Here is a 72,089-nt window from a genome sequence, read left to right on the forward strand (position 1 = left end):
GGATTCTTATGGAAGGAAATACAAGTTACTGGTACGTATGCTTAGAATTACTTTTCAGGGTCAGTGCTGGGTTAAAAGATGCAGCACTGGGTTCTCTCCTGATAACAGGTGAGTAAATCAGAATTCAAAGTTCGACTGATTTTAGAGGAATATTTGTACGTTTCAAAAATGGACACTTTGAATCTTTTCAGCTGAAAACCACACAATGGATTCCTATTTTAAGGAAAGACAAGTTACTGGTAAGTACGCTTAGAATTACTTTATAGTGTCAGTGCTGGGCTAAAAGATGCAGCACTGGGTTCCCTCCTGATAACAGGTGAGTAAATCGAAATTCGTAGTTCGGCTAATTGAAGAGGAATATTTGTACGTTTAAAAAATGGACACAGAAACTTTTATAGTGAAAACCACACAATGCATTCCTATGGAAGGAAATACAAGTTACTGATAAGTACGCTTAGAATTACTTTCCAGGGTCAGTGCTGGGTTAAAAAATGCAGCACTGGATTATCTCCTGATAACAGGTGAGTAAATCGGAATTCATAATTTGGCTGATTTTAGAGGAATATTTGTATGTTTCAAAAATGGACACTTAGAGTTTTCTGCTGAAAACCACACAATTGATTCCTATGTAAGGAAATACAAGTTACTGGTAAGTATGCTTAGAATTACTTTTCAGGGTCAATGCTGGGTTAAAAGATGCAGCACTGGGTTCTCTCCTGATAACAGGTGAGTAAATCGGAATTCGTAGTTCGACTGATTTTAGAGGAATATTTGTACATTTCAAAAATGGACACTTAGAATCTTTTCTGCTGAAAACCACACAATGGATTCCTATGGAAGGAAATACAAGTTACTGGTAATACTCTTAGAGTTACTTTTCAGGGTCAGTACTGGTCTAAAAGATGCAGCACTGGGTTCTCTCCTGGTAACAGGTGAGTAAGTCAGAATTCTTAGTTCGGCTGATTTTAGAGGAATATTTGTACGTTTCAAAAATGGACACGAACATTTCTGGAGAAAACCACACAATGCATTCCTATGGAAGGAAATACAAGTTACTGGTAAGTACGTTTACAACTACTTTTCAGGGTCAGTGCTGGGCTAAAAGATGCAGCACTGGGTTCTCTCCTGATAACAGGTGAGTAAATCAAAATTCGTAGTTCGACTGATTTTAGAAGAATATTTGTACATTTCAAAAATGGACAATTAGAAACTTTTCTGCTGAAAATCACACAATGGATTCCTATGGAAGGAAATACAAGTTACTGGTAAGTACGCTTACAATTACTTTTCAGGGTCAGTGCATTGCTAAAAGATGAAGCACTGGGTTCTCTCCTGATATAATGTGAGTAAATCGGAATAGGTAGTTTGGCTTATTTGAGAGGAATATTTGTATGTTTCAAAAATGGACACAGAAACTTTTCTGGTGAAAACCACACAATGCATTCCAATGGAAGGAAATACAAGTTACTGGTAAGTATGCTTAGAATTACTTTTCAGGGTCAGTGCTGGGCTAAAAGATGCAGCGCTGGGTTCTCTCCTGATGACCGGTGAGTAAATTGGAATTCGTAGTTCGGCTGATTTTAGAGGAATATTTGTACGTTTCAAAAATGGACACTGAAACTTTTCTGGTGAAAACCACACAATGCATTCCTATGGAAGGAAATACAAGTTACTGGCAAGTATGCTTAATATTACTTTTCAGGGTCAGTGCTGGGCTAAAAGATGCAGCACTGGGTTCTCTCCTGATATAATGTGAGTAAATCGGACTAGGTAGTTTGGCTTATTTAAGATAGATATTTGTATGTTTCAAAAATGGACACAGAAACTTTTCTGGTGAAAACCACACAATGCATTCCAATGGAAGGAAATACAAGTTACTGGTAAGTATGCTTAGAATTACTTTTCAGGGTCAGTGCTGGGCTAAAAGATGCAGCACTGGGTTTTCTCCTGGTAACAGATGAGTAAATCGGAATTCGTTGTTCGACTGATTTTAGAGGAATATTTGTACTTTTCAAAAATTGACACTTAGAATCTTTTCTGCTGAAAACCACACAATGGATTCCTATGGAAGGAAATACAAGTTACTGGTAATACTCTTAGAGTTACTTTTCAGGGTCAGTACTGGTCTAAAAGATGCAGCACTGGGTTCTCTCCTGGTAACAGGTGAGTAAGTCAGAATTCGTAGTTCGGCTGATTTTAGAGGAATATTTGTACGTTTCAAAAATGGACACGAACATTTCTGGAGAAAACCACACAATGCATTCCTATGGAAGGAAATACAAGTTACTGGTAAGTACGTTTACAACTACTTTTCAGGGTCAGTGCTGGGCTAAAAGATGCAGCACTGGGTTCTCTCCTGATAACAGGTGAGTAAATCAAAATTCGTAGTTCGACTGATTTTAGAAGAATATTTGTACATTTCAAAAATGGACAATTAGAAACTTTTCTGCTGAAAATCACACAATGGATTCCTATGGAAGGAAATACAAGTTACTGGTAAGTACGCTTACAATTACTTTTCAGGGTCAGTGCATTGCTAAAAGATGAAGCACTGGGTTCTCTCCTGATATAATGTGAGTAAATCGGAATAGGTAGTTTGGCCTATTTGAGAGGAATATTTGTATGTTTCAAAAATGGACACAGAAACTTTTCTGGTGAAAACCACACAATGCATTCCAATGGAAGGAAATACAAGTTACTGGTAAGTATGCTTAGAATTACTTTTCAGGGTCAGTGCTGGGCTAAAAGATGCAGCGCTGGGTTCTCTCCTGATGACCGGTGAGTAAATTGGAATTCGTAGTTCGGCTGATTTTAGAGGAATATTTGTACGTTTCAAAAATGGACACTGAAACTTTTCTGGTGAAAACCACACAATGCATTCCTATGGAAGGAAATACAAGTTACTGGCAAGTATGCTTAATATTACTTTTCAGGGTCAGTGCTGGGCTAAAAGATGCAGCACTGGGTTCTCTCCTGATATAATGTGAGTAAATCGGACTAGGTAGTTTGGCTTATTTAAGATAGATATTTGTATGTTTCAAAAATGGACACAGAAACTTTTCTGGTGAAAACCACACAATGCATTCCAATGGAAGGAAATACAAGTTACTGGTAAGTATGCTTAGAATTACTTTTCAGGGTCAGTGCTGGGCTAAAAGATGCAGCACTGGGTTTTCTCCTGGTAACAGATGAGTAAATCGGAATTCGTTGTTCGACTGATTTTAGAGGAATATTTGTACTTTTCAAAAATTGACACTTAGAATCTTTTCTGCTGAAAACCACACAATGGATTCCTATGGAAGGAAATACAAGTTCCTGGTATGTACGCTTAGAAATACTTTTCAGGGTCAGTGCTGGTCTAAAAGATGCAGCAATGGGTTCTCTCCTGATAACAGGTGAGTAAATCGGAATTCGTAGTTCGACTGATTTTAGAGGAATATTTGTACGTTTCAAAAATGGACACAAACTTTTCTGGAGAAAACCACACAATGCATTCCTATGGACATAATACAAGTTACTGGTAAGTATGTTTAGAATTACTTTTCAGGGTCAGTGCTGGGCTAAAAGATGCAGCACTGTGTTCTCTCCTGATAACATGTGAGTAAATCGGAATTCGTAGTTCAACTGATTTTAGAGGAATATTTGTATGTTTCAAATATGGACACTTAGAATCTTTTCTGCTGAAAACCACACAATGGATTCCTATGGAAGGAAATACAAGTTACTGGTATGTACGCTTAGAATTTCTTTTCAGGGTCAGTGCTGGGCTAAAAGACGCAGCACTGAGTTCTCTCCTGATAACAGGTGAGTAAATCGGAATTCGTAGTTTGGCTTATTTAAGAGGAATATTTGTACGTTTCAAAAATGGACACTTAGAGTTTTCTGCCGAAAACCACACAATGGATTCCTAGGGAAGGAAATATAAGTCACTGGTAAGTACGCTTAGAATTACTTTTCAGGGTCAGTGTTGGTCTAAAAGATGCAGCACTGTGTTCTCTCCTGATAACAGGTGAGTAAATCGGAATTCTTAGTTCGGCTGATTTTAGAGGAATATTTGTACTTTTCAAAAATGGACACTTAGAATCTTTTCTGCTGAAAACCACACAATGGAATCCTATGGAAGGAAATACAAGTTACTGGTAAGTATGCTTAGAATTACTTTTCAGGGCCAGTGCTGAGCAAAAATATGCAGCACTGGGATCTCTCCTGATAACAGGTGAGTAAATCGGAATTCGTAGTTTGACTGATTTAAGAGGAATATTTGAACGTTTCAAAAATGGACACAGAAACTTTTCTGGTGAAAACCACACTATGCATTCCTATGGAAGGGAATACAAGTTACTGGTAAGTATGCTTAGAATTACTTTTCAGGGTCAGTGCTGGGCTATTGGATGCAGCACTGGGTTCTCTCCTGATAACAGGTGAGTAAATCGGAATAGGTAGTTTGGCTTATTTAAGAGGAATATTTGTAAGTTTCAAAAATGGACCCAGAAACTTTTCTGGTGAAAACCACACAATGCATTCCAATGGAAGGAAATACAAGTTACTGGTAAGTTTGCTTAGAATTACTTTTCAGGGTCAGTGCTGGGCTAAAAGATGCAGCACTGGGTTCTCTCTGGTAACAGGTGAATAAATCAGAATTCGTTTTTCGACTGATTTTAGAGAAATATTTGTACTTTTCAAAAATGGACACATAGAATCTTTTCTGCTGAAAACCACACAATGGATTCCTAAGTAAGAAAATACAAGGTACTGGTAAGTACTCTTAGAGTTACTTTTCAGGGTCAGTACAGGTCTAAAAGATGCAGCACTGGGTTCTCTCCTGGTAACAGGTGAGTAAGTCAGAATTCTTAGTTCGGCTGATTTTAGAGGAATATTTGTACATTTCAAAAATGGACAAAAACATTTCTGGAGAAAACCACACAATGCATTCCTATGGACGAAATACAAGTTACTGGTAAGTATGTTTAGAATTATTTTTCAGGGTCAGTGCTGGGCTAAAAGATGCAGCACTGGCTTCTCTCCTGATAAAAGGTGAGTAAATCAGAATTCGTAGTTCAAGTGATTTTAGAGGAATATATGTACGTTTCAAATATGGACACTTAGAATCTTTTCTGCTGAAAACCACACAATGGATTCCTATGGAAGGAAATACAAGTTACTGGTATGTACGCTTAGAATTACTTTTCAGGGTCAGTGCTGGGCTAAAAGATGCAGCACTGGGTTCTCTCCTGATAACAGGTGATTAAATCGGAATTCGTAGTTCGCCTTATTTAAGAGGAATAATTGTACGTTTCAAAAATGGACACATAAACTTTTCTGGTGAAAACCACACAGTGCATTCCTATGGAAGGAAATACAAGTTACTGGTAAGTACGCTTAGAATTACTTTCCAGGGTCAGTGATGGGCTAAAAGATGCAGCACTGGGTTCTCTCCTGATAACAGGTGAGTAAATCGGAATTCGTAGATCGACTGATCCTAGAGGAATATTTGTACATTTCAAAAAGGGACACTTTGAAACTTTTCTGGTGAAAACCACACAATGGATTCCTATGGAAGGAAATACAAGTTACTGGTAAGTACACTTAGAATTACTTTTCAGGGTCAGTGCTGGGCTAAAAGATGCAACACTGCTTTCTCTCCTGAAAACAGGGGAGTAAATCAGAATAGGTAGATCGGCTGATTTAAGAGGAATATTTGTACGTTTCAAAAATGTACACAGAAACTTTTCTGGTGAAAACCACTCAATGCATTCCTATGTAAGGAAATACAAGTTACTGCTAAGTACGCTTAGAATTACTTTTCAGGGTAAGTGCTGGGCTAAAAGATGCAGCACTGTGTTCTCTCCTGATAACAGGTGAGTAAATCGGAATTTGTAGTTCGGCTGATTTTAGAGGAATATTTGTATGTTTCAAAAATGGACACAAACTTTTCTGGCGAACACCACACAATGAATTCCTATGGAAGGAAATACAAGTTACTGGTAAATATGCTTAGAATGTCTTTTCAGTGTCAGTTCTGGGATAAAAGATGCAGCACTGGGTTCTCTCCTGATAAGAGGTGAGTAAATCAGAATTCGTAGCTCAACTGATCCTAGAGGAATATTTGTACATTTCAAAAAGGGACACTTTGAAACTTTTCTGGTGAAAACCACACAATGGATTCCTATGGAAGGAAATACAAGTTACTGGTAAGTACACTTAGAATTACTTTTCAGGGTCAGTGCTGGGCTAAAAGATGCAACACTGCTTTCTCTCCTGAAAACAGGGGAGTAAATCAGAATAGGTAGATCGGCTGATTTAAGAGGAATATTTGTACGTTTCAAAAATGTACACAGAAACTTTTCTGGTGAAAACCACTCAATGCATTCCTATGTAAGGAAATACAAATTACTGCTAAGTACGCTTAGAATTACTTTTCAGGGTAAGTGCTGGGCTAAAATATGCAGCACTGTGTTCTCTCCTGATAACAGGTGAGTAAATCGGAATTTGTAGTTCGGCTGATTTAAGAGGAATATTTGAACGTTTCAAAAATGGACACAGAAACTTTTCTGGTGAAAACCACACTATGCATTCCTATGGAAGGGAATACAAGTTACTGGTAAGTATGCTTAGAATTACTTTTCAGGGTCAGTGCTGGGCTATTGGATGCAGCACTGGGTTCTCTCCTGATAACAGGTGAGTAAATCGGAATAGGTAGTTTGGCTTATTTAAGAGGAATATTTGTAAGTTTCAAAAATGGACCCAGAAACTTTTCTGGTGAAAACCACACAATGCATTCCAATGGAAGGAAATACAAGTTACTGGTAAGTTTGCTTAGAATTACTTTTCAGGGTCAGTGCTGGGCTAAAAGATGCAGCACTGGGTTCTCTCTGGTAACAGGTGAATAAATCAGAATTCGTTTTTCGACTGATTTTAGAGGAATATTTGTACTTTTCAAAAATGGACATATAGAATCTTTTCTGCTGAAAACCACACAATGGATTCCTAAGTAAGGAAATACAAGGTACTGGTAAGTACTCTTAGAGTTACTTTTCAGGGTCAGTGCAGGTCTAAAAGATGCAGCACTGGGTTCTCTCCTGGTAACAGGTGAGTAAGTCAGAATTCTTAGTTCGGCTGATTTTAGAGGAATATTTGTACATTTCAAAAATGGACAAAAACATTTCTGGAGAAAACCACACAATGCATTCCTATGGACGAAATACAAGTTACTGGTAAGTATGTTTAGAATTATTTTTCAGGGTCAGTGCTGGGCTAAAAGATGCAGCACTGGCTTCTCTCCTGATAAAAGGTGAGTAAATCAGAATTCGTAGTTCAAGTGATTTTAGAGGAATATATGTACGTTTCAAATATGGACACTTAGAATCTTTTCTGCTGAAAACCACACAATGGATTCCTATGGAAGGAAATACAAGTTACTGGTATGTACGCTTAGAATTACTTTTCAGGGTCAGTGCTGGGCTAAAAGATGCAGCACTGGGTTCTCTCCTGATAACAGGTGATTAAATCGGAATTCGTAGTTCGCCTTATTTAAGAGGAATAATTGTACGTTTCAAAAATGGACACATAAACTTTTCTGGTGAAAACCACACAGTGCATTCCTATGGAAGGAAATACAAGTTACTGGTAAGTACGCTTAGAATTACTTTCCAGGGTCAGTGATGGGCTAAAAGATGCAGCACTGGGTTCTCTCCTGATAACAGGTGAGTAAATCGGAATTCGTAGATCGACTGATCCTAGAGGAATATTTGTACATTTCAAAAAGGGACACTTTGAAACTTTTCTGGTGAAAACCACACAATGGATTCCTATGGAAGGAAATACAAGTTACTGGTAAGTACACTTAGAATTACTTTTCAGGGTCAGTGCTGGGCTAAAAGATGCAACACTGCTTTCTCTCCTGAAAACAGGGGAGTAAATCAGAATAGGTAGATCGGCTGATTTAAGAGGAATATTTGTACGTTTCAAAAATGTACACAGAAACTTTTCTGGTGAAAACCACTCAATGCATTCCTATGTAAGGAAATACAAGTTACTGCTAAGTACGCTTAGAATTACTTTTCATGGTAAGTGCTGGGCTAAAAGATGCAGCACTGTGTTCTCTCCTGATAACAGGTGAGTAAATCGGAATTTGTAGTTCGGCTGATTTAAGAGGAACATTTGAATGTTTCAAAAATGGACACAGAAACTTTTCTGGTGAAAACCACACTATGCATTCCTATGGAAGGGAATACAAGTTACTGGTAAGTATGCTTAGAATTACTTTTCAGGGTCAGTGCTGGGCTATTGGATGCAGCACTGGGTTCTCTCCTGATAACAGGTGAGTAAATCGGAATAGGTAGTTTGGCTTATTTAAGAGGAATATTTGTAAGTTTCAAAAATGGACCCAGAAACTTTTCTGGTGAAAACCACACAATGCATTCCAATGGAAGTAAATATATGTTACTGGTAAGTTTGCTTAGAATTACTTTTCAGGGTCAGTGCTGGGCTAAAAGATGCAGCACTGGGTTCTCTCTGGTAACAGGTGAATAAATCAGAATTCGTTTTTCGACTGATTTTAGAGGAATATTTGTACTTTTCAAAAATGGACACATAGAATCTTTTCTGCTGAAAACCACACAATGGATTCCTAAGTAAGGAAATACAAGGTACTGGTAAGTACTCTTAGAGTTACTTTTCAGGGTCAGTGCAGGTCTAAAAGATGCAGCACTGGGTTCTCTCCTGGTAACAGGTGAGTAAGTCAGAATTCTTAGTTCGGCTGATTTTAGAGGAATATTTGTACATTTCAAAAATGGACAAAAACATTTCTGGAGAAAACCACACAATGCATTCCTATGGACGAAATACAAGTTACTGGTAAGTATGTTTAGAATTATTTTTCAGGGTCAGTGCTGGGCTAAAAGATGCAGCACTGGCTTCTCTCCTGATAAAAGGTGAGTAAATCAGAATTCGTAGTTCAAGTGATTTTAGAGGAATATATGTACGTTTCAAATATGGACACTTAGAATCTTTTCTGCTGAAAACCACACAATGGATTCCTATGGAAGGAAATACAAGTTACTGGTATGTACGCTTAGAATTACTTTTCAGGGTCAGTGCTGGGCTAAAAGATGCAGCACTGGGTTCTCTCCTGATAACAGGTGAATAAATCGGAATTCGTAGTTCGCCTTATTTAAGAGGAATAATTGTACGTTTCAAAAATGGACACATAAACTTTTCTGGTGAAAACCACACAGTGCATTCCTATGGAAGGAAATACAAGTTACTGGTAAGTACGCTTAGAATTACTTTCCAGGGTCAGTGATGGGCTAAAAGATGCAGCACTGGGTTCTCTCCTGATAACAGGTGAGTAAATCGGAATTCGTAGATCGACTGATCCTAGAGGAATATTTGTACATTTCAAAAAGGGACACTTTGAAACTTTTCTGGTGAAAACCACACAATGGATTCCTATGGAAGGAAATACAAGTTACTGGTAAGTACACTTAGAATTACTTTTCAGGGTCAGTGCTGGGCTAAAAGATGCAACACTGCTTTCTCTCCTGAAAACAGGGGAGTAAATCAGAATAGGTAGATCGGCTGATTTAAGAGGAATATTTGTACGTTTCAAAAATGTACACAGAAACTTTTCTGGTGAAAACCACTCAATGCATTCCTATGTAAGGAAATACAAGTTACTGCTAAGTACGCTTAGAATTACTTTTCAGGGTAAGTGCTGGGCTAAAAGATGCAGCACTGTGTTCTCTCCTGATAACAGGTGAGTAAATCGGAATTTGTAGTTCGGCTGATTTTAGAGGAATATTTGTATGTTTCAAAAATGGACACAAACTTTTCTGGCGAACACCACACAATGAATTCCTATGGAAGGAAATACAAGTTACTGGTAAATATGCTTAGAATGTCTTTTCAGTGTCAGTTCTGGGATAAAAGATGCAGCACTGGGTTCTCTCCTGATAAGAGGTGAGTAAATCAGAATTCGTAGCTCAACTGATCCTAGAGGAATATTTGTACATTTCAAAAAGGGACACTTTGAAACTTTTCTGGTGAAAACCACACAATGGATTCCTATGGAAGGAAATACAAGTTACTGGTAAGTACACTTAGAATTACTTTTCAGGGTCAGTGCTGGGCTAAAAGATGCAACACTGCTTTCTCTCCTGAAAACAGGGGAGTAAATCAGAATAGGTAGATCGGCTGATTTAAGAGGAATATTTGTACGTTTCAAAAATGTACACAGAAACTTTTCTGGTGAAAACCACTCAATGCATTCCTATGTAAGGAAATACAAATTACTGCTAAGTACGCTTAGAATTACTTTTCAGGGTAAGTGCTGGGCTAAAATATGCAGCACTGTGTTCTCTCCTGATAACAGGTGAGTAAATCGGAATTTGTAGTTCGGCTGATTTAAGAGGAATATTTGAACGTTTCAAAAATGGACACAGAAACTTTTCTGGTGAAAACCACACTATGCATTCCTATGGAAGGGAATACAAGTTACTGGTAAGTATGCTTAGAATTACTTTTCAGGGTCAGTGCTGGGCTATTGGATGCAGCACTGGGTTCTCTCCTGATAACAGGTGAGTAAATCGGAATAGGTAGTTTGGCTTATTTAAGAGGAATATTTGTAAGTTTCAAAAATGGACCCAGAAACTTTTCTGGTGAAAACCACACAATGCATTCCAATGGAAGGAAATACAAGTTACTGGTAAGTTTGCTTAGAATTACTTTTCAGGGTCAGTGCTGGGCTAAAAGATGCAGCACTGGGTTCTCTCTGGTAACAGGTGAATAAATCAGAATTCGTTTTTCGACTGATTTTAGAGGAATATTTGTACTTTTCAAAAATGGACACATAGAATATTTTCTGCTGAAAACCACACAATGGATTCCTAAGTAAGGAAATACAAGCTACTGGTAAGTACTCTTAGAGTTACTTTTCAGGGTCAGTGCAGGTCTAAAAGATGCAGCACTGGGTTCTCTCCTGGTAACAGGTGAGTAAGTCAGAATTCTTAGTTCGGCTGATTTTAGAGGAATATTTGTACATTTCAAAAATGGACAAAAACATTTCAGGAGAAAACCACAAAATGCATTCCTATGGACGAAATACAAGTTACTGGTAAGTATGTTTAGAATTATTTTTCAGGGTCAGTGCTGGGCTAAAAGATGCAGCACTGGCTTCTCTCCTGATAAAAGGTGAGTAAATCAGAATTCGTAGTTCAAGTGATTTTAGAGGAATATATGTACGTTTCAAATATGGACACTTAGAATCTTTTCTGCTGAAAACCACACAATGGATTCCTATGGAAGGAAATACAAGTTACTGGTATGTACGCTTAGAATTACTTTTCAGGGTCAGTGCTGGGCTAAAAGATGCAGCACTGGGTTCTCTCCTGATAACAGGTGATTAAATCGGAATTCGTAGTTCGCCTTATTTAAGAGGAATAATTGTACGTTTCAAAAATGGACACATAAACTTTTCTGGTGAAAACCACACAGTGCATTCCTATGGAAGGAAATACAAGTTACTGGTAAGTACGCTTAGAATTACTTTCCAGGGTCAGTGATGGGCTAAAAGATGCAGCACTGGGTTCTCTCCTGATAACAGGTGAGTAAATCGGAATTCGTAGATCGACTGATCCTAGAGGAATATTTGTACATTTCAAAAAGGGACACTTTGAAACTTTTCTGGTGAAAACCACACAATGGATTCCTATGGAAGGAAATACAAGTTACTGGTAAGTACACTTAGAATTACTTTTCAGGGTCAGTGCTGGGCTAAAAGATGCAACACTGCTTTCTCTCCTGAAAACAGGGGAGTAAATCAGAATAGGTAGATCGGCTGATTTAAGAGGAATATTTGTACGTTTCAAAAATGTACACAGAAACTTTTCTGGTGAAAACCACTCAATGCATTCCTATGTAAGGAAATACAAGTTACTGGTAAGTACGCTTAGAATTACTTTTCAGGGTAAGTGCTGGGCTAAAAGATGCAGCACTGTGTTCTCTCCTGATAACAGGTGAGTAAATCGGAATTTGTAGTTCGGCTGATTTTAGAGGAATATTTGTATGTTTCAAAAATGGACACAAACTTTTCTGGCGAACACCACACAATGAATTCCTATGGAAGGAAATACAAGTTACTGGTAAATATACTTAGAATGTCTTTTCAGTGTCAGTTCTGGGATAAAAGATGCAGCACTGGGTTCTCTCCTGATAAGAGGTGAGTAAATCAGAATTCGTAGCTCAACTGATTTTAGAGGAATATTTGTGTGTTTCAAAAATGGACACTTAGAAACTTTTCTGCTGAAAACCACATAATGGATTCCTATGGAAGGAAATACAAGTTACTGGTATGTACGCTTAGAATTACTCTTCAGGGTCAGCGCTGGGCTTAAAGATGCAGGCTGGGTTTTCTCCTGATAACAGGTGAGTAAACCGGAATTCGTAGTTCGGCTTATTTAAGAGGAATATTTGTACGTTTCAAAAATGGACACAGAGTTTTCTGCTGAAAACCACACAATGGATTCCTATGGAAGGAAATACAAGTTACTGGTAAGTACGCTTAGAATTACTTTCCAGGGTCAGTGCTGGGCTAAAAGATGCAGCACTGGATTCTCTCCTGATAACAGGTGAGTAAATCGGAATTTGTAGTTCGGCTGATTTAAGAGGAATATTTGTACGTTTCAAAAATGGACACAGAAACTTTTCTGGTGAAAACCACAAAATGTATTCCTATGGATGGAAATACAAGTTACTGGTAAGTACGCTTAGAATAACTTTCCAGGGATAGTGCTGGGCTAAAAGATGCAGCACTGGATTCTCTCCTGATCACAGGTGATTAAATCGGAATTCAAAGTTCAGATGATTTTAGAGGAATATATTTGTACGTTTCAAAAATGGACACAGAGTTTTCTGCTGAAAACCGCACAATGGATTCCTATGGAAGGAAATAGAAGTTACTGGAAAGTATGATTAGAATGACTTTTCAGGGTCAGTGCTGGGTTAAAAGATGCAGCACTAGGTTCTCTCCTGATAACAGGTGAGTAAATCAGAATTCGTAGTTTGACTGATTTTAGAGGAATATTTGTACGTTTCAAAAATGGACACTTAGAATCTTTTCTGCTGAAAACCACACAATGGATTCCAATGGAACGAAATACAAGTTACTGATAAGTATGCTTAGAATTACTTTTCAGGGTCAGTGTTGAGCAAAAAGACGCAGCACTGGGTTCTCTCCTGATAACAGGTGAGTACATCGGAATTCGTAGTTCGGCTTATTTAAGGGGAATATTTGTACGTTTCAAAAATGGACACAGAAACATTTCTGGTGAAAACCACACAGTGCATTCCTATGGAAGGAAATACAAGTTACTGGTAAGTACGCTTAGAATTACTTTCCAGGGTCAGTGATGGGCTAAAAGATGCAGCACTGGGTTCTCTCCTGATGACAGGTGAGTAAATCAGAATTCGTAGTTCGACTGATCCTAGAGGAATATTTGTACATTTCAAAAATGGACACCGAAACTTTTCTGGGGAAATCCACACAATGCATTCCTGTAGAAGGATATGCAAGTTACTGGTAAGTATACTTAGAATTACTTTTCAGGGTCAGTGCTGGGCTAAAAGATGCAGCACTGGGTACTCTCCTGATAACAGTTGAGTAAATCGGAATTCGTAGTTGACTGATTTAAGAGGTTTATTTGTACGTTTCAAAAATGGACACAGAAACTTTTCTGGTGAAATCCACACAACGCATTCCTGTAGAAGGATATACAAGTTACTGGTAAGTACACTTAGAATTACTTTTCAGGGTCAGTGCTGGGCTAAAAGATGCAGCACTGGGTTCTCTCCTGATAACAGGTGAGTAAATCAGAATTCGTAGTTCGGCTTATTACAGAGGAATATTTGTATGTTTCAAAAATGGACAATTAGAAACTTTTCAGCTGAAAACCACACAATGCATTCCTATGGAAGGAAATACAAGTTACTGGTAAGTACGCTTAGAATTACTTTTCAGGGTCAGTGCTGTGCTAAAAGATGCAGCACAGGGTTCTCTCCTGATAACAGGTGAGTAAATCGGAATTCGTAGTTTGACTGATTTTAGAGGAATATTTGTACGTTTCAAAAATGGACACTTGGAAACTTTTCTGCTGAAAACCACATAATGGATTCCTATGGAACGAAATACAAGTTACTGGTAAGTACGCTTAGAATTACTTTTCAGGGTCAGTGCAGGGCTAATAGATGCAGCACTGTGTTCTCTCTTGATAACAGGTGAGTAAATCAGAATTCGTAGTTCAAGTGATTTTAGAGGAATATATGTACGTTTCAAATATGGACACTTAGAATCTTTTCTGCTGAAAACCAAACAATGGATTCCTATGGAAGGAAATACAGGTTACTGGTATGTACGCTTAGAATTACTTTTCAGGGTCAGTGCTGGGCTAAAAGATGCAGCACTGGGTTCTCTCCTGATAACAGGTGATTAAATCGGAATTCGTAGTTCGCCTTATTTAAGAGGAATAATTGTACGTTTCAAAAATGGACACATAAACCTTTCTGGTGAAAACCACACAGTGCATTCCTATGTAAGGAAATACAAGTTACTGGTAAGTACGCTTAGAATTACTTTCCAGGGCCAGTGATGGGCTAAAAGATGCAGCACTGCTTTCTCTCCTGAAAACAGGTGAGTAAATCAGAATAGGTAGATCGGCTGATTTAAGAGGAATATTTGTACATTTCAAAAATGTACACAGTAACTTTTCTGGTGAAAACCACTCAATGCATTCCTATGGAAGGAAATACAAGTTACTGGTAAGTACGCTTAGAATTACTTTTCAGGGTAAGTGCTGGGCTAAAAGATGCAGCACTGTGGTCTCTCCTGATAACAGGTGAGTAAATCGGAATTTGTATTTCGGCTGATTTAAGAGGAATATTTGTATGTTTCAAAAATGGACACAAACTTTTCTGGCGAACACCACACAATGAATTCCTATGGAAGGAAATACAAGTTACTGGAATGTACGCTTAGAATTACTCTTCATGGTCAGAGCTGGGCTTAAAGATGCAGGCTGGGTTTTCTCCTGATAACAGCTGAGTAAACCGGAATTCATAGTTCGGCTGATTTAAGAGGAATATTTGTACGTTTCAAAAATGGACACAGAAACTTTTCTGGTGAAAACCACAAAATGCATTCCTATCGAAGGAAATACAAGTTACTGGTAAGTATGCTTAGAATTACTTTTCAGGGTCAGTGCTGGGCTAAAAGATGCAGCACTGGGTTCTCTCCTGATAACAGGTGAGTAAATTGGAATTCGTAGTTCGGCTGATTTTAGAGGAATATTTGTACGTTTCAAAAATGGACACTTAGAAACTTTTCTGCTGAAAGCCACACAATGGATTCCTATGGAAGGAAATACAAGTTACTGGTAAGTACGCTTAGAATTACTTTTCAGGGTCAGTGCTGGGCTAAAAGATGCAGCACTGGGTTCTCTCCTGATAACAGGTGAGGAAATCGGAATTCTTAGTCCGGCTATTTTAAGAGTAACACTTTTACGTTTCAAAAATGGACACAGAAACTTTTCTGGTGAAAACCTCACAATGGATTCCTATGGAAGGAAATACAGGTTACTGGTAAGTATGCTTAGAATTACTTTTCAGGGTTAGGCTGGGCTAAAAGATGCAGCACTGGGTTCTCTCCTGATAACAGGTGAGTAAATTGGAATTCATAGTTTGGCTGATTTTAAAGGAATATTTGTACGTTTCAAAAATGAACACTTAGAAACTTTTCCGGTGAAAAAAACACAATGCATTCCTATGGAAGGAAATACAAGTTACTGATAAGTACGCTTAGAATTACTTTTCAGGGTCAGTGCTTGTCTAAAAGATGCAGCACTGTGTTCTCTCCTGATAACATGTGAGTAAATCAGAATTCTTAGTTCGGCTGATTTTAGAGGAATATTTGTGCGTTTCAAAAATGGACACAGAATCTTTTCTGCTGAAAACCACACAATGGATTCCTATGGAAGGAAATACAAGTTACTGGTAAGTATGCTTAGAATTACTTTTCAGGGTCAGTTCTGGGCTAAAAGATGCAGCACTGGGTTCTCTCCTGATAAGAGGTGAGTAAATCAGAATTCGTAGTTCGACTGATTTTAGAGGAATATTTGTACATTTCAAAAATAGACACTTAGAGACTTTTCTGCTGAAAACCACACAATGGATTCCTATGGAAGGAAATACAAGTTATTGGTATGTACGCTTAGAATTACTCTTCAGGGTCAGTGCTGGTCTAAAAGATGCAGCACTGTGTTCTCTCCTGATAACAGGTGAGTAAATCGGAATTCTTAGTTCGGCTGATTTTAGAGGAATATTTGTACTTTTCAAAAATGGACACTTAGAAACTTTGCTGGTAAAACTACTCAATGGATTCCTATGGAAGGAAATACAAGTTACTGGTAAGTACACTTAGAATTACTTTTCAGGGTCAGTGCTGTATAAAAGATGCAGCACTGGGTTCTCTGCTGATAACAGGTGAGTAAATCGGAATTCATAGTTCGACTGATTTTAGAGGAATATTTGTACGTTTCAAAAATGGACACTTAGAATCTTTTCTGCTGAAAACCACACAATGGAATCCTATGGAAGGAAATACAAGTTACTGGTAAGTATGCTTAGAATTACTTTTCAGGGCCAGTGCTGAGCAAAAAGATGCAGCACTGGGATCTCTCCTGATAACAGGTGAGTAAATCGGAATTCGTAGTTTGACTGATTTAAGAGGAATATTTGAACGTTTCAAAAATGGACACAGAAACTTTTTTGGTGAAAACCACACTATGCATTCCTGTGGAAGGGAATACAAGTTACTGGTAAGTATGCTTAGAATTACTTTTCAGGGTCAGTGCTGGGCTAAAAGATGCAGCACTGGGTTCTCTCTGGTAACAGGTGAGTAAATCAAAATTCGTTTTTCGACTGATTTTAGAGGAATATTTGTACTTTTAAAAAATGGACACATAGAATCTTTTCTGCTGAAAACCACACAATGGATTCCTATGAAAGGAAATACAAGGTACTGGTAAATACTCTTAGAGTTATTTTTCAGGGTCAGTACAGGTCTAAAAGATGCAGCACTGGGTTCTCTCCTGGTAACAGGTGAGTAAGTCAGAATTCTTAGTTCGGCTGATTTTAGAGGAATATTTGTACATTTCAAAAATGGACACGAACATTTCTGGAGAAAACCACACAATGCATTCCTATGGACGAAATACAAGTTACTGGTAAGTATGTTTAGAATTATTTTTCAGGGTCAGTGCTGGGCTAAAAGATGCAGCACTGGCTTCTCTCCTGATAAAAGGTGAGTACATCGGAATTCGTAGTTCGACTGATTTTAAAGGAATATTTGTACGTTTCAAAATAGGACACTTAGAAACTTTTCTGCTGCAAATCACACAATGGATTCCTATGGAACGAAATACAAGTTACTGGTAAGTACGCTTAGAATTACTTTTCAGGGTCAGTGCAGTGCTAAAAGATGCAGCACTGTGTTCTCTCTTGATAACAGGTGAGTAAATCAGAATTCGTAGTTCAAGTGATTTTAGAGGAATATATGTACGTTTCAAATATGGACACTTAGAATCTTTTCTGCTGAAAACCACACAATGGATTCCTATGGAAGGAAATACAAGTTACTGGTATGTACGCTTAGAATTACTTTTCAGGGTCAGTGCTGGGCTAAAAGATGCAGCACTGGGTTCTCTCCTGATAACAGGTGATTAAATCGGAATTCGTAGTTCACCTTATTTAAGAGGAATAATTGTACGTTTCAAAAATGGACACATAAACTTTTTTGGTGAAAACCACACAGTGCATTCCTATGGAAGGAAATACAAGTTACTGGTAAGTACGCTTAGGATTACTTTCCAGGGTCAGTGATGGGCTAAAAGATGCAGCACTGCTTTCTCTCCTGAAAACAGGTGAGTAAATCAGAATAGGTAGATCGGCTGATTTAAGAGGAATATTTGTACGTTTCAAAAATGTACACAGTAACTTTTCTGGTGAAAACCACTCAATGCATTCCTATGGAAGGAAATACAAGTTACTGGTAAGTACGCTTAGAATTACTTTGCAGGGTAAGTGCTGGGCTAAAAGATGCAGCACTGTGTTCTCTCCTGATAACAGGTGAGTAAATCGGAATTTGTAGTTCGGCTGATTTAAGAGGAATATTTGTATGTTTCAAAAATGGACACAAACTTTTCTGGCGAACACCACACAATGAATTCCTATGGAAGAAAATACAAGTTACTGGTATGTACACTTAGAATTACTCTTCATGGTCAGCGCTGGGCTTAAAGATGCAGGCTGGGTTTTCTCCTGATAACAGCTGAGTAAACCGGAATTCATAGTTCGGCTGATTTAAGAGGAATATTTGTACGTTTCAAAAATGGACACTTAGAAACTTTTCTGCTGAAAGCCACACAATGGATTCCTATGGAAGGAAATACAAGTTACTGGTAAGTACGTTTAGAATTACTTTTCAGGGTCAGTGCTGGGCTAAAAGATGCAGCACTGGGTTCTCTCCTGATAACAGGTGAGGAAATCGGAATTCTTAGTCCGGCTATTTTAAGAGTAACACTTTTACGTTTCAAAAATGGACACAGAAACTTTTCTGGTGAAAACCTCACAATGGATTCCTATGGAAGGAAATACAGGTTACTGGTAAGTATGCTTAGAATTACTTTTCAGGGTTAGGCTGGGCTAAAAGATGCAGCACTGGGTTCTCTCCTGATAACAGGTGAGTAAATTGGAATTCATAGTTTGGCTGATTTTAAAGGAATATTTGTACGTTTCAAAAATGAACACTTAGAAACTTTTCCGGTGAAAAAAACACAATGCATTCCTATGGAAGGAAATACAAGTTACTGATAAGTACGCTTAGAATTACTTTTCAGGGTCAGTGCTTGTCTAAAAGATGCAGCACTGTGTTCTCTCCTGATAACATGTGAGTAAATCAGAATTCTTAGTTCGGCTGATTTTAGAGGAATATTTGTGCGTTTCAAAAATGGACACAGAATCTTTTCTGCTGAAAACCACACAATAGATTCCTATGGAAGGAAATACAAGTTACTGGTAAGTATGCTTAGAATTACTTTTCATGGTCAGTGCTTGGCTAAAAGATGCAGCACTGGGTTCTCAGCTGGTAACAGGTGAGTAAATCGGAATTCATAGTTCGACTGATTTTAGAGGAATATTTGTACTTTTCAAAAATGGACACAGAATCTTTTCTGCTGAAAACCACACAATGGATTCCAATGGAACGAAATACAAGTTACTGATAAGTATGCTTAGAATTAATTTTCAGGGTCAGTGTTGAGCAAAAAGACGCAGCACTGGGTTCTCTCCTGATAACAGGTGAGTAAATCGGAATTCGTAGTTCGGCTTATTTAAGAGGAATATTTGTACGTTTCAAAAAGGGACACAGAATCATTTCTGGTGAAAACCACACAGTGCATTCCTATGGAAGGAAATACAAGTTACTGGTAAGTACGCTTAGAATTACTTTCCAGGGTCAGTGATGGGCTAAAAGATGCAGCACTGGGTTCTCTCCTGATGACAGGTGAGTAAATTGGAATTCGTAGTTCGACTGATCCTAGAGGAATATTTGTACATTTCAAAAATGGACACTTTGAAACTTTTATGGTGAAAACCACACAATGGATTCCTATGGAAGGAAATACAAGTTACTGGTAAGTACACTTTTAATAACTTTTCAGGGTCAGTGCTGGGCTAAAAGATGCAGCACTGGGTACTATCCTGATAACAGGTGAGTAAATCGGAATTCGTAGTTTGACTGATTTAGGAGGAATATTTGTACGTTTCAATAATGGACACAGAAACTTTTCTGGGAAAATCCACACAATGCATTCCTGTAGAAGGATATACAAGTTACTGGTAAGTACACTTAGAATTACTTTTAAGGGTCAGTGCTGGGCTAAAAGATGCAGCACTGGGTACTCTCCTGATAACAGGTGAGTAAATCGGAATTCGTAGTTTGACTGATTTAAGAGGTTTATTTGTACGTTTCAAAAATGGACACAGAAACTTTTCTGGTGAAATCCACACAATGCATTCCTGTAGAAGGATATACAAGTTACTGGTAAGTACACTTAGAATTACTTTTCAGAGTCAGTGCTGGGCTAAAAGATGCAGCACTGGGTTCTCTCCTGATAACAGGTGAGTAAATCGGAATTCGTAGTTCGGCTTATTTCAGAGGAATATTTGTATGTTTCGAAAATTGACAATTAGAAACTTTTCAGCTGAAAACCACACAATAAATTCCTATGGAAGGAAATACAAGTTACTGGTAAGTACGCTTAGAATTACTTTTCAGGGTCAGTGCTGTGCTAAAAGATGCAGCACAGGGTTCTCTCCTGATAACAGTTGAGTAAATCGGAATTCGTAGTTCGACTGATTTTAGAGGAATATTTGTACGTTTCAAAAATGGACACTTAGAAACTTTTCTGCTGAAAACCACACAATGGATTCCAATGGAACGAAATACAAGTTACTGGTAAGTATGCTTTGAATTACTTTTCAGGGTCAGTGGTGGGCTAAAAGACGCAGCACTGGGTTCTCTCCTGATAACAGGTGAGTAAATCGGAATTCGTAGTTCGGCTGATTTAAGAGGAATTTTTGTGTGTTTCAAAAATTGACACAGAAACTTTTCTGGAGAACACCACACAATGAATTCCTATGGAAGGAAACACAAGTTACTGGTAAATATGCTTAGAATGTCTTTTCAGTGTCAGTTCTGGGCTAAAAGATGCAGCACTGGGTTCTCTCCTGATAAGAGGTGAGTAAATCAGAATTCGTAGTTCGACTGATTTTAGAGGAATATTTGTACATTTCAAAAATGGACACTTAGAGACTTTTCTGCTGAAAACCACACAATGGATTCCTATGGAAGGAAATACAAGTTACTGGTATGTACGCTTAGAATTACTCTTCAGGGTCAGTGCTGGGCTAAAAGATGTAGGCTGGGTTTTCTCCTGATAACAGGTGAGTAAACCGGAATTCGTAGTTCGGCTTATTTAAGAGGAATATTTGTAAGTTTCAAAAATGGAAACAGAAACTTTTCTGGTGAAAACCACAAAATGCATTCCTATGGAAGGAAATACAAGTTACTGGTAAGTACGCTTAGTATTACTTTTCAGGGTCAGTGCTGGGCTAAAAGATGCAGCACTAGGTTCTCTCCTGATAACAGGTGAGTAAATCGGAATTCGTAGTTCGACTGATTTTAGAGGAATATTTGTACATTTCAAAAATGGACACTTAGAATCTTTTCTGCTGAAAACCACACAATGGATTCCAAGGGAACGGAATGCAAGTTACTGGTAAGTATGCTTAGAATTACTTTTCAGGGTCAGTGGTGGGCTAAAAGACGCAGCACTGGGTTCTCTCCTAATAACAGGTGAGTAAATCGGAATTCGTAGTTCGGCTGATTTAAGAGGAATATTTGTACGTTTCAAAAATTGACACAGAAACTTTTCTGGTGAAAACCACAAAATGCATCCCTATGGATGGAAATACAAGTTACTGGTAAGTACGCTTAGAATTACGTTCCAGGGTCACTGCTGGGCTAAAAGATGCAGCACTGGATTCCCTCCTAATAACAGGTGAGTAAATCGGAATTCATAGTTCGGCTGATTTAAGAGGAATATTTGTACGTTTCAAAAATTGACACCAAAACTTTTCTGTTGAAAACCACAAAATGCATTCCTATGGATGGAAATACAAGTTACTGGTAAGTACGCTTAGAATTACTTTCCAGGGTCAGTGATGGGCTAAAAGATGCAGCACTGGGTTCTCTCCTGATGACAGGTGAGTAAATTGGAATTCGTAGTTCGACTGATCCTAGAGGAATATTTGTACATTTCAAAAATGGACACTTTGAAACTTTTATGGTGAAAACCACACAATGGATTCCTATGGAAGGAAATACAAGTTACTGGTAAGTACACTTTTAATAACTTTTCAGGGTCAGTGCTGGGCTAAAAGATGCAGCACTGGGTACTATCCTGATAACAGGTGAGTAAATCGGAATTCGTAGTTTGACTGATTTAGGAGGAATATTTGTACGTTTCAATAATGGACACAGAAACTTTTCTGGGAAAATCCACACAATGCATTCCTGTAGAAGGATATACAAGTTACTGGTAAGTACACTTAGAATTACTTTTAAGGGTCAGTGCTGGGCTAAAAGATGCAGCACTGGGTACTCTCCTGATAACAGGTGAGTAAATCGGAATTCGTAGTTTGACTGATTTAAGAGGTTTATTTGTACGTTTCAAAAATGGACACAGAAACTTTTCTGGTGAAATCCACACAATGCATTCCTGTAGAAGGATATACAAGTTACTGGTAAGTACACTTAGAATTACTTTTCAGAGTCAGTGCTGGGCTAAAAGATGCAGCACTGGGTTCTCTCCTGATAACAGGTGAGTAAATCGGAATTCGTAGTTCGGCTTATTTCAGAGGAATATTTGTATGTTTCGAAAATTGACAATTAGAAACTTTTCAGCTGAAAACCACACAATAAATTCCTATGGAAGGAAATACAAGTTACTGGTAAGTACGCTTAGAATTACTTTTCAGGGTCAGTGCTGTGCTAAAAGATGCAGCACAGGGTTCTCTCCTGATAACAGTTGAGTAAATCGGAATTCGTAGTTCGACTGATTTTAGAGGAATATTTGTACGTTTCAAAAATGGACACTTAGAAACTTTTCTGCTGAAAACCACACAATGGATTCCAATGGAACGAAATACAAGTTACTGGTAAGTATGCTTTGAATTACTTTTCAGGGTCAGTGGTGGGCTAAAAGACGCAGCACTGGGTTCTCTCCTGATAACAGGTGAGTAAATCGGAATTCGTAGTTCGGCTGATTTAAGAGGAATTTTTGTGTGTTTCAAAAATTGACACAGAAACTTTTCTGGAGAACACCACACAATGAATTCCTATGGAAGGAAACACAAGTTACTGGTAAATATGCTTAGAATGTCTTTTCAGTGTCAGTTCTGGGCTAAAAGATGCAGCACTGGGTTCTCTCCTGATAAGAGGTGAGTAAATCAGAATTCGTAGTTCGACTGATTTTAGAGGAATATTTGTACATTTCAAAAATGGACACTTAGAGACTTTTCTGCTGAAAACCACACAATGGATTCCTATGGAAGGAAATACAAGTTACTGGTATGTACGCTTAGAATTACTCTTCAGGGTCAGTGCTGGGCTAAAAGATGTAGGCTGGGTTTTCTCCTGATAACAGGTGAGTAAACCGGAATTCGTAGTTCGGCTTATTTAAGAGGAATATTTGTAAGTTTCAAAAATGGAAACAGAAACTTTTCTGGTGAAAACCACAAAATGCATTCCTATGGAAGGAAATACAAGTTACTGGTAAGTACGCTTAGTATTACTTTTCAGGGTCAGTGCTGGGCTAAAAGATGCAGCACTAGGTTCTCTCCTGATAACAGGTGAGTAAATCGGAATTCGTAGTTCGACTGATTTTAGAGGAATATTTGTACATTTCAAAAATGGACACTTAGAATCTTTTCTGCTGAAAACCACACAATGGATTCCAAGGGAACGGAATGCAAGTTACTGGTAAGTATGCTTAGAATTACTTTTCAGGGTCAGTGGTGGGCTAAAAGACGCAGCACTGGGTTCTCTCCTAATAACAGGTGAGTAAATCGGAATTCGTAGTTCGGCTGATTTAAGAGGAATATTTGTACGTTTCAAAAATTGACACAGAAACTTTTCTGGTGAAAACCACAAAATGCATCCCTATGGATGGAAATACAAGTTACTGGTAAGTACGCTTAGAATTACGTTCCAGGGTCACTGCTGGGCTAAAAGATGCAGCACTGGATTCCCTCCTAATAACAGGTGAGTAAATCGGAATTCATAGTTCGGCTGATTTAAGAGGAATATTTGTACGTTTCAAAAATTGACACCAAAACTTTTCTGTTGAAAACCACAAAATGCATTCCTATGGATGGAAATACAAGTTACTGGTAAGTATGCTTAGAATTACTTTTCAGGGTCAGTGGTGGGCTAAAAGACGCAGCACTGGATTCTCTCCTGATCACAGGTGATTAAATCGGAATTTATAGTTCAGATGATTTTAGAGGAATATATTTATACGTTTCAAAAATTGACACAGAGTTTTCTGCTGAAAACCGCACAATGGATTCCTATGGAAGGAAATAGAAGTTACTGGTAAGTATGCTTAGAATGACTTTTCAGGGTCAGTTCTGGGTTAAAAGATGCAGCACTAGGTTCTCTCCTGATAACAGGTGAGTAAATCGGAATTCGTAGTTCGACTGATTTTAGAGGAATATTTGTACATTTCAAAAATGGACACTTAGAACCTTTTCTGCTGAAAACCACACAATGGATTCCAATGGAACGAAATACAAGTTACTGGTAAGTATGCTTTGAATTACTTTTCAGGGTCAGTGGTGGGCTATAAGATGCAGCACTGGGTTCTCTCCTGATAACAGGTGAGTAAATCGGAATTCGTAGTTCGGCTGATTTAAGAGGAATATTTGTGTGTTTCAAAAATTGACACAGAAACTTTTCTGGAGAACACCACACAATGAATTCCTATGGAAGGAAACACAAGTTACTGGTAAATATGCTTAGAATGTCTTTTCAGTGTCAGTTCTTGGCTAAAAGATGCAGCACTGGGTTCTCTCCTGATAAGATGTGAGTAAATCAGAATTCGTAGTTCGACTGATTTTAGAGGAATATTTGTACATTTAAAAAATGGACACTTAGAGACTTTTCTGCTGAAAACCACACAATGGATTCCTATGGAAGGAAATACAAGTTACTGGTAAGTATGCTTAGAATTACTTTTCAGGGTCAGTGCTGGGCTAAAAGATGCAGCACTGGATTCTCTCCTGATAACAGGTGATTAAATTGGAAATTCATAGTTCGGCTGATTTAAGAGGAATATTTGTACGTTTCAAAAATGGACACAGAATCTTTTCTGGTGAAAACCACAAAATGCATTCCTATGGATGGAAATACAAGTTACTGGTAAGTACGCTTAGAATTACTTTCCAGGGTCAGTGCTGGGCTAAAAGATGCAGCATTGGATTCTCTCCTGATCACAGGTGATTAAATCGGAATTCATAATTCGGCTGATTTTAGAGGAATATTTATACGTTTCAAAAATGGTCACAGAGTTTTCTGCTGAAAACCGCACAATGGATACCTATGGAAGGAAATAGAAGTTACTGGTAAGTATGCTTAGAATGACTTTTCAGGGTCAGTGCGGGGTTAAAAGATGCAGCACTAGGTTCTCTCCTGATAACAGGTGAGTAAATCAGAATTCGTAGTTCGACTGATTTTAGAGGAATATTTGTACGTTTCAAAAATGGACGCTCAGAATCTTTTCTGCTGAAAACCACACAATGGATTCCAATGGAACGAAATACAAGTTACTGGTAAGTATGCTTAGAATTACTTTTCAGGGTCAGTGGTGGGCTAAAAGACGCAGCACTGGGTTCTCTCCTGATAACAGGTGAGTAAATCGGAATTCGTAGTTCGGCTGATTTAAGAGGAATATTTGTACGTTTCAAAAATTGACACAGAAACTTTTCTGATGAAAAGCACAAAATGCATTCCTATGGATGGAAATACAAGTTACTGGTAAGTACGCTTAGAATTACTTTCCAGGGTCACTGCTGGGCTAAAAGATGTAGCACTGGATTTCCTCCTGATCACACGTGAATAAATCGGAATTCATAGTTCGGCTGATTTTAGAGGAATATTTATACGTTTCAAAAATTGACACAGAGTTTTCTGCTGAAAACCGCACAATGGATTCCTATGGAAGGAAATAGAAGTTACTGGTAAGTATGCTTAGAATGACTTTTCAGGGTCAGTTCTGGGTTAAAAGATGCAGCACTAGGTTCTCTCCTGATAACAGGTGAGTAAATCGGAATTCGTAGTTCGACTGATTTTAGAGGAATATTTGTACGTTTCAAAAATGGACACTTAGAACCTTTTCTGCAGAAAACCACACAATGGATTCCAATGGAACGAAATACAAGTTACTGGTAAGTATGCTTAGAATTACTTTTCAGGGTCAGTGCTGGGCTAAAAGATGCAGCACTGGGTTCTCTCCTGATCACAGGTGATTAAATCGGAATTCATAGTTCGGCTGATTTTAGAGGAATATTTACACGTTTCAAAAAAGGACACAGAGTTTTGTGCTGAAAACCGCACAATCGATTCTTATGGAAGGAAATAGAAGTTACTTGTAAGTATGCTTAGAATGACTTTTCAGGGTCAGTGCGGGGTTAAAAGATGCAGCACTTGGTTCTCTCCTGATAACAGGTGAGTAAATCGGAATTCGTAGTTCGACTGATTTTAGAGGAATATTTGTACGTTTCAAAAATGGACACTTAGAATCTTTTCTGCTGAAAACCACACAATGGATTCCAATGAAACGAAATACAAGTTACTGGTAAGTATGTTTAGAATTACTTTTCAGGGTCAGTGGTGGGCTAAAAGACGCAGCACTGGGTTCTCTCCTGATAACAGGTGAGTAAATCGGAATTCGTAGTTCGGCTGATTTAAGAGGAATATTTGTACGTTTCAAAAATTGACACAGAAACTTTTCTGGTGAAAACCACAAAATGCATTCCTATGGATGGAAATACAAGTTACTGGTATGTACGCTTAGAATTACTTTCAAGGGTCGGTGCTGTGCTAAAAGATGCAGCACTGGATTCTCTCCTGATAACAGGTGAGTAAATCGGAATTCAGAGTTCGGCTGATTTTAGAGGAATATTTGTACGTTTTAAAAATGGACACTTAGAAGCTTTTCTGCTAAAAACCACACAATGGATTCCTATGGAAGAAAATACAAGTTACTGGTAAGTACGCTTAGAATTACTTTTCAGGGTCAGTGTTGGGCTAAAAGATGCAGCACTAGGATCTTTCCTGATAACAGGTGAGTAAATCGGAATTCGTAGTTCGGCTTATTTAAGTGGAATATTTGTACGTTTCAAAAATGGACGCAAACTTTTCTGGTGAAAACCACACAATGCATTCCTATGGAAATACAAGTTACTGGTAAGTATGCTTAGAATTACTTTTCAGGGTCTGTGCTGGGCTAAAAGATGCAGCACTGGGTTCTCTCCTGATAACAGCTGAGTAAATCAACATTTTTAGTTCAACTGATTTTAGAGGAATATTTGTACGCTTCAAAAATGGACACTTAGAATCTTTTCTGGTGAAAACCACACAATGGATTCCTATGGATTGAAATACAAGTTACTGGTAAGTACGCTTAGAATTACTTTTCAGGGTCAGTGCTCATCTAAAAGATGCAGCACTGGGTTCTCTCCTGATAACAGGTGAGTAAATTGAAATTCGCAGTTCGGATGATTTTAGAGGAATATTTGTACGTTTAAAAAATGGACACTTGGAAACTTTTCTGGTGAAAACCACACAATGGATTCCTATGGGAGGAAATACAAGTTACTGGTATGTATGCTTAGAATTACTTTCCAGGGTCAGTGCTGGGCTAAAAGATGCAGCACTGGATTCTCTCCTGATCGCGTGATTAAATCGGAATTCATAGTTCGGCTGATTTTAGAGGAATATTTACACGTTTCAAAAATGGACACAGAGTTTTCTGCTGAAAACCGCACAATGGATTCTTATGGAAGGAAATAGAAGTTACTGGTAAGTATGCTTAGAATGACTTTTCAGGGTCAGTGCGGGGTTAAAAGATGCAGCACTAGGTTTTCTCCTGATAACAGGTGAGTAAATCGTAATTTGTAGTTCGACTGATTTTAGAGGAATATTTGTACGTTTCAAAAATGGACACTTAGAATCTTTTCTGCTGAAAACCACACAATGGATTCCAATGGAACGAAATACAAGTTACTGGTAAGTATGCTTAGAATTACTTTTCAGGGTCAGTGCTGGGCTAAAAGATGCAGCACTGGGTTCTCTCCTGATAACAGGTGAGTAAATCGGAATTCGTAGTTCGGCTTATTTAAGAGGAATATTTGTACGTTTCAAAAATGGACACAGAAACTTTTCTGGTGAAAACTAACCCCGGGCGTAGCACTACGCTTCGCCCACGTAGTGTACGTAGCGCTGCCTGCTTCGCACTTTCCGAAGTAGGCGAAGCAGGGCAGCGCTACGCACACGCCGAGGGCGAAGCGTAGCTGCTTGCCACCCGCCACCCACCTCCCGCCCGCCCTTCTTTTAAATAACATGAGCAATGAAAATTAAGTAAAGTAAGTCGACTTACCCGTAAGCGCGGCGTCTCCGGGGCTCCCTCTTTCAGTTTCTAATTTCTTCTGGCAAATGCGCATGCGCGGACACCCGCGCATGCGCATTTCTCGCGAGAAATGCGCATGCGCGGGCGTCCGCGCATGCGCATTTGCCAGAAGAAATTAGAAACTGAAAGAGGGAGCCCCGGAGACGCCGCGCTTACGGGTAAGTCGACTTACTTTACTTAATTTTCATTGCTCATATTATTTAAAAGAATGGCGGGTGGGAGGTGGGTGGCACGTAGTGGGGCTACGCGAAGCGCGTAGTGTGCGTAGATTTGGGCACACTACGTGCTGCTTCACGTAGCCCCACTACGCCCACTACGCCCACCCTTAGTGAAAACCACACAATGCATTCCTATGGAAATACAAGTTGCTGGTAAGTACGCTAAGACTTACTTTCCAGGGTCAGTGCTGGGCTAAAAGATGCAGCACTGGATTCTCTTCTGATAAAAGGAGAGTAAATCGGAATTCTTAGTTCGGCTGACTTTAGAGGAATATTTGTACGTTTCAAAAATGGACACAGAGTTTTCTGCTGAAAACCACACAATGGATTCCTATGGAAGGAAATACAAGTTACTGGTAAGTACGCTTAGAATTACTTTTCAGGGTCAGTGCTGGTCTGAAAGATGCAGCACTGTGTTCTCTCCTGATAACAGGTGAGTAAATTGGAATTCGTAGTTCAGCTGATTTAAGAGGAATAGTTGTAAGTTTCTAAAAAGGACACAAAAATGTTTCTGGTGAAAACCACACAATGCATTCCTATGGAAGGAAATCCAAGTTATTGGTAAGAATGCTTCAAATTGCTTTTCAGGGTCAGTGCTGGGCTAAAAGATGCAGCACTGGGTTCTCTCCTGATAACAGGTGAGTAAATCGGTATTCGTAGTTCGGCTAATTTTCGAGGAATATTTGTACGTTTCAAAAATGGACAATTAGACACTTTACTGGTGAAAAGCACAAAATAGATTCATATGAAAGGAAATACACGTTACTGGTAAGTACGCTTAGAATTACTTTTCAGGGTCAGTGCTGGCCTAAAAGATGCAGCACTGGGTTCTCTCCTGAAAACAGGTGAGTAAATCAAAATCGGTAGTTCGGCTGATTTAAGAGGAATATTTGTACGTTTCAAAAATGGACACAGAAACTTTTCTGGTGAAAACCACACAATGCATTCCTATAGAAGGAAATACAAGTTACTGGTATGTACGCTTAGAATTACTTTCAAGGGTCGGTGCTGTGCTAAAAGATGCAGCACTGGATTCTCTCCTGATAACAGGTGAGTAAATCGGAATTCATAGTTCGGCTCATTTTAGAGGAATATTTGTACGTTTTAAAAATGGACACTTAGAAGCTTTTCTGCTGAAAGCCACACAATGGATTCCTATTGAAGGAAATACAATTTACTTGTAAGTATGCTTAGAATTACTTTTCAGGGTCAGTGCTGTATAAAAGATGCAGCACTGGGTTCTCTAGTGATAACAGGTGAGTAAATCGGAATTCGCAATTCGGCTGATGTAAGAGTAATATTTGTACGTTTCAAAAATGGACACAGAATCTTTTGTGGGGAAAACCACAAAATGCATTCCTATGGAAGGAAATACAAGTTACTGGTAAGTATGCTTAGAATTGCTTTTCAGGGTCTGTGCTGGGCTAAAAGATGCAGCACTGGGTTCTTTCCTGATAACAGCTGAGTAAATCAACATTTTTAGTTCATCTGATTTTAGAGGAATATTTGTACGCTTCAAAAATGGATACTTAGAATCTTTTCTGGTGAAAACCACACAATGGATTCCTATGGATTGAAATACAAGTTACTGGTAAGTACGCTTAGAATTACTTTTCAGGGTCAGTGCTGATCTAAAAGATGCAGCACTGGGTTCTCTCCTGATAACAGGTGAGTAAATTGGAATTCGCAGTTCGGATGATTTTAGAGGAATATTTGTACGTTGAAAAAATGGACACTTGGAAACTTTTCTGGTGAAAACCACACAATGGATTCCTATGGGAGGAAATACAAGTTACTGGTATGTATGCTTAGAATTACTTTCCAGGGTCAGTGCTGGGCTAAAAGATGCAGCACTGGATTCTCTCCTGATAACAGGTGAGTAAATCGGAATTCATAGTTCGGCTGATTTAAGAGGAATATTTGTACGTTTCAAAAATGGACACAGAAACTTTTCTGGTGAAAACCACACAATGCATTCCTATAGAAGGAAATACAAGTTACTGGTATGTACGCTTAGAATTACTTTCAAGGGTCGGTGCTGTGCTAAAAGATGCAGCACTGGATTCTCTCCTGATAACAGGTGAGTAAATCAGAATTCGTAGTTCGGCTGATTTAAGAGGAATATTTGTACGTTTCAAAAATTGACACAGAAACTTTTCTGGTGAAAACCACAAAATGCATCCCTATGGATGGAAATACAAGTTACTGGTATGTACGCTTAGAATTACTTTCAAGGGTCGGGGCTGTGCTAAAAGATGCAGCACTGGATTCTCTCCTGATAACAGGTGAGTAAATCGGAATTCATAGTTCGGCTGATTTTAGAGGAATATTTGTACGTTTTAAAAATGGACACTTAGAAGCTTTTCTGCTGAAAACCACACAATGGATTCCTATGGAAGGAAATGCAAGTTACTTGTAAGTATGCTTAGAATTACTTTTCAGGGTCATTGCTGTATAAAAGATGCAGCACTGGGTTCTCTAGTGATAACAGGTGAGTAAATCGGAATTCCCAGTTCGGATGATTTTAGAGGAATATTTGTACGTTTAAAAAATGGACACTTGGAAACTTTTCTGGTGAAAACCACACAATGCATTCCTATGGGAGGAAATACAAGTTACTGGTATGTATGCTTAGAATTACTTTCCAGGGTCAGTGCTGGGCTAAAAGATGCAGCACTGGATTCTCTCCTGATAACAGGTAAGTAAATCGGAATTCGTAGTTCGACTGATTTTAGAGGAATATTTGTACGTTTCAAAAATGGACTCTTAGCAACTTTTCTGCTGAAAATCACACAATGGATTCCAATGGAAGGAAATACAAGTTACTGGTAAGTACGCTTACAATTACTTTTCAGGGTCAGTGCACGGCTAAAAGATGCAGCACTAGGTTCTCTCCTGATAACAGGTGAGTAAATTGGAATTCGTAGTTTGGCTGATTTTAGAGGAATATTTGTACGTTTCAAAAATGGACACTTAGAAACTTTTCTGGTGAAAACCACACAATGCATTCCCATGGAAGGAAATACAAGTTACTGGTAAGTATGCTTAGAATTACTTTTCAGGGTCAGTGCTGGGCTAAAAGATGCAGCACTGGGTTCTCTCCTGATAACAGGTGCGTAAATCGGAATTCGTAGTTGGACTGATTTTAAAAGAATATTTGAATGTTTCAAAAATGGACACTTAGAAACTTTGCTTCTGAAAACCACAAAATGGATTCCTATGGAAGGAAATACAAGTTACTTGTAAGTATGCTTAGAATTACTTTTCAGGGTCAGTGCTGTATAAAAGATGCAGCACTGGGTTCTCTAGTGATAACAGGTGAGTAAATCGGAATTCGCAATTCGGCTGATGTAAGAGTAATATTTGTACGTTTCAAAAATGGACACAGAATCTTTTGTGGGGAAAACCACAAAATGCATTCCTATGGAAGGAAATACAAGTTACTGGTAAGTATGCTTAGAATTACTTTTCAGGGTCTGTGCTGGGCTAAAAGATGCAGCACTGGGTTCTCTCCTGATAACAGCTGAGTAAATCAACATTTTTAGTTCAACTGATTTTAGAGGAATATTTGTACGCTTCAAAAATGGACACTTAGAATCTTTTCTGGTGAAAACCACACAATGGATTCCTATGGATTGAAATACAAGTTACTGGTAAGTACGCTTAGAATTACTTTCCAGGGTCAGTGCTGGGCTAAAAGATGCAGCACTGGATTCTCTCCTGATCACAGGTGATTAAATCGGAATTCATAGTTCGGCTGATTTTAGAGGAATATTTACACGTTTCAAAAATGGACACAGAGTTTTCTGCTGAAAACCGCACAATGGATTCTTATGGAAGGAAATACAAGTTACTGGTAAGTACGCTTAGAATTACTTTCCAGGGTCAGTGCTGGGCTAAAAGATACAGCACTGGGTTCTCTCCTGATAACAGGTGAGCAAATCGGAATAAGTAGTTTGGCTGATTTAAGAGGAATATTTGTACGTTTCAAAAATGGACACAGAAACTTTTCTGGTGAAAACCACACAATGCATTCCTATGGAAGGCAATACAAGTTACTGATAAGTACGCTTAGAATTACTTTCCAGGGTCAGTGCTGGGTTAAAAGATGCAGCACTGGATTCTCTCCTGATAACAGGTGAGTAAATCGGAATTCATAGTTAGGCTGATTTTAGAGGAATATATGTATGTTTCAAACATGGACACAGAATTTTCTGCTGAAAACCACACAATGGATTCCTATGGAAGGAAATACAAGTTACTGGTAAGTACGCTTAGAATTACTTTTCAGGGTCAGTGCTGGGCTAAAAGATGCAGCACTGGGTTCTCTCCTGATAACAGGTGAGTAAATCGGAATTCGTAGTTCGACTGATTTTAGAGGAATAATTGTACGTTTCAAAAATGGACACAAACTTTTCTGGTGAAAACCACACAATGCATTCCTATGGAAATACAAGTTACTGGTAAGTACGCTTAGACTTACTTTCCAGGGTCAGTGCTGGGCTAAAAGATGCAGCACTGGATTCTCTCCTGATAAAAGGTGAGTAAATCGGAATTCTTAGTTCGGCTGACTTTAGAGGAATATTTGTATGTTTCAAAAACTTGACACTTGGAAACTTTTCTGGTGAAAACCACACAATGGATTCCTATGGAAGGAAATACAAGTTACTGGTATGTACGCTTAGAATTACTTTTCAGGGTCAGTGCTGGGCTAAAAGATGCAGCACTGGGTTCTCTCCTGATAACAGGTGAGGAAATCGGAATTCTTAGTTTGGCTAATTTAAGAGTAACACATTTACGTTTCAAAAATGGACACATAAACTTTTCTGGTGAAAACCTCACAATGGATTCCTATGGAAGGAAATACAAGTTACTGGTAAGTATGCTTAGAATTACTTTTCAGGGTTAGGCTGGGCTAAAAGATGCAGCACTGGGTTCTCTCCTGATAACAGGTGAGTAAATTGGAATTCATAGTTTGGCTGATTTTAGAGGAATATTTGTACGTTTCAAAAATGAACACTTAGAAACTTTTCTGGTGAAAAAAACACAATGCATTCCTATGGAAGGAAATACAAGTTACTGATAAGTACGCTTAGAATTACTTTCCAGGGTCAGTGCTTGTCTAAAAGATGCAGCACTGTGTTCTCTCCTGATAACCTGTGAGTAAATCAGAATTCTTAGTTCGGCTGATTTTAGAGGAATATTTGTGCGTTTCAAAAATGGACACTTAGAGTTTTCTGCTGAAAACCACACAATGGATTCCTATGGAAGGAAATACAAGTTACTGGTAAGTGTGCTTAGAATTACTTTTCAGGGTCAGTGCTGGGCTAAAAGATGCAGCACTGGGTTCTCAGCTGGTAACAGGTGAGTAAATCGGAATTCGTAGTTCGACTGATTTTAGAGGAATATTTGTACTTTTCAAAAATGGACACAGAATCTTTTCTGCCGAAAACCACACAATGGATTCCTATGGAAGGAAATACAAGCTACTGGTAAGTATTCTTAGAGTTACTTTTCAGGGTCAGTACTGGTGTAAAAGATGCAGCACTGGGTTCTCTCCTGATAACAGGTGAGTAAGTCGGAATTCATAGTTCGGCTGATTTTAGAGGAATATTTGTACGTTTCAAATGTGGACACAAACTTTTATGGAGAAATCCACACAATGCATTCCTTTGGACGAAATACAAGTTACTGGTAAGTATGCTTAGAATTACTTTTCAGGGTCAGTGCTGGGCTAAAAGATGCAGCACTGGGTTCTCTCCTGATAACAGGTGTGTAAATCGGAATTCGTAGTTCAGCTTATTTAAGAGGAATATTTGTACGTTTCAAAAATGGACACATAAACTTTTCTGGTGAAAACCACACAATGGATTCCTATGGGAGGAAATACAAGTTACTGGTATGTATGCTTAGAATTACTTTCCAGGGTCAGTGCTGGGCTAAAAGATGCAGCACTGGATTCTCTCCTGATCACAGGTGATTAAATCGGAATTCATAGTTCGGCTGATTTTAGAGGAATATTTACACGTTTAAAAAAAGGACACAGAGTTTTGTGCTGAAAACCGCACAATGGATTCTTATGGAAGGAAATAGAAGTTACTTGTAAGTATGCTTAGAATGACTTTTCAGGGTCAGTGCGGGGTTAAAAGATGCAGCACTAGGTTCTCTCCTGATAACAGGTGAGTAAATCGGAATTCGTAGTTCGACTGATTTTAGAGGAATATTTGTACGTTTCAAAAATGGACACTTAGAATCTTTTCTGCTGAAAACCACACAATGGATTCCAATGAAATGAAATACAAGTTACTGGTAAGTATGTTTAGAATTACTTTTCAGGGTCAGTGGTGGGCTAAAAGACGCAGCACTGGGTTCTCTCCTGATAACAGGTGAGTAAATCGGAATTCGTAGTTCGGCTGAATTAAGAGGAATATTTGTACGTTTCAAAAATTGACACAGAAACTTTTCTGGTGAAAACCACAAAATGCATTCCTATGGATGGAAATACAAGTTACTGGTATGTACGCTTAGAATTACTTTCAAGGGTCGGTGCTGTGCTAAAAGATGCAGCACTGGATTCTCTCCTGATAACAGGTGAGTAAATCGGAATTCATAGTTCGGCTGATTTTAGAGGAATATTTGTACGTTTTAAAAATGGACACTTAGAAGCTTTTCTGCTGAAAACCACACAATGGATTCCTATGGAAGAAAATACAAGTTACTGGTAAGTACGCTTAGAATTACTTTTCAGGGTCAGTGTTGGGCTAAAAGATGCAGCACTAGGATCTTTCCTGATAACAGGTGAGTAAATCGGAATTCGTAGTTCGGCTTATTTAAGTGGAATATTTGTACGTTTCAAAAATGGACGCAAACTTTTCTGGTGAAAACCACACAATGCATTCCTATGGAAATACAAGTTACTGGTAAGTATGCTTAGAATTACTTTTCAGGGTCTGTGCTGGGCTAAAAGATGCAGCACTGGGTTCTCTCCTGATAACAGCTGAGTAAATCAACATTTTTAGTTCAACTGATTTTAGAGGAATATTTGTACGCTTCAAAAATGGACACTTAGAATCTTTTCTGGTGAAAACCAAACAATGGATTCCTATGGATTGAAATACAAGTTACTGGTAAGTACGCTTAGAATTACTTTTCAGGGTCAGTGCTCATCTAAAAGATGCAGCACTGGGTTCTCTCCTGATAACAGGTGAGTAAATTGAAATTCGCAGTTCGGTTGATTTTAGACGAATATTTGTACGTTTAAAAAATGGACACTTGGAAACTTTTCTGGTGAAAACCACACAATGGATTCCTATGGGAGGAAATACAAGTTACTGGTATGTATGCTTAGAATTACTTTCCAGGGTCAGTGCTGGGCTAAAAGATGCAGCACTGGATTCTCTCCTGATTGCGTGATTAAATCGGAATTCATAGTTCGGCTGATTTTAGAGGAATATTTACACGTTTCAAAAACTGGACACAGAGTTTTCTGCTGAAACCGCACAATGGATTCTTATGGAAGGAAATAGAAGTTACTGGTAAGTATGCTTAGAATGACTTTTCAGGGTCAGTGCGGGGTTAAAAGATGCAGCACTAGGTTTTCTCCTGATAACAGGTGAGTAAATCGTAATTTGTAGTTCGACTGATTTTAGAGGAATATTTGTACGTTTCAAAAATGGACACTTAGAATCTTTTCTGCTGAAAACCACACAATGGATTCCAATGGAACGAAATACAAGTTACTGGTAAGTATGCTTAGAATTACTTTTCAGGGTCAGTGCTGGGCTAAAAGATGCAGCACTGGGTTCTCTAGTGATAACAGGTGAGTAAATCGGAATTCGCAATTCGGCTGATGTAAGAGTAATATTTGTACGTTTCAAAAATGGACACAGAATCTTTTGTGGGGAAAACCCCAAAATGCATTCCTATGGAAGGAAATACAAGTTACTGGTAAGTATGCTTAGAATTACTTTTCAGGGTCTGTGCTGGGCTAAAAGATGCAGCACTGGGTTCTCTCCTGATAACAGCTGAGTAAATCAACATTTTTAGTTCAACTGATTTTAGAGGAATATTTGTACGCTTCAAAAATGGACACTTAGAATCTTTTCTGGTGAAAACCACACAATGGATTCCTATGGATTGAAATACAAGTTACTGGTAAGTACGCTTAGAATTACTTTCCAGGGTCAGTGCTGGGCTAAAAGATGCAGCACTGGATTCTCTCCTGATCACAGGTGATTAAATCGGAATTCATAGTTCGGCTGATTTTAGAGGAATATTTACACGTTTCAAAAATGGACACAGAGTTTTCTGCTGAAAACCGCACAATGGATTCTTATGGAAGGAAATACAAGTTACTGGTAAGTACGCTTAGAATTACTTTCCAGGGTCAGTGCTGGGCTAAAATATACAGCACTGGGTTCTCTCCTGATAACAGGTGAGCAAATCGGAATAAGTAGTTTGGCTGATTTAAGAGGAATATTTGTACGTTTCAAAAATGGACACAGAAACTTTTCTGGTGAAAACCACACAATGCATTCCTATGGAAGGCAATACAAGTTACTGATAAGTACGCTTAGAATTACTTTCCAGGGTCAGTGCTGGGTTAAAAGATGCAGCACTGGATTCTCTCCTGATAACAGGTGAGTAAATCGGAATTCATAGTTAGGCTGATTTTAGAGGAATATATGTATGTTTCAAACATGGACACAGAATTTTCTGCTGAAAACCACACAATGGATTCCTATGGAAGGAAATACAAGTTACTGGTAAGTACGCTTAGAATTACTTTTCAGGGTCAGTGCTGGGCTAAAAGATGCAGCACTGGGTTCTCTCCTGATAACAGGTGAGTAAATCGGAATTCGTAGTTCGACTGATTTTAGAGGAATAATTGTACGTTTCAAAAATGGACACAAACTTTTCTGGTGAAAACCACACAATGCATTCCTATGGAAATACAAGTTACTGGTAAGTACGCTTAGACTTACTTTCCAGGGTCAGTGCTGGGCTAAAAGATGCAGCACTGGATTCTCTCCTGATAAAAGGTGAGTACATCGGAATTCTTAGTTCGGCTGACTTTAGAGGAATATTTGTATGTTTCAAAAACTTGACACTTGGAAACTTTTCTGGTGAAAACCACACAATGGATTCCTATGGAAGGAAATACAAGTTACTGGTATGTACGCTTAGAATTACTTTTCAGGGTCAGTGCTGGGCTAAAAGATGCAGCACTGGGTTCTCTCCTGATAACAGGTGAGGAAATCGGAATTCTTAGTTTGGCTAATTTAAGAGTAACACATTTACGTTTCAAAAATGGACACATAAACTTTTCTGGTGAAAACCTCACAATGGATTCCTATGGAAGGAAATACAAGTTACTGGTAGGTATGCTTAGAATTACTTTTCAGGGTTAGGCTGGGCTAAAAGATGCAGCACTGGGTTCTCTCCTGATAACAGGTGAGTAAATTGGAATTCATAGTTTGGCTGATTTTAGAGGAATATTTGTACGTTTCAAAAATGAACACTTAGAAACTTTTCTGGTGAAAAAAACACAATGCATTCCTATGGAAGGAAATACAAGTTATTGATAAGTACGCTTAGAATTACTTTCCAGGGTCAGTGCTTGTCTAAAAGATGCAGCACTGTGTTCTCTCCTGATAACCTGTGAGTAAATCAGAATTCTTAGTTCGGCTGATTTTAGAGGAATATTTGTGCGTTTCAAAAATGGACACTTAGAGTTTTCTGCTGAAAACCACACAATGGATTCCTATGGAAGGAAATACAAGTTACTGGTAAGTGTGCTTAGAATTACTTTTCAGGGTCAGTGCTGGGCTAAAAGATGCAGCACTGGGTTCTCAGCTGGTAACAGGTGAGTAAATCGGAATTCGTAGTTCGACTGATTTTAGAGGAATATTTGTACTTTTCAAAAATGGACACAGAATCTTTTCTGCTGAAAACCACACAATGGATTCCTATGGAAGGAAATACAAGCTACTGGTAAGTATTCTTAGAGTTACTTTTCAGGGTCAGTACTGGTGTAAAAGATGCAGCACTGGGTTCTCTCCTGATAACAGGTGAGTAAGTCGGAATTCATAGTTCGGCTGATTTTAGAGGAATATTTGTACGTTTCAAATGTGGACACAAACTTTTCTGGAGAAATCCACACAATGCATTCCTTTGGACGAAATACAAGTTACTGGTAAGTATGCTTAGAATTACTTTTCAGGGTCAGTGCTGGGCTAAAAGATGCAGCACTGGGTTCTCTCCTGATAACAGGTGTGTAAATCGGAATTCGTAGTTCAGCTTATTTAAGAGGAATATTTGTACGTTTCAAAAATGGACACATAAACTTTTCTGGTGAAAACCACACAATGGATTCCTATGGGAGGAAATACAAGTTACTGGTATGTATGCTTAGAATTACTTTCCAGGGTCAGTGCTGGGCTAAAAGATGCAGCACTGGATTCTCTCCTGATCACAGGTGATTAAATCGGAATTCATAGTTCGGCTGATTTTAGAGGAATATTTACACGTTTAAAAAAAGGACACAGAGTTTTGTGCTGAAAACCGCACAATGGATTCTTATGGAAGGAAATAGAAGTTACTTGTAAGTATGCTTAGAATGACTTTTCAGGGTCAGTGCGGGGTTAAAAGATGCAGCACTAGGTTCTCTCCTGATAACAGGTGAGTAAATCGGAATTCGTAGTTCGACTGATTTTAGAGGAATATTTGTACGTTTCAAAAATGGACACTTAGAATCTTTTCTGCTGAAAACCACACAATGGATTCCAATGAAACGAAATACAAGTTACTGGTAAGTATGTTTAGAATTACTTTTCAGGGTCAGTGGTAGGCTAAAAGACGCAGCACTGGGTTCTCTCCTGATAACAGGTGAGTAAATCGGAATTCGTAGTTCGGCTGAATTAAGAGGAATATTTGTACGTTTCAAAAATTGACACAGAAACTTTTCTGGTGAAAACCACAAAATGCATTCCTATGGATGGAAATACAAGTTACTGGTATGTACGCTTAGAATTACTTTCAAGGGTCGGTGCTGTGCTAAAAGATGCAGCACTGGATTCTCTCCTGATAACAGTTGAGTAAATCGGAATTCATAGTTCGGCTGATTTTAGAGGAATATTTGTACGTTTTAAAAATGGACACTTAGAAGCTTTTCTGCTGAAAACCACACAATGGATTCCTATGGAAGAAAATACAAGTTACTGGTAAGTACGCTTAGAATTACTTTTCAGGGTCAGTGTTGGGCTAAAAGATGCAGCACTAGGATCTTTCCTGATAACAGGTGAGTAAATCGGAATTCGTAGTTCGGCTTATTTAAGTGGAATATTTGTACGTTTCAAAAATGGACGCAAACTTTTCTGGTGAAAACCACACAATGCATTCCTATGGAAATACAAGTTACTGGTAAGTATGCTTAGAATTACTTTTCAGGGTCTGTGCTGGGCTAAAAGATGCAGCACTGGGTTCTCTCCTGATAACAGCTGAGTAAATCAACATTTTTAGTTCAACTGATTTTAGAGGAATATTTGTACGCTTCAAAAATGGACACTTAGAATCTTTTCTGGTGAAAACCAAACAATGGATTCCTATGGATTTAAATACAAGTTACTGGTAAGTACGCTTAGAATTACTTTTCAGGGTCAGTGCTCATCTAAAAGATGCAGCACTGGGTTCTCTCCAGATAACAGGTGAGTAAATTGAAATTCGCAGTTCGGATGATTTTAGAGGAATATTTGTACGTTTAAAAAATGGACACTTGGAAACTTTTCTGGTGAAAACCACACAATGGATTCCTATGGGAGGAAATACAAGTTACTGGTATGTATGCTTAGAATTACTTTCCAGAGTCAGTGCTGGGCTAAAAGATGCAGCACTGGATTCTCTCCTGATTGCGTGATTAAATCGGAATTCATAGTTCGGCTGATTTTAGAGGAATATTTACACGTTTCAAAAATGGACACAGAGTTTTCTGCTGAAAACCGCACAATGGATTCTTATGGAAGGAAATAGAAGTTACTGGTAAGTATGCTTAGAATGACTTTTCAGGGTCAGTGCGGGGTTAAAAGATGCAGCACTAGGTTTTCTCCTGATAACAGGTGAGTAAATCGTAATTTGTAGTTCGACTGATTTTAGAGGAATATTTGTACGTTTCAAAAATGGACACTTAGAATCTTTTCTGCTGAAAACCACACAATGGATTCCAATGGAACGAAATACAAGTTACTGGTAAGTATGCTTAGAATTACTTTTCAGGGTCAGTGCTGGGCTAAAAGATGCAGCACTGGGTTCTCTCCTGATAACAGGTGAGTAAATCAGAATTCGTAGTTCGGCTTATTTAAGAGGAATATTTGTACGTTTCAAAAATGGACACAGAAACTTTTCTGGTGAAAACCACACAATGCATTCCTATGGAAATACAAGTTGCTGGTAAGTACGCTAAGACTTACTTTCCAGGGTCAGTGCTGGGCTAAAAGATGCAGCACTGGATTCTCTTCTGATAAAAGGTGAGTAAATCGGAATTCTTAGTTCGGCTGACTTTAGAGGAATATTTGTACGTTTCAAAAATGGACACAGAGTTTTCTGCTGAAAACCACACAATGGATTCCTATGGAAGGAAATACAAGTTACTGGTAAGTACGCTTAGAATTACTTTTCAGGGTCAGTGCTGGTCTGAAAGATGCAGCACTGTGTTCTCTCCTGATAACAGGTGAGTAAATTGGAATTCGTAGTTCAGCTGATTTAAGAGGAATAGTTGTAAGTTTCAAAAAAGGACACAAAAATGTTTCTGGTGAAAACCACACAATGCATTCCTATGGAAGGAAATCCAAGTTATTGGTAAGAATGCTTCAAATTGCTTTTCAGGGTCAGTGCTGGGCTAAAAGATGCAGCACTGGGTTCTCTCCTGATAACAGGTGAGTAAATCGGTATTCGTAGTTCGGCTGATTTTCGAGGAATATTTGTACGTTTCAAAAATGGACAATTAGACACTTTTCCGGTGAAAACCACAAAATAGATTCCTATGAAAGGAAATACACGTTACTGGTAAGTACGCTTAGAATTACTTTTCAGGGTCAGTGCTGGCCTAAAAGATGCAGCACTGGGTTCTCTCCTGAAAACAGGTGAGTAAATCAAAATCGGTAGTTCGGCTGATTTAAGAGGAATATTTGTACGTTTCAAAAATGGACACAGAAACTTTTCTGGTGAAAACCACACAATGCATTCCTATAGAAGGAAATAAAAGTTACTGGTATGTACGCTTAGAATTACTTTCAAGGGTCGGTGCTGTGCTAAAAGATGCAGCACTGGATTCTCTCCTGATAACAGGTGAGTAAATCGGAATTCATAGTTCGGCTGATTTTAGAGGAATATTTGTACGTTTTAAAAATGGACACTTAGAAGCTTTTCTGCTGAAAACCACACAATGGATTCCTATTGAAGGAAATACAATTTACTTGTAAGTATGCTTAGAATTACTTTTCAGGGTCAGTGCTGTATAAAAGATGCAGCACTGGGTTCTCTATTGATAACAGGTGAGTAAATCGGAATTTGCAATTCGGCTGATATAAGAGTAATATTTGTACGTTTCAAAAATGGACACAGAATCTTTTGTGGGGAAAACCACAAAATGCATTCCTATGGAAGGAAATACAAGTTACTGGTAAGTATGCTTAGAATTACTTTTCAGGGTCTGTGCTGGGCTAAAAGATGCAGCACTGGGTTCTTTCCTGATAACAGCTGAGTAAATCAACATTTTTAGTTCAACTGATTTTAGAGGAATATTTGTACGCTTCAAAAATGGACACTTAGAATCTTTTCTGGTGAAAACCACACAATGGATTCCTATGGATTGAAATACAAGTTACTGGTAAGTACGCTTAGAATTAGTTTTCAGGGTCAGTGCTCATCTAAAAGATGCAGCACTGGGTTCTCTCCTGATAACAGGTGAGTAAATTGGAATTCGCAGTTCGGATGATTTTAGAGGAATATTTGTACGTTGAAAAAATGGACACTTGGAAACTTTTCTGGTGAAAACCACACAATGGATTCCTATGGGAGGAAATACAAGTTACTGGTATGTATGCTTAGAATTACTTTCCAGGGTCAGTGCTGGGCTAAAAGATGCAGAACTGGATTCTCTCCTGATCACAGGTGAGTAAATCGGAATTCGTAGTTCGGCTGATTTAAGAGGAATATTTGTACGTTTCAAAAATTGACACAGAAACTTTTCTGGTGAAAACCACAAAATGCATCCCTATGGATGGAAATACAAGTTACTGGTATGTACGCTTAGAATTACTTTCAAGGGTCGGTGCTGTGCTAAAAGATGCAGCACTGGATTCTCTCCTGATAACAGGTGAGTAAATCGGAATTCATAGTTCGGCTGATTTTAGAGGAATATTTGTACGTTTTAAAAATGGACACTTAGAAGCTTTTCTGCTGAAAACCACACAATGGATTCCTATGGAAGGAAATGCAAGTTACTTGTAAGTATGCTTAGAATTACTTTTCAGGGTCATTGCTGTATAAAAGATGCAGCACTGGGTTCTCTAGTGATAACAGGTGAGTAAATCGGAATTCGCAGTTCGGATGATTTTAGAGGAATATTTGTACGTTTAAAAAATGGACACTTGGAAACTTTTCTGGTGAAAACCACACAATGGATTCCTATGGGAGGAAATACAAGTTACTGGTATGTATGCTTAGAATTACTTTCCAGGGTCAGTGCTGGGCTAAAAGATGCAGCACTGGATTCTCTCCTGATAACAGGTGAGTAAATCGGAATTCGTAGTTCGACTGATTTTAGAGGAATATTTGTACGTTTCAAAAATGGACTCTTAGCAACTTTTCTGCTGAAAATCACACAATGGATTCCAATGGAAGGAAATACAAGTTACTGGTAAGTACGCTTACAATTACTTTTCAGGGTCAGTGCACGGCTAAAAGATGCAGCACTAGGTTCTCTCCTGATAACAGGTGAGTAAATTGGAATTCGTAGTTTGGCTGATTTTAGAGGAATATTTGTACGTTTCAAAAATGGACACTTAGAAACTTTTCTGGTGAAAACCACACAATGCATTCCCATGGAAGGAAATACAAGTTACTGGTAAGTACGCTTAGAATTACTTTTCAGGGTCAGTGCTGGGCTAAAAGATGCAGCACTGGGTTCTCTCCTGATAACAGGTGAGTAAATCGGAATTCGTAGTTCGACTGATTTTAGAGGAATAATTGTACGTTTCAAAAATGGACACAAACTTTTCTGGTGAAAACCACACAATGCATTCCTATGGAAATACAAGTTACTGGTAAGTACGCTTAGACTTACTTTCCAGGGTCAGTGCTGGGCTAAAAGATGCAGCACTGGATTCTCTCCTGATAAAAGGTGAGTAAATCGGAATTCTTAGTTCGGCTGACTTTAGAGGAATATTTGTATGTTTCAAAAACTTGACACTTGGAAACTTTTCTGGTGAAAACCACACAATGGATTCCTATGGAAGGAAATACAAGTTACTGGTATGTACGCTTAGAATTACTTTTCAGGGTCAGTGCTGGGCTAAAAGATGCAGCACTGGGTTCTCTCCTGATAACAGGTGAGGAAATCGGAATTCTTAGTTTGGCTAATTTAAGAGTAACACTTTTACGTTTCAAAAATGGACACATAAACTTTTCTGGTGAAAACCTCACAATGGATTCCTATGGAAGGAAATACAAGTTACTGGTAAGTATGCTTAGAATTACTTTTCAGGGTTAGGCTGGGCTAAAAGATGCAGCACTGGGTTCTCTCCTGATAACAGGTGAGTAAATTGGAATTCATAGTTTGGCTGATTTTAGAGGAATATTTGTACGTTTCAAAAATGAACACTTAGAAACTTTTCTGGTGAAAAAAACACAATGCATTCCTATGGAAGGAAATACAAGTTACTGGTAATTGTGCTTAGAATTACTTTTCAGGGTCAGTGCTGGGCTAAAAGATGCAGCACCGGGTTCTCAGCTGGTAACAGGTGAGTAAATCAGAATTCGTAGTTCGACTGATTTTAGAGGAATATTTGTACTTTTCAAAAATGGACAGAATCTTTTCTGCTGAAAACCACACAATGGATTCCTATGGAAGGAAATACAAGTTACTGGTAAGTATTCTTAGAGTTACTTTTCAGGGTCAGTACTGGTGTAAAAGATGCAGCACTGGGTTCTCTCCTGATAACAGGTGAGTAAGTCGGAATTCATAGTTCGGCTGATTTTAGAGGAATATTTGTACGTTTCAAATGTGGACACAAACTTTTCTGGAGAAATCCACACAATGCATTCCTTTGGACGAAATACAAGTTACTGGTAAGTACGTTTAGAATTACTTTTCAGGGTCAGTGTTGGGCTAAAAGATGCAGCACTGGGTTCTCTCCTGATAAAAGGTGAGTAAATCGGAATTCGTAGCTTGACAGATTTTAGAGGAATATTTGTACGTTTCAAAAAAGGACACACAGTAACTTTTCTGCTGAAAACCACACAATGGTTTCCTGTGGAAGGAAATACAAGTTACTGCTAAGTACATTTAGAATTAATTTCCAGGGTCAGTGCTGGGCTAAAAGATGCAGCACTTGATTCTGTCCTGATAACAGGTGAGTAAATCGGAATTCGTAGTTCGGCTGATTTTAGAGGAATATTTGTATGTTTCAAAAAGGGACACAGAGTTTTCTACTGAAAACCACACAATAGATTCCTATGGAAGAAAATACAAGTCACTGGTAAGTACGCTTAGATTTACTTTTCAGGGTCAGTGCTTGTCTAAAAGATGCAGCACTGTGTTCCCTCCTGAAAACAGGTGAGTAAATAGGAACTCTTAGATCGGCTGATTTTAGAGGAATATTTGTACGTTTCAAAAATGGACACATAAACTATTCTGGTGAAAACCACTCAATGGATTCCTATGGAAGGAAATACAAGTTACTGGTAAGTACACTTAGAATTACTTTTCAGGGTCAGTGCTGTATAAAAGATGCAACACTGGGTTCTGTCCTGATAACAGGTGAGTAAATCGGAATTCATAGTTCGACTGATTTTAGAGGAATATTTGTAAGTTTCAAAAATGGGCACAGAAACTTTTCTGGAGAACACCACACAATGAATTCCAATGGAAGGAAATACAAGTTACTGGTAAGTATGCTTAGAATGTCTGTTCAGGGTCAGTTCTGGGCTTAAAGATGCAGCACTTGGTTCTCTCCTGATAACAGGTGAGTAAATCAGAATTCTTAGTTCGGCTGATTTAAGAGGAATATTTTACGTTTCAAAAATGGACACAGAAACTTTTCTGCTGAAAACCACACAATGGATTCCTATAGAAGGAAAAAGAAGTTACTGGTATGTACACTTAGAATTACTTTTCAGGGTCAGTGCTGGGCTAAAAGATGCAGCACTGGGTTTTCTCCTGATAACAGGTGAGTAAATCGGAATTCGTAGTTCGGCTTATTTCAGAGGAATATTTGTACGTTTCAAAAATGGACACAAGACTTTTCTGGTGAAAACCACAAAATGCATTCCTATGGAAGGAAATACAAGTTACTGGTAAGTACTCTTAGAATTACTTTCCAGGGTCAGTCCTGGGCTAAAAGATGCAGCACTGGATTCTCTCCTGATAACAGGTGATTAAATCGGGATTCATACTTCGGCTAATTTAAGAGGAATATTTGTACATTTCAAAAATGGACACAAACTTTTCTGCTGAAAACCACACAATGGATTCCTATGGAAGGACATACAAGTTACTGGTAAGTATGCTTAGAATTAGTTTTCAAGGTCACTGCTGGGTTAAAAGATGCAGCACTGGGTTCTCTCCTGATAACAGGTGATTAAATCGGAATTCATAGTTCGGCTGATTTTAGAGGAATATTTGTACGTTTCAAAAATGGACACAGAGTTTTCTGCTGAAAACCACACAATGGATTCCTATGGAAGGAAATACAAGTTACTGGTAAGTATGCTTAGAATTACTTTTCAGGGTCAGTGCTGCGCAAAAAGATGCAGCACTGTGTTCTCTCCTGATAACAGGTGAGTAAATCGGAATTCATAGTTCGGCTGGTTTAAGAGGAATATTTGAACGTTTCAAAAATGGACACAGAAACTTTTCTGATGAAAACCACACAATGCATTCCTATGGAATGAAATACAAGTTACTGGTAAGTATGCTTAGAATTACTATTCAGGGTCAGTGCTGGGCTAAAAGATGCAGCACTGGGTTCTCTCCTGATTACAGGTGAGTAAATCGGAATAGGTAGTTTGGCTTATTTAAGAGGAATATTTGTATGTTTCAAAAATGGACACAAACTTTTCTGGTGAAAACTACACAATGCATTCCAATGGAAGGAAATACAAGTTACTGTTAAGTATGCTTAGAATTACTTTTCAGGGTCAGCGATGGGCTAAAAGATGCAGCACTGGGTTCTCTTCTGGTAACAGGTGAGTAAATCGGAATTCGTAGTTCGACTAATTTTAGAGGAATATTTGTACTTTTTAAAAATGGACACTTAGAATCTTTTCTGCTGAAACCCACACAATGGATTCCTATGGAAGGAAATACAAGTTACTGGTAAGTACGCTTAGAATTACTTTCCAGAGTCAGTGCTGGGCTAAAAGATGCAGCACTGGATTCTCTCCTGATAACAGGTGAGTAAATCAGAATTCATAGTTCGGCTGATTTTAGAGGAATATTTATACGTTTCAAAAATGGACACAGTGTTTTCTGCTGAAAACCACACAATGCATTCCTATGGAAGGAAATACAAGTTACTGGTAAGTATGCTTAGAATTACTATTCAGGGTCAGTGCTGGGCTAAAAAATGCAGCACTGGGTTCCCTCCTGATAACAGGTGAGTAAATCAGAATAGGTAGTTTGGCTTATTTAAGAGGAATATTTGCATGTTTCAAAAATGGACACAAACTTTTCTGGTGAAATCCACACAATGCATTCCAATGGATGGAAATACAAGTTACTGGTAAGTATGCTTAGAATTACTTTTCAGGGTCAGTGGTGGGCTAAAAGATGCAGCACTGTGTTCTCTCCTGGTAACAGGTGAGTAAATCAGAATTCGTAGTTCGATTGAAATTAGGGGAATATTTGTACCTTTTAAAAATGGACACTTAGAATCTTTTCTGCTGAAAACCACACAATGGATTCCTATGGAAGGAAATACAAGTTACTGGTAGGTATTCTCAGAGTTACATTTCAGGGTCAGTACTGGTCTAAAAGATGCAGCACTGGGTTCTCTCCTGATAACAGGTGAGTAAGTCGGAATTCGTGGTTCGGCTGATTTTAGAGGAATATTTGTACGTTTCAAAAATGGACACAAACTTTTCTGGAGAAAACCACACAATGCATTCCTATGGACGAAATACAAATTACTGGTAAGTACGTTTAGAATTACTTTCCAGGGTCAGTGCTGGGCTAAAAGATGCAGCACTGGATTCTCTCCTGATAACAGGTGAGTAAATCGGAATTCATAGTTCGGCTGATTTTAGAGGAATATTTGTACGTTTCAAAAATGGGCACAGAAACTTTTCTGGTGAAAACCACACAATGCATTCCTGTGGAAGGAAATACAAGTTACTGGTAAGTATGCTTAGAATTACTTTTCAGGGTCAGTGCTGGGCTAAAAGATGCAGCACTGTGTTCTCTCCTGATAACATGTGAGTAAATCAGAATTCGTAGTTCGGCTGATTTTAGAGGAATATTTTTGCGTTTCAAAAATGGACACTTAGAGTTTTCTGCTGAAAACCACACAATGGATTCCTATGGAAGGAAATACAAGTTACTGGTAAGTGTGCTTAGAATTAGTTTTCAGGGTCAGTGCTGGGCTAAAAGATGCAGCACTGGGTTCTCAGCTGGTAACAGGTGAGTAAATCGGAATTCGTAGTTCGACTGATTTTAGAGGAATATTTGTACTTTTCAAAAATGGACACAGAATCTTTTCTGCTGAAAACCACACAATGGATTCCTATGGAAGGAAATACAAGTTACTGGTAAGTATTCTTAGAGTTACTTTTCAGGGTCAGTACTGGTGTAAAAGATGCAGCACTGGGTTCTCTCCTGATAACAGGTGAGTAAGTCGGAATTCATAGTTCGGCTGATTTTAGAGGAATATTTGTACGTTTCAAATGTGGACACAAACTTTTCTGGAGAAATCCACACAATGCATTCCTTTGGACGAAATACAAGTTACTGGTAAGTACGTTTAGAATTACTTTTCAGGGTCAGTGTTGGGCTAAAAGATGCAGCTCTGGGTTCTCTCCTGATAAAAGGTGAGTACATCGGAATTCGTAGTTCGGCTGATTTTAGAGGAATATTTGTATGTTTCAAAAAGGGACACAGAGTTTTCTACTGAAAACCACACAATAGATTCCTATGGAAGAAAATACAAGTTACTGGTAAGTACGCTTAGATTTACTTTTCAGGGTCAGTGCTTGTCTAAAAGATGCAGCACTGTGTTCTCTCCTGAAAACAGGTGAGTAAATAGGAACTCTTAGCTCGGCTGATTTTAGAGGAATATTTGTACGTTTCAAAAATGGACACATAAACTATTCTGGTGAAAACCACTCAATGGATTCCTATGGAAGGAAATACAAGTTACTGGTAAGTACACTTAGAATTACTTTTCAGGGTCAGTGCTGTATAAAAGATGCAACACTGGGTTCTGTCCTGATAACAGGTGAGTAAATCGAAATTCATAGTTCGACTGATTTTAGAGGAATATTTGTAAGTTTCAAAAATGGGCACAGAAACTTTTCTGGTGAAAACCACACAATGCATTCCTGTGGAAGGAAATACAAGTTACTGGTAAGTATGCTTAGAATTACTTTTCAGGGTCAGTGCTGGGCTAAAAGATGCAGCACTAGGTTCTCTCCTGATAACAGGTGATGAAATCAGAATTCTTAGTTCGGCTGATTTAAGAGGAATATTTTACGTTTCAAAAATGGACACAGAAACTTTTCTGGTGAAAACCTCACAATGGGTTCCTATGGAAGGAAATACAAGTTACTGGAAAGTAAGCTTAGAATTACTTTCCAGGGTCAGTGCTGGGTTAAAAGATGCAGCACTGTGTTCTCTTCTGAAAACAGGTGAGTAAATCGGAACTCTTAGTTCGGCTGATTTTAGAGGAATATTTGTACGTTTCAAAAATGGACTCCTATAAACTATTCTGGTGAAAACCACTCAATGGATTCCTATGAAAGGAAATACAAGTTACTGGTAAGTACACTTAGAATTACTTTTCAGGGTCACTGCTGTATAAAAGATGCAGCACTGGGTTCTCTCCTGATAACTGGTGAGTAAATCGGATTTTAAAGCTTGGCTGATTTTAGAGGAATATTTGTATGTTTCAAAAATGGACACTTAGAGTTTTCTGGTGAAAAAAACACAATGCATTCCTATGGAAGGAAATACAAGTTACTGATAAGTATGCTTAGAATTACTTTCCAGGGTCAGTGCTGGGCTAAAAGATGCAGCACTGTATTCTCTCCTGTTAGCGGGTGAGTAAATCGGAATTCATAGTTCGGCTGATTTAAGAGGAATATTTGTACGTTTCAATAATGGTCACTTAGTATCTTTTCTGCTGAAAACCACACAATGGTTTCCTGTGGAAGGAAATACAAGTTACTGCTAAGTACATTTAGAATTAATTTCCAGGGTCAGTGCTGGGCTAAAAGATGCAGCACTTGATTCTCTCCTGATAACAGGTGAGTAAATCGGAATTCGTAGTTCGGCTGATTTTAGAGGAATATTTGTATGTTTCAAAAAGGGACACAGAGTTTTCTACTGAAAACCACACAATAGATTCCTATGGAAGAAAATACAAGTTACTGGTAAGTACGCTTAGATTTACTTTTCAGGGTCAGTGCTTGTCTAAAAGATGCAGCACTGTGTTCTCTCCTGAAAACAGGTGAGTAAATAGGAACTCTTAGCTCGGCTGATTTTAGAGGAATATTTGTACGTTTCAAAAATGGACACATAAACTATTCTGGTGAAAACCACTCAATGGATTCCTATGGAAGGAAATACAAGTTACTGGTAAGTACACTTAGAATTACCTTTCAGGGTCAGTGCTGTATAAAAGATGCAACACTGGGTTCTGTCCTGATAACAGGTGAGTACATCGGAATTCATAGTTCGACTGATTTTAGAGGAATATTTGTAAGTTTCAAAAATGGGCACAGAAACTTTTCTGGTGAAAACCACACAATGCATTCCTGTGGAAGGAAATACAAGTTACTGGTGAGTATGCTTAGAATTACTTTTCAGGGTCAGTGCTGGGCTAAAAGATGCAGCACTAGGTTCTCTCCTAATAACAGGTGATGAAATCAGAATTCTTAGTTCGGCTGATTTAAGAGGAATATTTTACGTTTCAAAAATGGACACAGAAACTTTTCTGGTGAAAACCTCACAATGGATTCCTATGGAAGGAAATACAAGTTACTGGAAAGTAAGCTTAGAATTACTTTCCAGGGTCAGTGCTGGGTTAAAAGATGCAGCACTGTGTTCTCTTCTGAAAACAGGTGAGTAAATCGGAACTCTTAGTTCGGCTGATTTTAGAGGAATATTTGTACGTTTCAAAAATGGACTCCTATAAACTATTCTGGTGAAAACCACTCAATGGATTCCTATGGAAGGAAATACAAGTTACTGGTAAGTACACTTAGAATTACTTTTCAGGGTCACTGCTGTATAAAAGATGCAGCACTGGGTTCTCTCCTGATAACTGGTGAGTAAATCGGAATTTAAAGCTTGGCTGATTTTAGAGGAATATTTGTATGTTTCAAAAATGGACACTAGAGTTTTCTGGTGAAAAAAACACAATGCATTCCTATGGAAGGAAATACAAGTTACTGATAAGTATGCTTAGAATTACTTTCCAGGGTCAGTGCTGGGCTAAAAGATGCAGCACTGGATTCTCTCCTGTTAGCGGGTGAGTAAATCGGAATTCATAGTTCGGCTGATTTAAGAGGAATATTTGTACGTTTCAAAAATGGTCACTTAGAAACTTTTCTGCTAAAAACCACACAATGGATTCCTATGGAAGGAAATACAAGTTACTGGTAAATATGCTTAGAATTACTTTTCAGGGTCAGTGCTGGGCTAAAAGAAGCAGCACTGGGTTCTCTCCTGATAACAGGCGAGTAAATTGGAATTCGTAGCTTGGCTGATTTGAGAGGAATAGTTGTAAGTTTCAAAAATGGACACAAAAACGTTTCTGGTGAGAACCACACAATGCATTCCTATTTAAGGAAATACAAGTTACTGGTAAGAATGCTTAGAATTACTTTTCAGAGTCTCAGAGTCAATGCTGGGCTAAAAGATGCAGCACTGGGTTCTCTCCTGATAACAGGTGAGTAAATCGGAATTCGTAGTTCGGCTGATTTTAGAGGGATATTTGTACGTTTCAAAAATGGACACAAACTTTTCTGGAGAACACCACACAATGAATTCCAATGGAAGGAAATACAAGTTACTGGTAAGTATGCTTAGAATTACTTTTCAGGGTCAGTGCTGGGCTAAAAGATGCAGCACTGGGTTCTCTCCTGATAACAGGTGAGTGAATCAGAATTCGTAGTTCGGCTGATTTAAGAGGATATTTGTACGTTTCAAAAATGGACACAAACTTTTCTGGAGAACACCACACAATGAATTCCAATGGAAGGAAATACAAGTTACTGGTAAGTATGCTTAGAATGTCTGTTCAGGGTCAGTTCTGGGCTTAAAGATGCAGCACTTGGTTCTCTCCTGATAAGAGGTGAGTAAATCAGAATTCGTAGTTCGACTGATTTTAGAGGAATATTTGTACGTTTCAAAAATGGACAGTTAGAGACTTTTCTGCTGAAAACCACACAATGGATTCCTATAGAAGGAAAAAGAAGTTACTGGTATGTACACTTAGAATTACTTTTCAGGGTCAGTGCTGGGCTAAAAGATGCAGCACTGGGTTCTCTCCTGATAACAGGTGATTAAATCGGAATTCATAGTTCGGCTGATTTTAGAGGAATATTTATACGTTTCAAAAATGGACACAGTGTTTTCTGCTGAAAACCACACAATGCAATCCTATGGAAGGAAATACAAGTTACTGGTAAGTATGCTTAGAATTACTATTCAGGGTCAGTGCTGGGCTAAAAAATGCAGCACTGGGTTCCCTCCTGATAACAGGTGAGTAAATCAGAATAGGTAGTTTGGCTTATTTAAGAGGAATATTTGCATGTTTCAAAAATGGACACAAACTTTTCTGGTGAAATCCACACAATGCATTCCAATGGATGGAAATACAAGTTACTGGTAAGTATGCTTAGAATTACTTTTCAGGGTCAGTGGTGGGCTAAAAGATGCAGCACTGTGTTCTCTCCTGGTAACAGGTGAGTAAATCAGAATTCGTAGTTCGATTGAAATTAGGGGAATATTTGTACTTTTTAAAAATGGACACTTAGAATCTTTTCTGCTGAAAACCACACAATGGATTCCTATGGAAGGAAATACAAGTTACTGGTAGGTATTCTCAGAGTTACATTTCAGGGTCAGTACTGGTCTAAAAGATGCAGCACTGGGTTCTCTCCTGATAACAGGTGAGTAAGTCGGAATTCGTGGTTCGGCTGATTTTAGAGGAATATTTGTACGTTTCAAAAATGGACACAAACTTTTCTGGAGAAAACCACACAATGGATTCCTATGGAAGGAAATACAAGTTACTGGTAAGTACGCTTAGAATTACTTTCCAGAGTCAGTGCTGGGCTAAAAGATGCAGCACTGGATTCTCTCCTGATAACAGGTGAGTAAATCGGAATTCATAGTTCGGCTGATTTTAGAGGAATATTTGTACGTTTCAAAAATGGGCACAGAAACTTTTCTGGTGAAAACCACACAATGCATTCCTGTGGAAGGAAATACAAGTTACTGGTAAGTATGCTTAGAATTACTTTTCAGGGTCAGTGCTGGGCTAAAAGATGCAGCACTAGGTTCTCTCCTGATAACAGGTGATGAAATCGGAATTCTTAGTTCGGCTGATTTAAGAGGAATATTTTACGTTTCAAAAATGGACACAGAAACTTTTCTGGTGAAAACCTCACAATGGATTCCTATGGAAGGAAATACAAGTTACTGGAAAGTAAGCTTAGAATTACTTTACAGGGTCAGTGCTGGGTTAAAAGATGCAGCACGGTGTTCTCTTCTGAAAACAGGTGAGTAAATCGGAACTCTTAGTTCGGCTGATTTTAGAGGAATATTTGTACCTTTCAAAAATGGACTCCTATAAACTATTCTGGTGAAAACCACTCAATGGATTCCTATGGAAGGAAATACAAGTTACTGGTAAGTACACGTAGAATTACTTTTCAGGGTCACTGCTGTATAAAAGATGCAGCACTGGGTTCTCTCCTGATAACTGGTGAGTAAATCGGAATTCATAGCTTGGCTGATTTTAGAGGAATATTTGTATGTTTCAAAAATGGACACTTAGTGTTTTCTGGTGAAAAAAACACAATGCATTCCTATCGAAGGAAATACAATTTACTGATAAGTATGCTTAGAATTACTTTCCAGGGTCAGTGCTGGGCTAAAAGATGCAGCACTGGATTCTCTCCTGTTAGCGGGTGAGTAAATCGGAATTCATAGTTCGGCTGATTTAAGAGGAATATTTGTACGTTTCAAAAATGGTCACTTAGAAACTTTTCTGCTAAAAACCACACAATGGATTCCTATGGAAGGAAATACAAGTTACTGGTAAATATGCTTAGAATTACTTTTCAGGGTCAGTGCTGGGCTAAAAGAAGCAGCACTGGGTTCTCTCCTGATAACAGGTGAGTAAATTGGAATTCGTAGTTCGGCTGATTTTAGAGGGATATTTGTACGTTTCAAAAATGGACAATTAGACACTTTTCTGGTGAAAACGACAAAATGGATTCCTATGGAAGGAAATACAAGTTACTGGTAAGTACGCTTAGAATTACTTTTCAGGGTCAGTGCTGGGCTAAAAGATGCAGCACTGGGTTCTCTCCTGATAACAGGTGAGTGAATCAGAATTCGTAGTTCGGCTGATTTAAGAGGATATTTGTAAGTTTCAAAAATGGACACAAACTTTTCTGGAGAACACCACACAATGAATTCCAATGGAAGGAAATACAAGTTACTGGTAAGTATGCTTAGAATGTCTGTTCAGGGTCAGTTCTGGGCTTAAAGATGCAGCACTTGGTTCTCTCCTGATAAGAGGTGAGTAAATCAGAATTCGTAGTTCGACTGATTTTAGAGGAATATTTGTACGTTTCAAAAATGGACAGTAGAGACTTTTCTGCTGAAAACCACACAATGGATTCCTATGGAAGGAAATAGAAGTTACTGGTATGTACACTTAGAATTACTTTTCAGGGTCAGTGCTGGGCTAAAAGATGCAGCACTGGGTTTTCTCCTGATAACAGGTGAGTAAATCGGAATTCGTAGTTCGGCTTATTTCAGAGGAATATTTGTACGTTTCAAAAATGGACACAAGACTTTTCTGGTGAAAACCACAAAATGCATTCCTATGGAAGGAAATACAAGTTACTGGTAAGTACTCTTAGAATTACTTTCCAGGGTCAGTCCTGGGCTAAAAGATGCAGCACTGGATTCTCTCCTGATAACAGGTGATTAAATCGGAATTCATACTTCGGCTAATTTAAGAGGAATATTTGTACGTTTCAAAAATGGACACAAACTTTTCTGCTGAAAACCACACAATGGATTCCTATGGAAGGAAATACAAGTTACTGGTAAGTATGCTTAGAATTAGTTTTCAAGGTCACTGCTGGGTTAAAAGATGCAGCACTGGGTTCTCTCCTGATAACAGGTGATTAAATCGGAATTCATAGTTCGGCTGATTTTAGAGGAATATTTGTACGTTTCAAAAATGGACACAGAGTTTTCTGCTGAAAACCACACAATGGATTCCTATGGAAGGAAATACAAGTTACTGGTAAGTATGCTTAGAATTACTTTTCAGGGTCAGTGCTGCACAAAAAGATGCAGCACTGTGTTCTCTCTTGATAACAGGTGAGTAAATCGGAATTCATAGTTCGGCTGGTTTAAGAGGAATATTTGAACATTTCAAAAATGGACACAGAAACTTTTCTGATGAAAACCACACAATGCATTCCTATGGAATGAATTACAAGTTACTGGTAAGTATGCTTAGAATTACTATTCAGGGTCAGAGCTGGGCTAAAAGATGCAGCACTGGGTTCTCTCCTGATTACAGGTGAGTAAATCGGAATAGGTAGTTTGGCTTATTTAAGAGGAATATTTGTATGTTTCAAAAATGGACACAAACTTTTCTGGTGAAAACTACACAATGCATTCCAATGGAAGGAAATACAAGTTACTGGTAAGTATGCTTAGAATTACTTTTCAGGGTCAGCGATGGGCTAAAAGATGCAGCACTGGGTTCTGTTCTGGTAACAGGTGAGTAAATCAGAATTCGTAGTTCGACTAATTTTAGAGGAATATTTGTACTTTTTAAAAATGGACACTTAGAATCTTTTCTGCTGAAACCCACACAATGGATTCCTATGGAAGGAAATACAAGTTACTGGTAAGTACGCTTAGAATTACTTTCCAGAGTCAGTGCTGGGCTAAAAGATGCAGCACTGGATTCTCTCCTGATAACAGGTGAGTAAATCGGAATTCATAGTTCGGCTGATTTTAGAGGAATATTTATACGTTTCAAAAATGGACACAGAGTTTTCTGCTGAAAACCACACAATGCATTCCTATGGAAGGAAATACAAGTTAATGGTAAGTATGCTTAGAATTACTATTCAGGGTCAGTGCTGGGCTAAAAGATGCAGCACTGGGTTCTCTCCTGGTAACAGGTGAGTAAATCAGAATTCGTAGTTCGATTGAAATTAGGGGAATATTTGTACTTTTTAAAAATGGACACTTAGAATCTTTTCTGCTGAAAACCACACAATGGATTCCTATGGAAGGAAATACAAGTTACTAGTAGGTATTCTCAGAGTTACATTTCAGGGTCAGTACTGGTCTAAAAGATGCAGCACTGGGTTCTCTCCTGATAACAGGTGAGTAAGTCGGAATTCGTGGTTCGGCTGATTTTAGAGGAATATTTGCATGTTTCAAAAATGGACACAAACTTTTCTGGTGAAATTTCACACAATGCATTCCAATGGATGGAAATTCAAGTTACTGGTAAGTATGCTTAGAATTACTTTTCAGGGTCAGTGGTGGGCTAAAAGATGCAGCACTGGGTTCTCTCCTGGTAACAGGTGAGTAAATCAGAATTCGTAGTTCGATTGAAATTAGGGGAATATTTGTACTTTTTAAAAATGGAAACTTAGAATCTTTTCTGCTGAAAACCACACAATGGATTCCTATGGAAGGAAATACAAGTTACTGGTAGGTATTCTCAGAGTTACATTTCAGGGTCAGTACTGGTCTAAAAGATGCAGCACTGGGTTCTCTCCTGATAACAGGTGAGTAAGTCGGAATTCGTGGTTCGGCTGATTTTAGAGGAATATTTGTACGTTTCAAAAATGGACACAAACTTTTCTGGAGAAAACCACACAATGCATTCCTATGGACGAAATACAAATTACTGGTAAGTACGTTTAGAATTACTTTCCAGGGTCAGTGCTGGGCTGAAAGATGCAGCACTGGGTTTTCTCCTGATAAAAGGAGAGTAAATGGGAATTCGTAGTTCAACTGATTTAAGAGGAATATTTGTACGTTTCAAATGTGGACACTTAGAATCTTTTCTGCTGAAAACCACACAATGGATTCCTATGGAAAGAAATACAAGTTACTGGTAAGTACGCTTAGAATTACTTTCCAGAGTCAGTGCTGGGCTAAAAGATGCAGCACTGGATTCTCTCCTGATAACAGGTGAGTAAATCGGAATTCATAGTTCGGCTGATTTTAGAGGAATATTTATACGTTTCAAAAATGGACACAGAGTTTTCTGCTGAAAACCACACAATGCATTCCTATGGAAGGAAATACAAGTTACTGGTAAGTATGCTTAGAATTACTATTCAGGGTCAGTGCTGGGCTAAAAGATGCAGCACTGGGTTCTCTCCTGGTAACAGGTGAGTAAATCAGAATTCGTAGTTCGATTGAAATTAGGGGAATATTTGTACTTTTTAAAAATGGACACTTAGAATCTTTTCTGCTGAAAACCACACAATGGATTCCTATGGAAGGAAATACAAGTTACTGGTAGGTATTCTCAGAGTTACATTTCAGGGTCAGTACTGGTCTAAAAGATGCAGCACTGGGTTCTCTCCTGATAACAGGTGAGTAAGTCGGAATTCGTGGTTCGGCTGATTGTAGAGGAATATTTGCATGTTTCAAAAATGGACACAAACTTTTCTGGTGAAATTTCACACAATGCATTCCAATGGATGGAAATACAAGTTACTGGTAAGTATGCTTAGAATTACTTTTCAGGGTCAGTGGTGGGCTAAAAGATGCAGCACTGGGTTCTCTCCTGGTAACAGGTGAGTAAATCAGAATTCGTAGTTCGATTGAAATTATGGGAATATTTGTACTTTTTAAAAATGGACACTTAGAATCTTTTCTGCTGAAAACCACACAATGGATTCCTATGGAAGGAAATACAAGTTACTGGTAGGTATTCTCAGAGTTACATTTCAGGGTCAGTACTGGTCTAAAAGATGCAGCACTGGGTTCTCTCCTGATAACAGGTGAGTAAGTCGGAATTCGTGGTTCGGCTGATTTTAGAGGAATATTTGTACGTTTCAAAAATGGACACAAACTTTTCTGGAGAAAACCACACAATGGATTCCTATGGAAGGAAATACAAGTTACTGGTAAGTACGCTTAGAATTACTTTCCAGAGTCAGTGCTGGGCTAAAAGATGCAGCACTGGATTCTCTCCTGATAACAGGTGAGTAAATCGGAATTCATAGTTCGGCTGATTTTAGAGGAATATTTGTACGTTTAAAAAATGGGCACAGAAACTTTTCTGGTGAAAACCACACAATGCATTCCTGTGGAAGGAAATACAAGTTACTGGTAAGTATGCTTAGAATTACTTTTCAGGGTCAGTGCTGGGCTAAAAGATGCAGCACTAGGTTCTCTCCTGATAACAGGTGATGAAATCGGAATTCTTAGTTCGGCTGATTTAAGAGGAATATTTTACGTTTCAAAAATGGACACAGAAACTTTTCTGGTGAAAACCTCACAATGGATTCCTATGGAAGGAAATACAACTTACTGGAAAGTAAGCTTAGAATTACTTTACAGGGTCAGTGCTGGGTTAAAAGATGCAGCACGGTGTTCTCTTCTGAAAACAGGTGAGTAAATCGGAACTCTTAGTTCGGCTGATTTTAGAGGAATATTTGTACCTTTCAAAAATGGACTCCTATAAACTATTCTGGTGAAAACCACTCAATGGATTCCTATGGAAGGAAATACAAGTTACTGGTAAGTACACGTAGAATTACTTTTCAGGGTCACTGCTGTATAAAAGATGCAGCACTGGGTTCTCTCCTGATAACTGGTGAGTAAATCGGAATTCATAGCTTGGCTGATTTTAGAGGAATATTTGTATGTTTCAAAAATGGACACTTAGTGTTTTCTGGTGAAAAAAACACAATGCATTCCTATCGAAGGAAATACAATTTACTGATAAGTATGCTTAGAATTACTTTCCAGGGTCAGTGCTGGGCTAAAAGATGCAGCACTGGATTCTCTCCTGTTAGCGGGTGAGTAAATCGGAATTCATAGTTCGGCTGATTTAAGAGGAATATTTGTACGTTTCAAAAATGGTCACTTAGAAACTTTTCTGCTAAAAACCACACAATGGATTCCTATGGAAGGAAATACAAGTTACTGGTAAATATGCTTAGAATTACTTTTCAGGGTCAGTGCTGGGCTAAAAGAAGCAGCACTGGGTTCTCTCCTGATAACAGGTGAGTAAATTGGAATTCGTAGTTCGGCTGATTTTAGAGGGATATTTGTACGTTTCAAAAATGGACAATTAGACACTTTTCTGGTGAAAACGACAAAATGGATTCCTATGGAAGGAAATACAAGTTACTGGTAAGTACGCTTAGAATTACTTTTCAGGGTCAGTGCTGGGCTAAAAGATGCAGCACTGGGTTCTCTCCTGATAACAGGTGAGTGAATCAGAATTCGTAGTTCGGCTGATTTAAGAGGATATTTGTACGTTTCAAAAATGGACACAAACTTTTCTGGAGAACACCACACAATGAATTCCAATGGAAGGAAATACAAGTTACTGGTAAGTATGCTTAGAATGTCTGTTCAGGGTCAGTTCTGGGCTTAAAGATGCAGCACTTGGTTCTCTCCTGATAAGAGGTGAGTAAATCAGAATTCGTAGTTCGACTGATTTTAGAGGAATATTTGTACGTTTCAAAAATGGACAGTAGAGACTTTTCTGCTGAAAACCACACAATGGATTCCTATGGAAGGAAATAGAAGTTACTGGTATGTACACTTAGAATTACTTTTCAGGGTCAGTGCTGGGCTAAAAGATGCAGCACTGGGTTTTCTCCTGATAACAGGTGAGTAAATCGGAATTCGTAGTTCGGCTTATTTCAGAGGAATATTTGTACGTTTCAAAAATGGACACAAGACTTTTCTGGTGAAAACCACAAAATGCATTCCTATGGAAGGAAATACAAGTTACTGGTAAGTACTCTTAGAATTACTTTCCAGGGTCAGTCCTGGGCTAAAAGATGCAGCACTGGATTCTCTCCTGATAACAGGTGATTAAATCGGAATTCATACTTCGGCTAATTTAAGAGGAATATTTGTACGTTTCAAAAATGGACACAAACTTTTCTGCTGAAAACCACACAATGGATTCCTATGGAAGGAAATACAAGTTACTGGTAAGTATGCTTAGAATTAGTTTTCAAGGTCACTGCTGGGTTAAAAGATGCAGCACTGGGTTCTCTCCTGATAACAGGTGATTAAATCGGAATTCATAGTTCGGCTGATTTTAGAGGAATATTTGTACGTTTCAAAAATGGACACAGAGTTTTCTGCTGAAAACCACACAATGGATTCCTATGGAAGGAAATACAAGTTACTGGTAAGTATGCTTAGAATTACTTTTCAGGGTCAGTGCTGCACAAAAAGATGCAGCACTGTGTTCTCTCTTGATAACAGGTGAGTAAATCGGAATTCATAGTTCGGCTGGTTTAAGAGGAATATTTGAACATTTCAAAAATGGACACAGAAACTTTTCTGATGAAAACCACACAATGCATTCCTATGGAATGAATTACAAGTTACTGGTAAGTATGCTTAGAATTACTATTCAGGGTCAGAGCTGGGCTAAAAGATGCAGCACTGGGTTCTCTCCTGATTACAGGTGAGTAAATCGGAATAGGTAGTTTGGCTTATTTAAGAGGAATATTTGTATGTTTCAAAAATGGACACAAACTTTTCTGGTGAAAACTACACAATGCATTCCAATGGAAGGAAATACAAGTTACTGGTAAGTATGCTTAGAATTACTTTTCAGGGTCAGCGATGGGCTAAAAGATGCAGCACTGGGTTCTGTTCTGGTAACAGGTGAGTAAATCAGAATTCGTAGTTCGACTAATTTTAGAGGAATATTTGTACTTTTTAAAAATGGACACTTAGAATCTTTTCTGCTGAAACCCACACAATGGATTCCTATGGAAGGAAATACAAGTTACTGGTAAGTACGCTTAGAATTACTTTCCAGAGTCAGTGCTGGGCTAAAAGATGCAGCACTGGATTCTCTCCTGATAACAGGTGAGTAAATCGGAATTCATAGTTCGGCTGATTTTAGAGGAATATTTATACGTTTCAAAAATGGACACAGAGTTTTCTGCTGAAAACCACACAATGCATTCCTATGGAAGGAAATACAAGTTAATGGTAAGTATGCTTAGAATTACTATTCAGGGTCAGTGCTGGGCTAAAAGATGCAGCACTGGGTTCTCTCCTGGTAACAGGTGAGTAAATCAGAATTCGTAGTTCGATTGAAATTAGGGGAATATTTGTACTTTTTAAAAATGGACACTTAGAATCTTTTCTGCTGAAAACCACACAATGGATTCCTATGGAAGGAAATACAAGTTACTAGTAGGTATTCTCAGAGTTACATTTCAGGGTCAGTACTGGTCTAAAAGATGCAGCACTGGGTTCTCTCCTGATAACAGGTGAGTAAGTCGGAATTCGTGGTTCGGCTGATTTTAGAGGAATATTTGCATGTTTCAAAAATGGACACAAACTTTTCTGGTGAAATTTCACACAATGCATTCCAATGGATGGAAATACAAGTTACTGGTAAGTATGCTTAGAATTACTTTTCAGGGTCAGTGGTGGGCTAAAAGATGCAGCACTGGGTTCTCTCCTGGTAACAGGTGAGTAAATCAGAATTCGTAGTTCGATTGAAATTAGGGGAATATTTGTACTTTTTAAAAATGGAAACTTAGAATCTTTTCTGCTGAAAACCACACAATGGATTCCTATGGAAGGAAATACAAGTTACTGGTAGGTATTCTCAGAGTTACATTTCAGGGTCAGTACTGGTCTAAAAGATGCAGCACTGGGTTCTCTCCTGATAACAGGTGAGTAAGTCGGAATTCGTGGTTCGGCTGATTTTAGAGGAATATTTGTACGTTTCAAAAATGGACACAAACTTTTCTGGAGAAAACCACACAATGCATTCCTATGGACGAAATACAAATTACTGGTAAGTACGTTTAGAATTACTTTCCAGGGTCAGTGCTGGGCTGAAAGATGCAGCACTGGGTTTTCTCCTGATAAAAGAAGAGTAAATGGGAATTCGTAGTTCAACTGATTTAAGAGGAATATTTGTACGTTTCAAATGTGGACACTTAGAATCTTTTCTGCTGAAAACCACACAATGGATTCCTATGGAAAGAAATACAAGTTACTGGTAAGTATGCTTAGAATTACTTTCCAGAGTCAGTGCTGGGCTAAAAGATGCAGCACTGGATTCTCTCCTGATAACAGGTGAGTAAATCGGAATTCATAGTTCGGCTGATTTTAGAGGAATATTTGTACGTTTCAAAAATGGACACAGAGTTTTCTGCTGAAAACCACACAATGGATTCATATGGAAGGAAATACAAGTTACTGGTAAGTATGCTTAGAATTACTTTTCAGGGTCAGTGCTGAGCAAAAAGATGCAGCACTGGGTTCTCTCCTGATAACAGGTGAGTAAATCGGAATTCATAGTTCGGCTAATTTAAGAGGAATATTTGAACGTTTCAAAAATGGACACAGAAACTTTTCTGGTGAAAACCACACAATGCATTCCTATGGAAGGAAATACAAGTTACTGGTAAGTATGCTTAGAATTGCTATTCAGGGTCAGTGCTGGGCTAAAAGATGCAGCACTGGGTTCTCTCCTGATAACAGGTGAGTAAATCGGAATAGGTAGTTTGGCTTATTTAAGAGGAATATTTGTATGTTTCAAAAATGGACACAAACTTTTCTGGTGAAAACCACACAATGTATTCCAATGGATGGAAATACAAGTTACTGGTAAGTATGCTTAGAATTACTTTTCAGGGTCAGTGATGGGCTAAAAGATGCAGCACTGGGTTCTCTCCTGGTAACAGTTGAGTAAATCGGAATTCGTAGTTCGACTGATTTTAGAGGAATATTTGTACTTTTTAAAAATGGACACTTAGAATCTTTTCTGCTGAAAACCACACAATGGATTCCTTTGGAAGGAAATACAAGTTACTGGTAGGTATACTCAGAGTTACATTTCAGGGTCAGTACTGGTCTAAAAGATACAGCACTGGGTTCTCTCCTGATAACAGGTGAGTAAGTCGGAATTCGTGGTTCGGCTGATTTTAGAGGAATATTTACACGTTTCAAAAATGGACACAAACTTTTCTGGAGAAAACCACACCTTGCATTCCTATGGACGAAATACAAATTACTGGTAAGTACCTTTAGAATTACTTTCCAGGGTCAGTGCTGGGCTAAAAGATGCAGCAATGGGTTCTCTCCTGATAAAAGGTGAGTAAATCGGAATTCGTCGTTCAACTGATTTAAGAGGAATATTTGTACGTTTCAAATGTGGACACTTAGAATCTTTTCTGCTGAAAACCACACAATGGATTCCTATGGAAGGAAATACAAGTTACTGCTATGTACGCTTAGAATTACTTTTCAGGGTCAGTGCTGGGCTAAAAGATGCAGCACTGGGTTCTCTCCTGATAACAGGTGAGTAAATCAGAATTCGTAGTTCAGCTTATTTAAGAGGAATATTTGAACGTTTCAAAAATGGACACAGAAACTTTTCTGGTGAAAACCTCACAATGGATTCCTATGGAAGGAAATACAAGTTACTGGTAAGTATGCTTAGAATTACTGTTCAGAGTTAGTGCTGGTTTAAAAGATGCAGCACTGGGTTCTCTCCTGATAACAGGTGAGTAAATCGGAATTCGTAGTTCGGCTGATTTAAGAGGAATATTTGTTCGTTTCAAAAATGGACACAGAAACTTTTCTGGTGAAAACCACACAATGCATTCCTGTGGAAGGAAATACAAGATACTGGTAAGTACGCTTAGAATTACTTTTCAGGGTCAGTGCTGGGCTAAAAGATGCAGAAACGGGTTCTCTTCTGAAAACAGATGAGTAAATCAGAATAGGTAGTTCGGCTGATTTAAGAGGAATATTTGTACATTCAAAAATGGACACAGAAACTTTTCTGGTGTAAACCACTCAATGCATTCCTATGGAAGGAAATACAAGTTACTGGTAAGTACGCTTAGAATTACTTTTCAGGGTAAGTGCTGTGCTAAAAGATGCAGCACTGGGTTCTCGTGATAACAGGTGAGTAAATCGGAATTCGTAGTTCGACTGATTTAAGAGGAATATTTGTATGTTTCAAAAATGGACACAAACTTTTCTGGAGAACACCACACAATGAATTCCTGTGGAAGGAAATACAAGTTACTGGAAAGTATGCTTAGAATGTCTTTTCAGGGTCAGTTCTGGGCTAAAAGATGCAGCACTGGGTTCTCTCCTGATAAGAGGTGAGTAAATCAGAATTCGTAGTTCGACTGATTTTAGAGGAATATTTGTACGTTTCAAAAATGGACACAGAGTTTTCTGATGAAAACCACAAAATGGATTCCTATGGAAGGAAATACAAGTTACTGGTAAGTATGCTTAGAATTACTTTTCAGGGTCAGTGCTGAGCAAAAAGATGCAGCACTGGGTTCTCTCCTGATAACAGGTGATTAAATCGGAATTCATAGTTCGGCTGATTTTAGAGGAATATTTGTACGTTTCAAAAATGGACACAGAGTTTTCTGCTGAAAACCACACAATGGATTCTTATGGAAGAAAATACAAGTTACTGGTAAGTACACTTAGAATAACTTTCCAGGGTCAGTGCTGGGCAAAAAGATGCAGCACTGGGTTCTCTCCTGATAACAGGTGAGTAAATCGGAATTCGTAATTCGCCTGATTTAAGAGGAATATTTGTACGTTTCAAAAATGGACACAGAAACTTTTCTGGTGAAAACCACAAAATGCATTCCCATCGAAGGAAATACAAGTTACTGGTAAGTATGCTTAGAATTACTTTTCAGGGTCAGTGCTGGGCTAAAAGATGCAGCACTGGGTTCTCTCCTGATAACAGGTGAGTAAATTGGAATTCGTAGTTCGGCTGATTTTAGAGGAATATTTGTACGTTTCAAAAATGGACACTTAGAAACTTTTCTGCTGAAAACCACACAATGGATTCCTATGGAAGGAAATACAAGTTACTGCTATGTACGCTTAGAATTACTTTTCAGGGTCAGTGCTGGGCTAAAAGATGCAGCACTGGGTTCTCTCCTGATAACAGGTGAGTAAATCGGAATTCATAGTTCGGCTGATTTTAGAGGAATATTTGTACGTTTCAAAAATGGACACTTAGAAACTTTTCTGCTGAAAACCACACAATGGATTCCTATGGAAGGAAATACAAGTTACTGGTAAGTATGCTTAGAATTACTTTTCAGGGTCAGTGCTCAGCAAAAAGATGCAGCACTGGGTTCTCTCCTGATAACAGGTGAGTAAATCGGAATTCATAGTTCGGCTGATTTAAGAGGAATATTTGAACGTTTCAAAAATGGACACAGAAACTTTTCTGGTGAAAACCACACAATGCATTCCAATGGATGGAAATACATGTTACTGGTAAGTATGCTTAGAATTACTTTTCAGGGTCAGTGATGGGCTAAAAGATGCAGCACTGGGTTCTCTCCTGGTAACAGGTGAGTAAATCGGAATTCGTAGTTCAACTGATTTTAGAGGAATATTTGTACTTTTTAAAAATGGACACTTAGAATCTTTTCTGCTGAAAACCACACAATGGATTCCTTTGGAAGGAAATACAAGTTACTGGTAGGTATTCTCAGAGTTACATTTCAGGGTCAGTACTGGTCTAAAAGATACAGCACTGGGTTCTCTCCTGATAACAGGTGAGTAAGTCGGAATTCGTGGTTCGGCTGATTTTAGAGGAATATTTGTACGTTTCACAAATGGACACAAACTTTTCTGGAGAAAACCACACCTTGCATTCCTATGGACGAAATACAAGTTACTGGTAAGTACGTTTAGAATTACTTTCCAGGGTCAGTGCTGGGCTAAAAGATGCAGCACTGGGTTCTCTCCTGATAAAAGGTGAGTAAATCGGAATTCGTAGTTCAACTGATTTAAGAGGAATATTTGTACGTTTCAAATGTGGACACTTAGAATCTTTTCTGCTGAAAACCACACAATGGATTCCTATGGAAGGAAATACAAGTTACTGCTATGTACGCTTAGAATTACTTTTCAGGGTCATGCTGGGCTAAAAGATGCAGCACTGGGTTCTCTCCTGATAACAGGTGAGTAAATCAGAATTCGTAGTTCAGCTTATTTAAGAGGAATATTTGAACGTTTCAAAAATGGACACAGAAACTTTTCTGGTGAAAACCTCACAATGGATTCCTATGGAAGGAAATACAAGTTACTGGTAAGTATGCTTAGAATTACTGTTCAGAGTTAGTGCTGGTTTAAAAGATGCAGCACTGGGTTCTCTCCTGATAACAGGTGAGTAAATCGGAATTCGTAGTTCGGCTGATTTAAGAGGAATATTTGTTCGTTTCAAAAATGGACACAGAAACTTTTCTGGTGAAAACCACACAATGCATTCCTGTGGAAGGAAATACAAGATACTGGTAAGTACGCTTAGAATTACTTTTCAGGGTCAGTGCTGGGCTAAAAGATGCAGAAACGGGTTCTCTCCTGAAAACAGGTGAGTAAATCAGAATAGGTAGTTCGGCTAATTTAAGAGGAATATTTGTACATTCAAAAATGGACACAGAAACTTTTCTGGTGTAAACCACTCAATGCATTCCTATGGAAGGAAATACAAGTTACTGGTAAGTACGCTTAGAATTACTTTTCAGGGTAAGTGCTGTGCTAAAAGATGCAGCACTGGGTTCTCGTGATAACAGGTGAGTAAATCGGAATTCGTAGTTCGACTGCTTTAAGAGGAATATTTGTATGTTTCAAAAATGGACACTAACTTTTCTGGAGAACACCACACAATGAATTCCTGTGGAAGGAAATACAAGTTACTGGAAAGTATGCTTAGAATGTCTTTTCAGGGTCAGTTCTGGGCTAAAAGATGCAGCACTGGGTTCTCTCCTGATAAGAGGTGAGTAAATCAGAATTCGTAGTTCGACTGATTTTAGAGGAATATTTGTACGTTTCAAAAATGGACACAGAGTTTTCTGATGAAAACCACAAAATGGATTCCTATGGAAGGAAATACAAGTTACTGGTAAGCATGCTTAGAATTACTTTTCAGGGTCAGTGCTGAGCAAAAAGATGCAGCACTGGGTTCTCTCCTGATAACAGGTGAGTAAATCGGAATTCATAGTTCGGCTGATTTAATAGGAATATTTGTACGTTTCAAAAATGGACACAGAAACTTTTCTGGTGAAAACCACAAAATGCATTCCCATCGAAGGAAATACAAGTTACTGGTAAGTATGCTTAGAATTACTTTTCAGGGTCAGTGCTGGGCTAAAAGATGCAGCACTGGGTTCTCTCCTGATAACAGGTGAGTAAATTGGAATTCGTAGTTCGGCTGATTTTAGAGGAATATTTGTACGTTTCAAAAATGGACACTTAGAAACTTTTCTGCTGAAAACCACACGATGGATTCCTATGGAAGGAAATACAAGTTACTGCTATGTACGCTTAGAATTACTTTTCAGGGTCAGTGCTGGGCTAAAAGATGCAGCACTGGGTTCTCTCCTGATAACAGGTGAGTAAATCGGAATTCATAGTTCGGCTGATTTTAGAGGAATATTTGTACGTTTCAAAAATGGACACTTAATAGTTTTTTGCCGAAAACCACACAATGGATTCCTATGGAAGGAAATACAAATTACTGGTAAGTATGCTTAGAATTACTGTTCAGAGTCAGTGCTGGTCTAAAAGATGCAGCACTGTGTTCTCTCCTAATAACAGGTGAGTAAATTGGAAGTCGTATTTCGGCTGATTTAAGAGGAATAGTTGTAAGTTTCAAAAAAGGACAAAAAAACGTTTCTGGTGAAAACCACAATGCATTCCTATGGAAGGAAATACAAGTTACTGGTAAGTACACTTAGAATAACTTTTCAGGGTCAGTGCTGGGCTAAAAGATGCAGCACTGGATTCTCTCCTGATAACAGGTGAGTAAATCGGAATTTGTAGTTCGGCTGATTTAAGAGGAATATTTGTTCATTTCAAAAATGGACACAGAAACTTTTCTGGTGAAAACCACACAATGCATTCCTGTGGAAGGAAATACAAGATACTGGTAAGTACACTTAGAATTACTTTTCAGGGTCAGCGTTGGGCTAAAAGATGCAGAACTGGTTTCTCTCCTGAAAACAGGTGAGTAAATCAGAATAGGTAGTTCGGCTGATTTAAGAGGAATATTTGTACGTTCAAAAATGGACACAGAAACTTTACTGGTGTAAACCCCTCAATGCATTCCTATGGAAGGAAATACAAGTTACTGGTAAGTACGCTTAGAATTACTTTTCAGGGTAAGTGCTGTGCTAAAAGATGCAGCACTGGGTTCTCGTGATAACAGGTGAGTAAATCGGAATTGGTAGTTTGGCTGATTTAAGAGGAATATTTGTATGTTTCAAAAATGGACACAAACTTTTCTGGAGAACACCACACAATGAATTCCTGTGGAAGGAAATACAAGTTACTGGAAAGTATGCTTAGAATGTCTTTTCAGGGTCAGTTCTGGGCTAAAAGATGCAGAACTGGGTTCTCTCCTGATAAGAGGTGAGTAAATCAGAATTCGTAGTTCGACTGATTTTAGAGGAATATTTGTACGTTTCAAAAATGGACACAGAGTTTTCTGCTGAAAACCACAAAATGGATTCCTATGGAAGGAAATACAATTTACTGGTAAGTATGCTTAGAATTACTTTTCAGGGTCAGTGCTGAGCAAAAAGATGCAGCACTGGGTTCTCTCCTGATAACAGGTGAGTAAATCGGAATTCATAGTTCGGCTTATTTAAGAGGAATATTTGTACGTTTCAAAAATGGACACAGAAACTTTTCTGGTGAAAACCACAAAATGCATTCCTATCGAAGGAAATACAAGTTACTTGTAAGTACACTTAGAATTACTATTCAGGGTCAGTGCTGGGCTAAAAGATGCAGCACTGGGTTTTCTCCTGATAACAGGTGAGTAAATCGGAATTCGTAGTTCGGCTTTTTTAAGAGGAATATTTGTACGTTTCAAAAATGGACACAGAATGTTTTCTGGCGAAAACCACAAAATGCATTCCTATCGAAGGAAATACAATTTACTGGTAAGTATGCTTAGAATTACTTTTCAGGGTCAGTGTTGGGCTAAAAGATGCAGCACTGGGTTCTCTCCTGATAACAGGTGAGTAAATTGGAATTCGGAGTTCGGCTGATTTTAGAGGAATATTTGTACGTTTCAAAAATGGACACTTAGAAACTTTTCTGCTGAAAGCCACACAATGGATTCCTATGGAAGGAAATACAAGTTACTGGTAAGTATGCTTAGAATTACTTTTCAGGGTCAGTGCTGGGCTAAAAGATGCAGCACTGGGTTCTCAGCTGGTAACAGGTGAGTAAATCGGAATTCGTAGTTCGACTGATTTTAGAGGAATATTTGTACGTTTCAAAAATGGACACAGAAACTTTTCTGGTGAACACCACAAAATGCATTCCTATGGAAGGAAATACAAGTTACTGGTAAGTACTCTTAGAATTACTTTCCAGGGTCAGTCCTGGGCTAAAAGATGCAGCACTGGATTTTCTCCTGATAACAGGTGATTAAATCGGAATTCATAGTTCGGCTAATTGTTCTGCTTGGGTTTTCGGATCAGATAGAACCCGCTCAGCAGACCCTCTCTAACCCAAACCAGAACGTTACCCCCTCCCTAGGGCCTATTCACACCTAAATAACCACATATATGTACCACCTAAGGACAGGGAATTCCTACTATATATACCAAGACCTACAAGTCACAGCCTCGCGGTCCCAAACGGACCCAGGACTTCCTGCCCAGACGGCAGCCACAGACTTCCTGCCCAGACGGCAGTCACAGCCTCGCGGTCCCAAATGGACCCAGGACTTCCTGCCCAGACGGCAGCCACAGCCTCGCGGTCCCAAATGGACCCAGGACTTCCTGCCCAGACGGCAGCCACAGCCTCGCGGTCCCAAACGGACCCAGGACTTCCTGCCCAGACGGCAGCCACAGCCTCGCGGTCCCAAATGGACCCAGGACTTCCTGCCCAGATGGCAGCCACAGCCTCGCGGTCCCAAACGGACCCAGGACTTCCTGCCCAGACGGCAGCCTTAGACAAGTCACAGCCTCGCGGTCCCAAACGGACCCAGGACTTCCTGCCCAGACGGCAGCCACAGACTTCCTGCCCAGACGGCAGTCACAGCCTCGCGGTCCCAAACGGACCCAGGACTTCCTGCCCAGACGGCAGCCTTAACACGAGTTCATCCTATAATTACCACGACATAATCAGTGTTACTATATATCAGACCACACAAAGACAGCTAGTTGAGCACAACTTGTTCCCCAGTTCGAAGGGCTCCTTTCTCCCTTATTCAGTTACCACCTACCTGATCAGGATTAACATCTGTCCATGTCAAGTCACAGCTGACTAGAAGAATAGGTTACCCTCTTACACAAGAACACGTAGCACATATTGCTTAACTACTTTATTTAGTTATTACATACACACTCACGGAACATAATACATATCACATATCCTGCAAAGAAAAGTGAAAGATTGAGTTGTACACTCTAATAGTAAGGGGTTGACATCACCTTGGTCGTATGTAGCCTGCACTCAATGGTCATCTAGGTTCCCTTCTCGTCTGCGCCTCAGCTTCGCCTGGAAGTCACACCTCCGCAATCACGGGTTTACTCCCGTCTCCCTCTCTGAGTCACTGGGACCTCTTCCTCATCGGCTACTCTCTTCTCTTTGGAATATCTATTTCTCGGTTTTTCTCCACCTCCAAGTTTGTCATCTGTCTTCCCTGGAATAAGTAGCAGCTTTACTACTAACGGCCAGGTGCCGCCCATGGACTAGAAGCAAGTGCAAGTATCTGCCTCAAACTTTCACTAATATAGATGTGCATTTCCTCATGGAAAATTCCAGCCCGTAACCTGCCGCCCACCAAATTCTTGTACCTCCCCGTGCCAAGGACACGTTCCCAGCCGGCCGGCCTGATGTAGTGTCTTCGGCATGAAGAAAAATACAATCCTTCGATAAGGGCCGGCCTGAACCGGTTCTCTCCAAGCGAATAACACCTCCTAACTAAAACACTGCCTATGACCTAGAAACATCCCAAGGTGCCAGAGCACTAGGAAAGATGGAGTCTCTCCCGTTTAAGGCCTACCAGGCCTGAATTCAGCACGGCTCCATGAAATACCCTCACTACAGAACAGATTACCCCTAATGCTAACGAATCTATCCCCTAGGATGTATATGAAACCCTGATCTATGGGGAAGAACACAGGATCATGTCGAAGTGCCTAATAAATAGGCTCTATACACTACTCTAACCCTTAGACTTGAATGGGAAGAGACTGAAGTCACCTAAATCACCCTTCAACACAATAGGACCGGAAAAATCGAGCAGTACATTTCACCCTTGACTTCAGTCTATTATACATTCATTAAATGGAGCTAACATCTGTGGAAGAATAATATGAAACAAAGCTAACTGATCTATGTCTAGTACCAAGTATGCAGAATTGAAATAATGAAGGAATACACTGAATAAAGCAACAGATAGAAATCAAAACAGCAACAGCAATCAAAATACCACCTAATATTTGGCATAGCACGTGTATATCAGGTAACCAATTAAAGAGCCAGTCAAACCAGCCCTGGTCAATGTGTTTTCTAACTTCTTCTGTTAAGTCACGCAAC

This window comes from Triturus cristatus, chromosome 1_1 (genome assembly GCF_964204655.1).
Source record: "Triturus cristatus chromosome 1_1, aTriCri1.1, whole genome shotgun sequence".
NCBI classification, from domain to species: domain Eukaryota; kingdom Metazoa; phylum Chordata; class Amphibia; order Caudata; family Salamandridae; genus Triturus; species Triturus cristatus.